Below are 72,089 nucleotides of genomic sequence, written 5' to 3' on the forward strand. Positions count from 1 at the left end.
TCTTGATGCAACGAGAGCACAGAAATAACCCCTGTGAGCACCTGGAAAGCCAGGTGTGGGGCAATGCAGCTGGAGACCAGCCCGGGCAAGAGCAGAAGTTACAGGGAGGAGAAAAATCACTTCAGGAATCTAATTCCCCAGTTTAACACACTCCTGCTTCCTAAAGGACATTTCTCTCTGGGTGGCTTGGAGCAAAGGGATCCTATGCCTCCTTTCACTGACTAAACCACAGTGTGCACACCTTACTTCAAAGAAAGACATTTTCTGCCATGTTTATTCAAAGTCCTTACATTATTCTGGTATTTTTTGATAGCTGCCACATCCCACTCTAGATCATGCATCACGAAGCATTATTTGCTTATTTTCCAGCAGTCTGCATCCCATCTTTATCTCCACTATTGGGATTGCTCCTGTCCCAGGAGCTCTCAATCCCATTCTCTCCTATAGGGAGAATTTCGAACCCTTTCTCCTCCTTTCCTGGCCTCCCTCTCCTGGAGTTTTTGGCTGCCAGCTCTCTCCATCTCTTCCTCCCAGCCTGAAAAGAAGAACACAGTGACTCTGCACAAAGTGCCCTGCTCACTGTCTGGTCCGGGAAACAGGGCCTGGAGTGGGATGTATGGGAAAAATCCTGCTCATCTCCTGATGCTCTGAAACACAGTACATCCCATATGGTCAGGATCTTCAGAGGATTTTGCAACTAAATTCTTAACAGCTCCCTGCTGATTGCGTGCAAGTGGCAATTTTTCAAAGCTGAGTGTTTGGCCAAGGCTTGGAGGCTTTTTTCCCCCCACTGCTGGAGCAGTAAATGATGTATCTGTGACCAAAACACCAAACCTTCAGCCCTTGAGCCAGAACACAGACATGCAAACATTTCTTAATTAAACAGTTGTAAAATAATTTTAGCAAGGGCAGTTACCTCCTTAGCGGGAATTACTGAACTTTGCCCAAAAAAATCAATTTGAGGTAAATAAATTGCATGGAAAGTCTCTGCCTGATGACTGTCAAAGCTGCCAGGAAACAATAAAATTAAAAAAGGGTCTTACACTAAGAAGTCTCAGGTTGTGATTCCACTAGGTCTGACTGTAAAATAGTGTTAATGTAATTTTAAAAAAGATGTTAAGAATAAAAGAGGACATTGTAGCATAAGCACTTGACAGTGTCTGAGAAGGCCAAGCCTGTACCTTCATGAGATCTCTGCTTGAAATCCCTTCAATGCAAGGCTTTCACTCTGTTTAATTTTAGTACAGAACCAGTTTAGAACACTTGTTTTACAACGTTTTCAACAGAAGACAAATCCTTGGCTCCAAAAATTAATCTCATGCAAAGAATAGAAACTCAGGATTCAGAAATTTACAAAGAGATTTATGAGTTCTTCAGTTGCATAAGAATAAAAAGAATTAGCTAATTGTTGAGAAATACAGACCAAACTGAAAATGCTACATAAAAAATATAACAATAAAATTCACATTAAATTATTTATTCAGTAATAAACAGTGACACTTTTCTTTATACAAAGCCCCACCCCCCACTCCACCCCATCAGTTTTGATGAGAGGGGCAAATATTTCAATGGAGTTTTGAGGGAAGCAAGGTGGGAAAACAGGTGGGGGAAGAGAGGGACCCTGATTTGACTGATGGTTTTAAACAACAGCTACAAAGAGCGAGCAGGGAAAGTGCAGCACAGTTCTGCAGATACTTCAGTCAATTACTGTAAACCTCAAACTCCTATAAACACTGGTTGTACAGGTACCAAATACCTGAGCCCCAGCTCACCAGAATCAAGGCTGGACCAGTCCCCAGGCCACCTCTGCACTACAATTCAGGCATCCAAGGCTGGTCCCAACCAGCTCAATTCCACTGAAGTTTTCCAGGGACACTGAGGGGAGGGAACAGCCACACTGCACAGCTGATTTATATTGGAGGCTTGAGCCTTTGAGCAGGTGCATGAAATAACTGCAGTGTTTTAATGACCCCCATCCCTAAACTTCCTTTATTGGGAGCTGAAAAAATAAAAATGGTGCATCTCCCAGGGAACTCCAGCCCAGCTTTCAGAGGTCCCACCGTGGTGGCTTGGAGACTGCAGAGCAAGAACTGGGAGAGCAGACCAAGGGTAGCTAAAACATGGCTTTCCAGGGATATTTACAGTTCCCCTTGGCAACCAGTTCACCCCATAAGTGTAAACCTGCTGACACAGCCTAAATTTAGTATATTGAGCAGTGACTGCCCAACCATGTGCATATAATTCATCTCTGCTCCACCAGCTCAACCTTTCCAAGACCACTCCAGCCTCTCCTGGATTTTGAACTTGCTCAGGCAAGAGAACCTTACTTTATAAAAGGGGCATCTTCCTGCACCACAACTCTCAGATTGTGCCCATAGGGCTAATATGTAAAAGTAGTATTTATTTTTAAATACTTTCCTGCTTTACATGAGATTTTAGTTCCAAACAACATGCATCAACTTCTTTAAAAACCCACACACAAACAGTATTTATCATCCAAATATCCTTTAGAAGCTCAAAGGCTGACATACTAAAACCAATAATTCCACCTGAAAAATATATATATTTCTAAATTGTTTATAAGGAAATATATAGGTTGCTGGTCCACTGATATGGAGCAAAAGCTTGTACCTGAAATTAATTAAAATAATCATAATCAGAGATAGGCTTGTCTGCTGAAAGGCAATATATTGCACCTCTCTACATAACTGCTTATTTCATGATCATCTTTACAGATGAAAATCAGGTGATTTGAAAGGGTTTTTTTAAATGTGTTTTTATTGTGTTTGGGTTTTTCTAACAAGTAGGGAAAAAATTCACTCCTGAGTTAACAGAGAATGCAATAAAATGCCTACATTTTCCATCTCAGATGAGATCTGATGAAGTAATTCACTTCATTTCCAAAGGACATGCACTTGAGGCACGAGAGTGGAACAGAGGGAACCAGGTTTAGCTACATGTGAATGTGTATAAATATAATCGTAGAGAAATATATCCATACACATAAAGAATTGTGGGAGGGGGACAGCAAGGCATATGTAACAGCCTGGAAGCAGAAAGGCTGGGTGAGGCAAGGCAATCCTAAGGGCAGGATGGGGGAAATGTGACATCCCCCTCCCTCTCTGAATGCTGTGATGAGAGATCTGTTCTCAAAAGTGTTTTGATGCAGGTGTGGATGATTGAGACAAAACTGCCATTCATTGAGGACCACCTGAACTTGTGTGTCTGGTGAGGGAAGGAATCAGAACAGAGTCCATTCTACTATTGCCAAGTGCAGCTTATTCAGCTCTCCAGAAATTCCAGAAATCCAATCTCCTGGGCAGTCAGCACCTGCACTATTCCATCTTCTTGTTGGGATGGAAATGGGCCATTGGAAAAAACTGGCAGATTATTTGAACCCAAATGAAGACATAAAAATTGATGTCAGATTTCTCAACATTAACAGGAATAAAATAAAATCCTGGACAACTTTAAGGAGGTCAGTATTTTGAGTTTCTTGAAATAAAACAATAACTTCCCTATGTTCTCCCAGAAACAGTGACAGAGCACAACATGTTTTATAAGCCCTCTCAAAATGAATCATCCACTTTCTTGGGACAGCATCAGAACACACCACACATAAAAAGAATGAAACAACTCCTTTAGTAATGCATTAAGACACACAACTTATCTGTGACCTGATTTCAAGGGCCTTTTTTTTTTCCCTATCTGAAGAAACACGAGCAGTCTCAACCTCTCTGCTCCTCTCGCTGCCATCGATTCCCCATCACGGCAGGCGAGCCCTCCCCTCCTCTTCCAAGAGCAAAACCATGGCAGCATCTGCTTCTCATAAGCACTTCTGTGCGTGTGTGCAAGTGTGCGTGTATGGGAAAGAGGGACAGAAGGAAATCTGCTGAATTTAACTTAAAAGTTTGTCACAGGGCAGGGTGGGTTTGGTTTTTTTTTCCCTTTTCCATCCCTCATATCGTAGAACACAGAAGTAGGGCTACTGCTACGTACTTAGGCTTTTCCTTTCTTGTTAGCACAAGTGACAATTAGTGAGTGAGGGGAAAAGGAGAATTTATTTCACTTTCAAAATCGACAGACTGATGCATGAATGGCTACAGACAACAGCAGGTTTTTATTGGCACTTGTCACCCAGAGTTTGCAGAAGTTCTGCCAGCTCAGTCCCAGGTTCAGCAGTAGAAACTGGGTGCAGAACAGTAGTCCCAGATGTGGAAGAGGCAACAGCTTCCCCACTTCTTCATCCCCACTAGCCAACAACTCAGTGATACAATCCAGAAAGGAATTCCAGTGCAAACTGTGGGCCTGTTTCATTCCTGTCCCGTTTTGCTTTAACATCTGTAGGGAACCAGAGGAGCTCCCTCATAGTATGAGCTTGTGAAGGGGAAGGCAGTGAGCTGACTGCTCTTATTAGGCTTTATAATATTTCAGGAGGTCAAATACACCTCAAAAAAAAAAAAAAATCTGCCTTTTCTTCTGCTTCCCCTGCCACCCAAATTCTCCATCCTTTAAGTTCAATGAGGGCACAGTGTTTCTTTGATTTCCACCTTTGCCAAGCCCGGGGTGGGGGAAAGAAAAAAAAAAAGAAAACCGAAAAAAAAAAAAAAAGAAAACACTTAGATTTAATTTCCTCCCAGTATTTCTAATACTGTGAGCATCCCTAAGTCAGAACTCTTTTTCTTGAGATATTTCCTGAACTGCACTGTCCTGATAAGAAAGTGAACTATGGCAGCTGGTACTCCATTCCCTCCCATACAGTTTTCCCACTGCATTATGAATTTATTGACAAATTGAGGAGCTAGCTCCACCAGAGCAGCAATAATAGAGAGAACTGTCATGAGAGTGAAATTTATTGAGAGAAAGAAATACTGATGGACTACAAAGATGAGGAAAAAAACCCCACCACATTTAATTCATCATCCCAACACAGAGACTACAACCTTATTACTTTAAAGCAATATTTAAGCATAGTCCATTCAGCTTTTATATGCTGTCTCAAACTTCAAATCAGCAAGGCAGAGACTTAAGGGTCTTGCCAAATTGTGATATAATCCTAATGCCTCCAGTGCTGGCATGTCAAGCCCTCTGCCTTGACAAGGAAGAATGCTCAACACCTCACAGGATCAAGTTCAAAAAGCCTGGAGGGAAGCAGCAGTGCAGGGAACCTCGGAGTGGCATGCACTTCCCAGCACCCCCCTCCCCTTTCACACACAGATCCATGTGGTCTCCACCTGACAAAACTACATTTACAACGCTCAGTGCCTTAAAATTAAACTCCTTCTTATCTCAACCATGTGTTTATATCTTGGTTTTTCCACTCAGCCGGTGTGCCTTTCAACCAGAGATGTCTGAGAGTGACAGAAATACAATGCTTTGTAAGAGCCTTAGGAAATACTACAGAGGGACCCTGGGTGCACAGAGCAGAAAGGCAACATCTCCAAGTAACAGCCAGGTCCTGATCCTGGGCTGCCCTCAGTCCCAGCTAAGCACATGGTGACACTTGCTGGAGTCCCCAGGGGCTGAGCACGGAGCCTGATGCAGGGCGACCGCACAGCCCCTACCCAAGATTTGATCGCGCTTACCTTGGCTCCAACCACAGCCTTCCCTACACAGGTCAGAGCCAAAGCCCAGCCCAGGGGGGGTTTCCCAAGCAGAGGGCTGTGCTTTCCACGTGGCCACGGTGCTGTTCCAAGGCCAGGCTCTGCTCCCGAGAGCCGCCAAGCCCCGGGGTGTGCAGGCTCGGCGCGCGCGGCTGCTTCCGACTCCGCAAACGCATCCTGGAGTCAACGGGAGATGGGAACTGCAGTGCTTCCCTTGAGCTGCCCAGCACACAGAGCAGGCCAGCTGAAAACCTTTTGTTTCCACAAGCCACACATTTTAGAAAAAAAATGGATTTTTAATATTTTTTTTTTCCCTGAATATTGATGTTTTAAGTTACCACCCTGAAATGGCTTAGCTGAATGTCCTGCCTGTGAGATTGTACTGCAACATAACCCACAGGGAACTGTGATCAACTTCAATGGATCACAGATGAGGCCCATTATTTGTGTCTGATTTAAGAGTATTTGGTCCATTTTGAAAGAATGGATGGGTTGGAAATGCAGTTGCTGTAACCTCAAGCTTTGCTCTGTGCTAAAGGTGTTTGTGAGCTTCTGACAATCAGCACGGCACAAAGCCACCTTTAGAAGCAAGAAAAACAAAACCACTTTTACTACAATCTAACACCAGGAAAAAAATATTTGGCTGAAACTTCAGATGTGAATTATACTTGCTTAAGCTAGAACAAAAGGACAAAAACATCAGAATCTAGTAAAGTGGAAACAAAGGAGTTTAGCTCTTTAAAATGAAAGGAAAGATAGACATTTGAGGTAACAAACAAAAAAACCCAAAATGCACAAACACATCACAGACATCTAAAAATAGCATTTTATACATTTTTGCCAGTGCTTCTCTGAGAGCAAGTTCTTTAAACAGAACTTAACAATTTTACAATTTTTTTAAAAAAATATGTCATCCTAAAATAGCCCATCAATCCTTACCCAAACTTTCTGTATTTCTACAAAAATAGATGCACAAAGAGCTACAAAATACTGTATTCCTGAAAGAAGGCGCACTGTAGTCAAGGCAGAGTCTTTTTCCTGACTATTGAGACTGTTCATAAAAATATCAAGCTGAACAAAACAAAACACTGTTAAAGGAGCAGAAAGGAGTTAGGTTGCCCAGCTGCAGCAGGCTCAGATGAGGAAAGAAAGAAAAGTTAGGTTTCTGGCTTTTTTTTTTCCAACACTGTGGGACCCATAAATGGCCTTACAAATAAAAGGCTCAATAGCAAAACCAGAATAGTTGGCCCTTCATCTTCATGTGTGTCCTTTGCTCCACGCAGAAGGAGTCAACCACTGCTGCATCACCCTGCATCACCAGCTCTGCCGACTCCAGCTCTAGCTGGCCTCAATTTCTCTGTACTTCAGAACCAAGCAGTTTCCTTGCTCTTGTCCTGATGCTGTAGACCTACATTTCAGGAGAGAAAAGGAAAATAATTAATATTAATAAAATATGAATTAATAAATTCGATGGTTTTTTTTTCTTCCCCTTCCCCAAGCAACTGAAGTAAGGATAAACAAGTTTTGATTTTAAAAAATAAAGAAAAGAAAAATAGAGAAGTGAAAAAACTCCAAACCACAATTTAACAGTAATTTAACAGTTTAAAGGACTTGTTAGCAACAGTGTTACTGCCCCAAACTTTTTCGTTTATGAGGGGTAAAATTAAACTATATTGACGTTTGATCTTGGCTCAAGCATTTCAGAAATGGTGATAAAATTCCTGTATGTGCTTCCTTGGTTTGAGCTAATGTGGAGCACGGCATGGAGTGAAAAAATCCTCCATAAAGGTCTGCATCAATTACCCAGTATACAGCAGAGCAATATTTCCAGGCAGGGTCCAGCCACAGACACCATCTCCTCTAGAAAATGCCTGGGACACTTCAGGATTTCACAGTTTCTGTGGCATTTCACCTCGCAGAGGAGAGAGGGAAAATGTTCCTGCAGCAGGCAAAAAACCCCAAATAATTTCACCTACAGAGTGCAAGATTTTCAGCCAAGAATGGCTAGTGCTTCCACATGGGAAAAATTAATGGTTTTCAGCTTGCATTTGTTATGAGTTCCTCTAACGTTTTCCTTTGTAAAAAAGTGAGGACTATCTAATAAATGTGGTGCTATTTTGTGGCTTTAGCATTAGAGACTTGAATCTCTATAATCTGGGATTTCTCTGCTCCAGAGGGATCCAATCCCTAGATTCACACCTAACAGGGCATAAACCTCAAATCCAGACAACAGACAGGGAGGTGCAGATTAAATTTCCCAAAGAAGATACATTCTTGCTCCTTTATAGCCAAAGTAAAGGACCGAGATGCAGGCACGTATTTTCAGAGGTAGGAAGGAACTCAATTAAAACCTGCCCTTTGATGTTTTGAGGCAAGTAAATCACATTTTATGAAATGAAGGTATATTTCCCACTATAAATCGTCATTCCTGCAGTGTACCAAGACACCTGACTTGCTAAGAATTTAGGGTTAATTTCACCACTAATGTAAACAGGGGCAACTCCAGACCTCAAGGATGTTGTAACCACTGGAACTCCGTGTTCATTTGATGTTTAACCTGTGAAAAGTGACAGATCCTTGTGCTAGGCATGGCTCTCATTTCCAAATCCAGTCACACAGTGAACATGAAAGAAGACCCAGAAGTTTTCAAAAAGCCTAACAGGCATGGAGGATTCAGTTCTTACAATTACCTCATTGCTTTAAGATTATAAACAGTTAAATATTTAATGATGGTAACATTTCAGAGCTGAGCTGCAAAGCAATGAGCACTCACACAAAAGATGAGAGCATATGGCTCTATCCAAGTGAGGATTCCCAAGCAGGGAACAAACACTTGTGTGTCCAGCAGTGAAGAGAAAGGGAAAGCAGAGCCCATGGGTGTGGTGCACCAAACCTTGTTCAATGCTTTCTGCTCCCTTTCACATGCACTTGTACCTGTTCCTTCAGACTGGAAAAACTGGGATATCCCTCAGCTAGAGCATGCCTACAAAAACATGTTCAGAGGCTCTTCATTTAATGAAGATGTCTCTTTGTTGCTTAAGAGCTATTTGTTTCCCTGGCATCATCATACACAGAGAGTCATAATGAACTGCTGCTAGTCCCCTTCGAAGCTCCCTTAATGTTAGTGATGACAATTTGGGGTTATTTTCCCCTACTGCTTACAATTTTTTAAAACAAATAACCCAAACAGAGTCAGACAGCAGAAACAGAAACCTTTCAGAGCATAAAGAAGTCATTTAAGTACACCAGTGGACCACTAAAGGACACCAGAGGCCATGGAAGCATGTAAGAAGAGAAACAGGTTATATAGCAGCTTAAAAAAAAATGACATACACACACATGTTTAAGAGATCTTCCACCTGACAGTAGCAGGTGGTAGAAGGGGAATAACTAGCTGAACAGAGCTGAGCCTTCCTAGGCAGGTGTCCTTGCAAGACACAAATAACTGCAACAAGGAGGTTTAAGGTATAGCTACGGACTCTAAACAGCAAGAGAAAATCATACAAAAACCCAAACTTTTCATATTTACAGAAGTGAATGTGAAACACTTTTCATGCTTTTTCCTTGTTATATTCCTATCTCTTTCAAGGCAAGGCCATCTGCAGTCCTAATACAGAATCCAAGGCCTGCTACTCACCCAGAGCTTCCCCGTGCAGTGCAAGTGCTGCAGTGCTTTCCTCTTAGCAAGAAAATCCTCACTTGCACTGCATGACCAGCACTGCCACTCCAGCAAAATTCCCCTTCCCTGGGACACCAACATTATACCCGATTTCCACACAAACATTATGCAGGTTCTGTGGGAACACCTAAGCAAACTTAGTGAGCTGTGACAAACTTGTGGGATGTTTGTGAACAGACAAACACACAGAAGGGATTGGATTGCCCCTCAAACTCCAAATTCAATGTATCACACTGGCATATGGGCATTTCCAAAAGGGGATTTTCCACTGTAAACCAGGACTAAAGGATGGTGACTAGTTCACCTAAATTCGAAGTTATTCACCTCAATGTGTGTAACTCTACAGGATAAAGAACCTGCACCTCAATTTTAATACTTACAGCCACCACTCGTACCAAAGTCCTGCTTTGCTTTTAGTGTGCTGGGGCTGCAGGAAGCCTCCTCCAGCACATCTGTCCAACAGCAGGACAGGATATCCTCCTGGGCTCTGCAGTGGCAAGGCAAGTTGCTCTGCTCTCCTCCCCTAGGCTGCCAGCAGCACAGCCAAATCCCACTGCTCAGGTGTGCAGGACATCTCCCACCCATAGCACTGATGGCAATAACCACCAGCAATAACACTGCAAGACACAAATTCCCCTTCCCAACCCCTGATCTTCAGTGCTGGACATGGCTTAAACATAGGCAGGAAGCTTTAGTGGTGACACTGAATTATGGCTGCAGCCCTGAGCCACAGCAGAGCTGGTGACAGCCCGACCCTGCTTTGCTTGACACCAGCAGACCTAAACTCCAAAAAACCTGTGCTTATTCCAACGTGTTTATATCAATGCTTGACATGAAATGTACCTTTATATTGAGCACTGTAGCTTGTGCACTGTGGAAAGACACTACACACCAGCAGACACAAACCTAGCCAGTTCTAATAGCTCTTGATGTAGACCAGCATTTTCTTTAATCCCTCTTGTACTGTTACAGAAGCTTCTAAAAGGGTTAATTTGCAGCCTGCAACGTGAGGATTAAGCCACATTTAATGGCAATCAGGTAGCTAAATCCTTCTTCATCCCCTAGAACAGGACCATGTAAGTTCAAACAGATGTGCAAGACAGATCAATAGTTTGTCAGCTCTGTGAAGGGCACTGCACTCATGTCCCACACAACATGTTCTGAAACATAAATTCCCAAACTACACCGTGCATGCAGTGGGAACCTCCTCTCACCCTCTGAAGTGATTCAGCACCATCCATTCATGAGATCGATTATTTGGCTTGGCATGGCAGAGATGCAACAATGTAGCTGGAGGAGGGTAAGATTACAGCCAGCCTGCCCTGATCCCAGCACTACCATCCCACATAATTCAGCGTGAGGAGTTTTGCAAATGCTCCTATAATCACATGTGACAGTAGCACAAGGAATGTGACCCGTGGTAAAAGAGGGAGAATTAGTTTGTAAGAGACGGACTCCAAAAGGCAATGTCCAGGTTTAGACCAAATGAACTTTTTTAACATAAATCACCTGAAGCTCATGGAATCTGATATACTGACAGCTCCACAGGTTATTTTCTCCAGGGATATATGAGCAAACACTTTCAGAACTGACAAATTCTTGCCACCATGGCTTTACCCAACTCTGGAGAAAGCACTTCATGTCACTAAAAGCCAGTTCACTCTTCCAGGCCCTTGAGTTTGTAGCCTCTCTGTTGAGATAGCTGTTTGACATTAGAGTTAAATGTAAGGAAATGCTGTGTGATGTGGAGATTTATCCAGTATAATCTGCTTTCCCTGAAGTGCACGTGAAGCAAGTGCTGGATGTGACTCCATGTGGTACTGGAGCAGCCCCCTCATCTCCCCACACCTTCCATGGGATGACACTGCTGGATGTGCACACAAAACCCTGACACAATTGAGCTCCCTCTTCTCTCCACACCTCCAGTGCCTGTAACCAAAGCATTTCTCTCAACTGCACAAGCTGCAGGCAAGGCTGAAAAGGAAACTCAGCTTTCCTGCCCTTCCCAGCAAGCCTGTGCTTGGAAAGCACAGGAGAGATGCGTGTGCAGGGGAAGAGAGCAAGTAATTGTAATGTCACAGGTTTCCACTACCTGCTGTGCTTCATTGCTTGCACCCTTGTTTCCAAAACTGGGGCTGCTTAACAAGGTTTTGCTGTTGTGTTTCAGTGTGTGACCCTTTTAAATAGTCTCAAACTATTCTCTGTTTCTTCAAACCAGTCACACATTTCCCCTCTTTCTTTTTCCCCACAGGAACTCATACACTAAAACCCACACAATCAAGGCATGGGTCAGAAGTTAACAGTTCAGATCTTTTCCACTGCTTCCCACACTGAGCAACTCAAAGACATGCAAGGCACTGCCAAATCAGGATCCTGAAAAAAATTATCACCCAACTGTACCCTTCCACAAGGATTTTCTCTAGAAGCAGGCAGCACCAAGCCAAAGGTCTGTTTGCTCTCTAAGGCAGTGCTAGGACCCAGAGTCCTTTTTGAGGTACTTGCTCTTAAAAACAACTCACAGTCTAGTCTGGACTCGTACCTAAGCCATGCAGTGGTTTCTCCTGACTGACTATTCCTTACACAGCTCTCCATTCCATCCCCAAAAGGTTAAGCCAAGTACCAGGGCTCTGCAGGTGGACTGCTGGGGCTGGCTCCAAGAGGGATTGTCCCTTACACCAGTGGCAGTGACAGTCTGCTCATGCTTCAGAGAAGGCAGCTCACTCCCCTTATGGACTTTGTCACAAAGGAAAATCTCAGGATCCCAGTCTGGTCAGTTTATCATTCTGTACCCAAAAGCATAAAATATAATTATTATCGTATCACTGGTTTAGCTGAAAATACTATTCATATATACATTATCCAGTGTTAAGAATCCTGGTAAGCTTTCTCTTTAGTTTTATTGACATCAAGACAGCAAGTGGCATAGTATTTCGAGATTATTACTGGTTCCCAGTAGCTTTAAAGGGAAGAGACAGAGATTTGTATTAGGTTCACAGTATCTCATCTTTAAGAAACAGCCTTTCCCCACCCCTCCATTCTTTGTTCCCCAACCCACTAATCAAGGCAAAGAAGTGCTTCTCACACATTAAATCAGTCACAAGAAGCTATCAAAAAGGGAGACAGATACTTAAAGGGGACAAAGATACAAACCTAGTGTTTCTTTAATCTGATAACATACTGTCTTTAAGAAGTACTAATCTGCGAGGATTGCTGCTGGTGAGATAAATATAAAACCAAAAAAGAAGCCCTCAGTGGGGCCTACGAACTCCAGGATGGATGCACTGGGAACTGTCAATCACCTGATTGCAAGAAACTTCAAATCCTGGGGGCTGCCAGACAGCTTCTAATACTGAGACAAGAGGCTCAAAACTCTCAGACACAGATGGAGTTCGTGGTCTGTAGTTCAGACTACAGACCCCGCAGTAAAAGGAATTTAATTCACACACCTCTGCCTAGACTCTATAGAAAGATGTTTGGTTTGATGGCAAGCACAGCTCAATCAGCACCTCTATTCTCCATGTGACACCTGGATACTACACAGGAAGGAAAGGCTGAGCTGTTCCACCTCAAGATGCAGTCCTCATGTACTGCAAGTTATTAGTTTACTGGAGCTGTATGTTGGTGGATGCACATATGAACTAGCTGAAGAAGCAATTAATTGTGCTTATGGAAGCATAATTATATTTTTTCCCACAATATTGAAACAAGAAGAAACAAACAAAAAACGCAGATCATGTCACAAGTTATCTGGCCTGAACGGGACCAAGATAAAGGTGTCTCAGCCAAAGAGAGACAGAATGGTCTGACAGCAATTACAGGAGGGACTCCCACCTGGAAACACATTCGGACACGGCTCTGAGAGCCAGCCCCGCTTCATCCGCAAGGAACTTTACCACCCTGCTCGAACACCACCAACCGACCCAAAACCCGACAGCGCCTCACCTGCCTCGAAGCCAAAACCCGGCACGATGTCCACGGTCCCGTGGAAGGCTCCGGCCCAGGCTGAGGTAGCGCCGGTGACGGCGGCGGGGTCTGCCTTGGCCCCGTCGCCCTGCGGTGCCGGGATCCTGGCGGAGCGCACCGAGGGCAGCAGCAGCGAGCCATAGCGGCCGGCGGGGTGGCCGGGAGCGCCGGCGTGGTGGCGGTGCACGTACACGTCGTGCATGTGTGCGTACGGGGGGCTCACCTGAGACGCCGCTAAAGGGTAGTGCCAGGACTCGGAGGCGGCTGGGGGAGGAGGTGGGGCAGTCTGGTGAAGGGCATGTCCCGGCCAGCTGCTGGGATCTGGTGTTGGGAAGGTGCCTGGTGCAGTCACGGGGAAATCGGGGTGCACTCCGCTTAAGCAGGGTGGAGGAGGAGGATGCTGGTAAGAGCTGGTCCAAAACGAGGTTGGGAAGCCGCTCCTTTGGCTTGAAATGGTTGAGCTTTCTGTAGGGAGGGAAGGAGGGAAGCATGACTGAAGCTGCGCAACGCATTTCATGACAAACCCCCCTCCAGTGATTTGCTACTCATATTTCATGACAAAACCTCCCCAATGATTTGCTACTCTCTGAAGTTTGTAACAAGCTTCCTCAGTAAATACAGAATCACCGGACATTTGAGGTAGGAGGATTGTCTAGTCCAATTCCCCTGCTCAAGTTGGAGCAGTTGTCCAGGACCATGACCACTCAGATTTTGAGTGAGTTCCACAGCATCTCAAAAAAAAAAAAAACCCCAAAACAACAAGCAACCTAAAAAACCCAACAAAACAAAAAGTTTTCTTGTGTTGAGATGGAATTTCCTGTTTTCTCTGCCTATTGCCTCCTGTTCTGTCAGCAATCATTACTGAAGGGAGTCTAGCTTCCCCATTTCTGTTCCGTCAGGTTTTCACATATATAAGATCCCCTCCCCCCCAAGAAGGTTTTTCTTCTTCAGGCTGTAGAGTCAGAGCCTTCTCAAGATCTTGGTACAGAAATTGTGAGGAGATACTAATTCCTGCCCAGACTAGGGCACATAATTTAGAAAGACAGCTGCTTTGGTTGCAAAAGCTCCTGAGGAAAAAGAACCAGCTCACACTACAGAGCAGGAAACATTTGGCTAAAAGAACACCTGATTTTCCCAAATTAATTGCATGCTATGATGGGATAAACATCATATCCAACACAGCTTATATTAGTCCTTTATAGATTATATCATGATGCCCTCTGCTCAGTAGGATCACACAAGCAGAACCATCTATGTAGCTCAGAGTTTTTGTCAGAACCAAAAGACTTGCTGCTTCCTCCAGCTAGGGCTCAGCTTATATTTAAATGGATTCCAATACCTCTACATTATGAAATCACATTCTAAAAATTCCTCTTTTGAAGGAGCAGTTAGTGTTTTTGATGTGCAGCAAAGTCTTGGCTCCTCCATTCTCACAATCCTCTTGCCAGCTCATGCTAGAAAGTACTGCTTCATGCAATATGTCTCAGCTCCAAAAGGATTTTTTATTTTTTGGTCAAAGATGGAAATATAAAAATACAGAACTTCACCTCTGATGAAAGAACGGTCATAAAAATAGCCTATGGAGAAATAAAGCCAGGAAAGTTTAATATTTGATGAGGCAAGGGATCCTCTGTTCCTCATAACTTTTGCAAAAGTACTTTCTTTTTTTTTTAAGATCACCTTTTGTTTTGCTTTAATAAGCAGCTGGAATGAGACTTGGGTGAAGACACCATTGAGAATGAACAGATTCTTCAAACGCTCCTGCCTCTGAACTTGGCTTATATAAAAATATTTTGGAAGCAAAAAACCTGAAAGTGTTTTCTCACTGCATCGCTAGGACACTCATGTGTCTGTTTTAAAATCCATTAAAATTATACAAATTCTTCCACACATCAATTGGCTTTGATTTAGGCAGTTTATTGAGTCTGATTAACTTCCGATATTGGAAGGAAACTTTGCACACATACCATGGACAAACCTAGAGCCAAAACTTTGTGCCAAAATGCTTCAGAGGCTGCAAGGTTATCTGACAAACTGCATCCTAACATGGCTTTCTTCAAAAGGGTTTTTTTTAGCCACGTATTTCTATTGCAATTCATGCTTGAAGACTAGAGAGAGCTTCAAGCATATTACAGAAGCCTCAGCACTCCCCCAAAATTGGTATTGTTCCTTGTTTGTAAATCATTCCTTGTAAAAAGGGATTACACTAAGATGGAGAGTGTGTATGGCTTGTGCTGTTGGCAGCAGGGCTGACAGAAAAAAAAAAAAAGCAAACTTCATGTCCAGTCTGTTGTTTTCCACACTACTTAACAGAGGAGCATAGCCTGACAATGCTCGGCCAGTATTCTGGAAAATTAACCTCTGTAATCGAGTTTTTGAAAACTATCTGGCTGTTATCTGCATGGAAAAGCCCTAAATCCAAAGCACTGCACTTCAAAAAGGCACAGAAAACCACAAAGTATCTGCAGGACAGCTTTAGTAACAGGAGAGAGCACTTTAAACCACTGAATCTGCCAACATGAATTCATCCCAGATTGCATAACAGCTTGGCTTTGCCAGTCATGCAGGAGGTCTCGGCCACAGAAAACATGTTTGATCACCTTCATTTTTCACACCTGTGCAGGTTTCACAAAGCCATGGCTACTGCCTGACACTGTCACTGGCCAGCCCCCAGTGCCATCACTGAGTGTGGCCACCCTCACTGGGAAAGGTCACTCGTGTCACTAGACATCCAGGCTCCATCCAGGTTATATAAACCTGCAGGAAAATTTCACCCACCCCGAGTGCTCAGGGATACCTGGCCTCTATGGAACATGGAAACAGCTTTTTCCACACTGCCCTTGAGAAAAAAAAAAAAAAAAAATTCTCTGTGCTTCCATGGCCTTTCAGAAGGCATTTAACAAAAACTGCCTGCCAAGAAAGATACTGCAGTTACCACAATTTCCTACCCTAAGTACAGCGAGGCAGGGACAAGGCAACATCCCAGGGACCATGAAGTTGTGGCTGATGCAAATGTTCACGGTGGCCAAGCCAAATGTTCACAACACACACTGAAAACATGCCAGAAATGCACACGCTGGAAAGGAGACAACGTATGGAGCCTTCTGTAGTACAACATCAGCTCTCACTTAAGGCAAGAGGAAAGAAAAGTAAGATAGAAAAACAGCCAAACACTTTCAGCAAGGAAAAACATGTTGATAAAAATACCATTAAAGTAACATTAATGTCAAGGTATCATTAGCACCTGCAAAAGATTTCAGGCAGCTACACCTAAAATTGAATATTCACGTTGCTCGAGCCTGTCGTAGGAACTGTATTTTATAAAAAAAATCAGTTTTCAAAATAATTTTAGCCTAACCTGATCAGTAGTTTCAACAGACAAATTATGAAAACTTGCTCTTTTCAGAGCAACAGGTTCTAATTTTTCTATATAAGCAAAATCAAAACCAAAAACTCTTGCAATATCATCTTAATGATAAAATCAGTTTGCATTTTAATCAGGACACCTTAAAAAAAAAACCAAAAACGAAAGAATACAAGCAAAAAAATATTTAAAAAAAAGGTCAAAAACATTGCTAATCCCTCCTTTCAGATAAAGGAGAAAATGCAGCGAGCTGGGGAGCCAGCTCATGCTCACACACTTTCCACTGAAACCCGTACCTCCCAAAACAGCTGTTGCAAAAAGCATTTTTCTTTCTAATCTCCGAGTAAGAAACTGACACCAATTCTGACTACCCATAAAGGTTATTTATGGAAGAACCTCAAGCCAATTACTTCTTTAGGTAATGGGATGCAAACTCACATTCATGTGCTGCAATTGAGCATCTTTGATATCGTGCATAAAGCAGAAGACCAAGCTGTCAGTGTTGGTCCTTCCCCATTGTTTTCAAGCAGGAATATTTCAGAAACCCATTTGGACTTGATAAAGCTCCTGTCAGCTTCTCTCCTCTGGAGAAGCAAATGCCCTCAGCTCTCTGAGCTCCCAGCAGCCTCCCCATGGATTTTCATGCCCCTTCAGCAGGTGCAGGGATGGCACAGGGCGTATCTCCTTACTTTATTCCCAGAAGATGTCCCGGACACGCCGATCTCTATTCCCCACTGAGGGCATGGGGCACACGGGGTCAGGAGGCAGCATGGCTGGAGAATCCTCCCACCAGGCCACTCATGTCCCCTGCAGAACCCTCTGGGGATGGCTGGGACATCGGAGCAGGGAAAAACAACAGGGCACGTCTGAGGCCAAAGGGAAGATGCGCGACCCCACCCAGGGAAGGTCCCCAAGCTTGCTGAAGAGGAATAGCTGTGGGCATGGGGTCTCTGGGGACTGCCTTGATCCCGTTGCTAAAACATTTATAGCCTGTCTGGGCCATTTATAAACACTCCAGTCTCCTTTTTAGTAAGCATAGGTTCAATCCTGCTCTCAGTCAAGTCAACGGAAAATTTCCCATTAACATTAATGGTCCCAGCTCAAGCCATAAATTCCTCCAGCTCCCCAGCCACTTGTGCTGACCTTTGCTTAAACTTCCTCGGATTTGTCATCATCCTTCTGGAAAGCAAGTCCTCCTGTGCTATTTTTCTCTTCATAGTTGTTTCCAAGTATCTCATTTCTTTTTAGTATCTGTGGCTTTCATCAATACAGCCTCACCTTCACATCACTGATTAGGAACACCACTGCTCCTGCTCAGAATCACCAGTACCTCTCTCATCAACCCAGTGTATGCTCACCATGCTTAGTTTGCACCCCTCTGCCAGTCCACATAAGGGTGTGATCAGAAACAATGCAGCTGTGAGAATCTTAGAAAATACCCAGACTGCCACATCCAACAAAATGGAAACAGCATCTTACTATCACATTTTTGCCAATTTGGAAGTTTTGTCTGTAAGGGCTACCTAGTGTCTCTGGCAAGATCTGCTCTTTGTCAGGCCAATACATATAATGTATATATAGGCATTTATGTGAATATCAAGGGGTAAGTGTTAGGACAGCGAGTAAATGCCTTGCAGAACCCACCACGTTTCTGCTCCCTGCTTGAATGCAGAGTAATGTCATGCCCATTTTACACCCAGCAAGCCATGACATCATCTGCACTTCTCCCACAGCCACAGGAGCCAGGGCTTGCCCCTCAGCCTATTCCATCCTGTGCTGGCTCCTCCCCACCTCAAAAGCAAATCCAGTGGACAAATCCTGATCACCTGGCAAAGTCACTCGAGAAGGCTGAATAGGTTTCCTTCACATCCAAGGCCAGCACCCCAAACAGCTTTGCTCTGGCCTCACAGGCCAAGTTTCACACCTGGAGCTAAAAAAAAAAAGCCTCCAAGCTCGCAGCAGAGGTTTGTGAAGCCACATGAGCTCTGCCCCCTCCCACCCAGCCCCTGCCAGAGACAGGAGATGCCTGCTCCTTCCTTCCATGCCTTTGGCTGCTCTCTCCCCCTCTAACAACTCAGATCAACCCAAGAAGCTCCTCAGTTCTTGGATATTCAAGGGGGAATTTTCCACTTCCACAGAGAAGGAAATTTTCAGCTGCAATGCAATGTGTGCTACTACAGCACAGCCTGAGTAAGGCACGCCACAGAGAGCGAGTTCCTGCCCCTCTTACCTCTCCACAGAGGATTCAGCCCTGCCTTGCTCTTGGAAAGGGCAGTCTCTGAACTGAAGCTACTGGCTTGGCTCAAAGCTCTCGAGAAGTGTTCATCCACCACTGAACCGATGTCCCCCTGGAAGTAAGTGAACAGGACACAGCGAGAGTTCAGGTACTCCATCTCGGCAGGCTGGTCTTTCTCATCCTCCTCTTGCTTGCTGGGAAGGGTCACTTCCAGAGACTCCTGCATCTTGTTGTACACAGCTAACTTCTTCTGGGATTGGAAACAAAACAAACAAGAGATGTTTCGGTGATGGCATTCAGTGGAAGCTGAACTTATGGTTTCCTTAACAAAAAAATAACTGAATACAGTGAACAACTGAATATTCGTCTCGTAATTAAATATGGACTACCAGGATATTTCAAACTGGCATTTCACAAAGAAGAGAACACCAGCGCCCACTTAAGAGTCTCTGTTCCTCCCACACAGATGGACCTGCTTCTCAGGCAGGGCTCACAACCACAATTTATCAGCACCAGCCTTCACTCAAAACTTTCAAAAGAAAGCAAACAAGCTCTAACAATTCCCTCCTGACTCCCACCTGGGGAGGATATTCCATCAATAAAGGCTGGAGGGGTCAAGCCCAGCCCTGTGGAAGGATGGCCAGGTACACAGCATCTGCATTTCACACATCCAGCTGGGCAAGCACCAGGTTTCTGCGGGCACACTCCTCCAGCCGAGTGTACAGGGCCCTCTGGATTCCCCACACTTACTGCTGAAGCTGTAAAGATGGGAGAGTTTCCTGCTTCCTGAAAAATTTTCTACTGTATTATCAAACTCCACAAAATGCATAAATTTTCATACACTGACGAAAGAATTTTTACCACAGGAAGTTTTACCTCGGGGTGGTGACTGGGGGTTGCTCAGGGGTTTGAGAGCTTGGTTTTTTGGTTGGTTTGGGGTGGTTTGTTGTTGTTGTTTTGAGGTTGGGGTGGGAGGGGTTTATTTTTCTTTTAATTTTTTTTTACACCAGTTTTTAGGAAAAAGAAAAAAAAATTCAAGTCATGAAAAATTAAATGTGATCTGGGGGAAGAGGGGGATTGACAAGTCCGCAAACATATGCGGAAAAATCCACCCCAAACCAAAAACACAGAGAAGCATCTAAAAAAGTAAAACCCTCACAAGCCATCTGTGAATGGCTATTTCAGAATCTTCTCTCGCTCTCTCCCGCAAATCAAACCTAAATGTCAAAATAAATGTGTGTGAAGATCCATTTTGCATGGAACATATTTTTCAGATGTTCCACTTTACAACTGTTTTCACAGAAAAAAAAACCTCTCCCCACAACAGTCAAGCTGCAGGAATCACAGCTTTTAGCTAGCCAGCCATTTCCACAGCTGACTTTACACACAAGCACTTTCAGGAACCCAAAAACAACTACAGTCCATATGCAGAAATATTTCATAGCATTCCTATAGAATTACAGTTTGACTTATCTTTAATGGTTTGCTTGGCAACACTCTAGCACCATCAGAATCTCTTTAAGTTTATGGCTTTTTTACCCTTTTTCCAAAGTAGTTCTACAGAAAAAGTTAAACAACTACATAGTCTATAAAGTTTCATTTTTACAATACATAATGTTTGTACGATTTTAAAATAATCGAAAGTTGTTTTCTGACCTTGTGCACCATCAACGCATTTAAATTTATTTAATGTATTTAAATCAATAATTTACATTTACATCTAAAATCGTATAATCTGATAAAAAATCTCTCACTGCAGTACAAAATAAATGCTCCGGGGCAAAGTCTTAATTATGAACGGTTATTTTTAAAAATAACTGTAAGAAAGAGCTATTGACAAGTGGAATTAAAACCTATTATACTTAAAGCTTACAGTAACTTAAGCAACATATCTGACATTCCAGTGGGTTAACTGATAAATGTAAAACAGCTCAGTGACACCATTAATTCAGATGCTGTTGCACAAAATGCAGTGAGGGACGTACGCAGTTTTATTTCAGTTGGGGATATCCAGGCAATGGTCTGGAATTCCAGTAAATCTGTGCTTCACAAAGCAAATTATACTGTGACTCACTTTAGCACAATATTACTTAGACTTATGGGAGAACCACTGGGATTCACTTAGAAAAATAAATAAACAAAAATACAGAAACAGCAAAATAAAGCGTTTTTACTAGAAACTAGAATTGCTAAAAGGAAACAGTCTGAGGCAGTAAACATATTTTTGCAAATGCAGAATTTGGGGTAACCTACACTTTTTTTGGAAGTGCTTCATGCCTTCTGTAAATAAACAAACAAACATCTCAGGAAAGGTCTCCTAATATTTGTTACCCAAATGCTTACTAGGATATCACTCGAAGTGAGCTTCATGGTTTTGCCTGAGTAATCACGGACCACTGTGGCTTCAGTAAGACAGAAACAGTTCTAGCAACGCTACACAGACAGGAGCATGCACTGGAAATCTGCAGCACATCTACCCCAACGCCTTGGCCATCCCTGAAGCTGCACCACAACTCAGATCCTCAAAAATGCAGGGCAAGAGGCTGGGCAGGGCGCTTCTCTCATTATTTGGTTTCAGCTGGGGCTTTGTTTTTTAAGTAAAATATGAAAGAGACGCTGTTTAGAGAAATCGAATCAGTTACGTGGCAGACCTTGAATGCAGGCAGCACCATGAGAAGTGGATCCCATCCCTACAGGTGCTCCTAGGGATGCTGCAGTGATGCAAATGCAGGCACAAGCACGCAATTACAGACAGACACACACCGCTAACACAGCCCCTGGCTTGACTCGGTGATCAGGAAGGAAGTCTTTCAATGTTCCTATACAGGGACTGGAGCTCAGGAAATTAAAACTTATCTCCAGAGTCGCTTCTCTGTGCAGGAATGTTCCCCCTTCCACAGCTTAAGAATCTAATTCGTTTTCCATTTCAACTCTCTTCCCTCCCCTCCAGTCCACGCGCAGTCATTACAAGATGCTCTGAGCACTTGCTCCTTTCAAAAACACCAAACCTGACCCTTCTTTTAAATGCAAAACAACAACAACAACAAAAAAAAGATAGGAGGACTGATGGACAAGAACAAGGCCTTGTGTGTGGATTGAAGCTATTTACAGTGCGAAGTTGTGGTTTGCAGTGAGTTATTTACAAAGGATGACAGTTCTAAATTAAACGATTTTTCAAAACAGCAAGCCCGTGATAAGATATTGATCTAATTAATTTGCATTTCAGGAAGAAATTATCAGCCTGTAATTGCAAAACTCTTTAAATAAGACACTACAGTGAGATAAAGTGACTCAACAAGTCTTTCTTGTACACAATGTATATGCATCCTTTCCATTGTAAACATCCTTTGATAATGTGAGGGTTTTTTTCCCCTCAACTCATCTAAAATACCCTGTTCGCATATAAATTCCCTATTTTTTGTTCTGATCTTAACAGTAATCTTCTCACAGTATTTTTGACTGCAATTGTGTGAGTGGAAAACTATGCAAGATCATCAGCTGCTAAATGAATTTGTCCCACAATCATGGGGTGTGAGGGAACAAAAACAAAAAGCCACAAACACCCGGGTAGGTTTATGGTAACTAACCTCAGCTAGTCCAGTTTAACTTGTAATTTTTCATTTGAACACTTCTAGCATATATTTAAGCAGCCAACTGCATCTGTAAGATCTTTACAAAGAGTGTTTTCTGACCAAACACGGTGTTATCTCTTGTCAATTTTCAGTCCTTTAATATATTCATGAAATACACCTCTCCCTTCCTTACAATAGTGACTGATATTAAGCAGCCTCTGAAAAACAAAATAAAACAAAACAAAAATCTTGTTTTGGCCAAGACACAGAATGAAGAATTTAAATTCAGAATACAGAATTTAAGTAAAAAAAAAAAAAACAAACAGGGAAATTCAACATCTATATCCCTTAGGTAACAGATCCTAGTTCATGGCTGAAATGGCACAATCTCTGGGTAAATAAAGCTGTACAGCCCAGGCTGAATTCAGCTTCAACCAACATTATACTATTTTTATTTCATTTATTCACAAACAGGCAATTCCAAAGAAAATTTAAACCCTTCACTTAAAATCTTACAACAAAATGAAACTGAAGGTCAACAGCATATCACTGCTGATATGAGAATATTAAAAAGAAAGTTTATTCTAAACAATCATTATCCTGTCTTCTTGAGCACTTTTAGACCAAGAAAACGTTTAGTCCAAAATCTCACAGAAAATCCTCACTTTGAAGATTCCTGTTATTTTCTGACATACCCTACCCAGAAAGAAGCAAAACTGTTCTCACGCAGTGAAATGTTGGCCACATTAAAGCCTGTGGCAAAAGTCCAACTGACTTCAAGGGTCTCACCCAGAGTGTCTGGTAAAAGTGTCAGAACATTCTTCCTCACAAATCGAAAAAAATTTACTTCTAGCAGAAACCAATTACTAGCCAGCAAAACAACAACAACACAAACAAAAAAAAACCCCTAAAACAAAACCCAACAGCCCCCCCCAAAAAACCAAAACAAAAACAAAACAAAAAAACCCCATACTTTGAGAACAGAGAAGGTTTTACTTTAGCCAAGTTTGACTCAAAAATTCAGGCCAGCTTTTACTTTTGTATAAACTGGTTGCCTTTTCCTACAATTTATTATCTCCATACATGCCACCATACAGCATATGGTCCTTTATGCTCCCAAGCATGAAAGTCTGGTGTGCCTGTGGCCACCTGTTACAGATTTTCCATTATGAGAAAAAGAACAGGAACCAAAAATAAAGAATAACTACGCTGAGGAAACACTATATGACCCTATCCTGAGAAAAAGGCTGTCATTTGACATAAGCTTCTGAGAAGGAATTCCAGCAACAAACTCGAGGCAAATCCTCAGACAGTCCTCCATTTGTGGAGCTGTCTGCCAAGCAGGCTCCTGTTGATAACACAGAAAGTATTCAAGGAAGAAGACAATTCTAAGCAGTCAGGACACTGAATGCTGGGCCTGAAAGATGTATTTATGGCACTGCCCTAAAAACATGGAACAATAACTTCTAGCCACACAAATGAGCAAGGTGAGAGCTTGTTTTCAGCCGAGCCACTGGATTTGTAGAGGTAGAGCCTGGAGGGCTCTTGCTATGCTCTGCTGATGGATGGAAGTGGAGAAAAAAAGAATGAATTTATACACCTTTTGCTGTACACGTAAACAGAGAAGTACCCTTAAAGTTTAAAGGTCTAATTTTATGCAGCTAGAGGAAGATCAAATAGAATTGAGTCCCAGTCAGAATGACAGAGTAAAGTGAGCCAAACTTTTAAAATCAGTGATGTCTCGTGAGATTGAACCAAACAAAACCAACCAACAAAACCTCGCACATAGGGCAAGGCCTAAACCCAGGTTTTACATCCTGTCAATCTGAGAGTAGATGAGTTATATAGGTTATACAGCTTCCACAAAAGTAAGTAGAGCAAGCAGCAAAGGAATAGCCTTGAGAAAAGAAACCAAACTGCAGAACTTGAATGTGAAGCCATGCTCTGCTGTTACCTGCCATTAGACACAGCAGACTGCCACACAGCATAAGCAGTATAACAAGCCCATCCTCAAAAGCCAGGGCCACATGATGCAAAGAATTGCACTGAAAAAACAAGTTACAGTATGTGAATTAGGGTCTAGCCACAGCCAGCTGACCCAGCATCAAATGTGACCTGTCCTTGTCTGCAACTCTGTCAGTTTGGAAGGAAGAGCCAAGTTAATGACCTAAATTGCTAATGAAGACAAGGCCTTATCTGGAGCAAGTCAGTCTACAGCACTGCCAGCAGAAAGTCTGCCTTGAGCATATCACAACCTCCTTATGCAAGACTTGATTTGGCAAGGACGGTGTTGGCTTAGATGTTGACTTGCCTCTACATACCATGGAGGAATTCCAAAAGTGCCATTTACCGAAACTTCCCATTCCAGAGGCCCTTGGCTGGTGTGTTGGTGTGCCAGGGTGAGTCCTACCTGAGCCCGAGCCCTGCAGCTTGCTGTGACGGGACACGACAAGCCGTCCCCGTGTGCCGGGAATACAATGTTATTCTGCCCCAGTTACGTGTTCCCAAAGCCTCTCCGAATCCCGTTACACCCATTCCTCACCCAACCCATAGGAAAGCCGAAGCTCACTGTCACAGCTGCACAGCCCCTCAGCAAAGCTGACAGCAGAAGAGCATTTTAATTTTGCCAGCCTGCAGGGTTTTATCCTCACGCCTGCACAGCTCCCCAGCAGACACAGAAACACATTTGTATCCTAACACCGGCACACACTCTCTCCGTCTTCTGGCAAAGGAGCACGGAAATCCCAATTTATCTGTAAAATCAGGGCCACACCCCATTTTCATCAGTTCATTCTGGCACCATATGAGCATGTATATATCCGTGTTTCGCTTACTTCCCTCCAGCAAACACCCTGGACTTGAGCAATCTCAAAGATCTAAGGTGCTAAGCCTCCACTCCCATTAACATTCAAGAGGAATTCAGGCTTCGGTCCATTAAGAGCTTAAAAAAAAAAAATAAAAATCCCATCTAAATTAATTTGCCAGCAAGTCCTTTCCTGGCTAAGGATCGGTGAAAGCTACGTTTCCAGAAATTCTGCTTTTCTGTGCAAGGCAAAAATCAATTCCATGCCGATTTTAAGGGAGGAAAAAATACAGACGCAGAAATGCGGGAATGACTTTAGTGTGGGGAAACTTTAAAAAGGCACTATGGACCACCCCCTAAAGCTACAACACTTCTGCACAACCCAGGTGCACACTAGTCCATCATTTAAAAGCAGTCTGAGACTTCCCATTTAAAAAAAAAATAAAAAAGGAGACAACCATTTGAACTGCCCCTGACCCACAGAAACATGACACGTTTGGCTCTCCAGAGAGACCCCGGGGCCCAGAACCTGAGCCTGCAATGGCAGCTCCACAGCTAAAGAGCTGCTTGGCTCTTTAAAGCACACAGAACTGATGTCCTAAGCTGGCATAACCAATTACACATCTGAGATGGCTTTACTACAATACAAGGCTTTAGTTAGAGTAACGCACCTACAGCTCCTTGCCCTGAGAAGAAAAGGAAAGCTAAGGGCAGCACAGCATGGAAGAGCTTTCTGTCTCTGAAAACAAACTGAAAGACACCAGCATAGTACGATACCACTGAAAAAATGCCCTGGTGGAGTCCTCGGATATTTTAAAGGTGAGCTCCGTTTTATCATCTCCAATGCACAGACTTATTTTTAAGATATCCCACTAATTCATCTCCCCTCACTGTTATTTTTAAACCAAAGTTTTAACTCCAGCAAAGAGGAACATTCTTTAAAATGGTCATCATCCTCACAAAGAGTGCAGGAGTGTTTTACATGTTGAACACATGTGTAAGAACCAAAAACCTGGCAACAGATTCTTCATCTTTTTTTGTTACCTTCTCTACCAGTTGATTAAGTATCTCTAACATGACAATTCTGAAGGAACCAAGACTTGCAAAATGTCATTTGCTACCCTAACAATAAATCTTGATGCATAAAGAGTTCCTTCTATGTTTACTTTTTTTTTTTTTAATTAGGAAACATTGGATTCAGAAAAAAATACAAGAACCACTCTAAAGTTAGCAGCTGTTAGAAGTATTGGGTGCAACACTTTCTTGAGCAACAACAGCTCGGCTTTTCAGTCCGGTGCCCAAGTAGCTTGTGAAGACCCTTCAGCTCCAAGTGTGTCAGGAAAACCAGTGCAATCAGGATTGATTAAATTAAACTGTCAATAACATGCAGGACAGCCATCTTCAGAAAGCTTTCAGGTGGAAATGTGATCTGTGGTGCCAGCCGAGACTCGAGAGCTGTACTGGCTCATCAGAGCTATCTATGTTTCTTGCCTTGCTTATATCTACCTCTACTTTTTAAACAGCATAATCCACAGGAACTCTGTTTGTTTAAAATAAAATTATAAGAAACTTCTGTGTTCATTAGGATGCTCCTAGAACATTTTATATACGGCCTTGCTGTTGGAGGAAGAAATTTCATACGTATGCTTAAAAATAAAAAGCACTTGCACTTGAACGTGACACGGTCATTTAATAGATTTCCCCATACTAAGTGTTCTGCAGATCTGGAAGAGAAATACAGACTTCCACTTCCAGAGTCAAATGTCAGAAAGCTCAGCAGACTTTCAATTGCAGCTTTCTACTTCTAGGTCTCTCAGTCAGAGAACCAGGCTATTAGTGATTATTTATTCGTTTTCCCTTCAAATCAAACAGACCATGAACTGCACCTCCAGATATCCAAATACAAGCTCCATAAGTAAAATTAGTGCACAGACAGAAGCTTCTGCAAGCTCTGACCAAGATTAGTGACGAAATAATAGCAAAGGCACTCTGCAAGAGGCAGAACTCGCAAGTTTTCCAGAGCTCGCCTTTAGAGTGAACAACCTGGACAAGTTCACTGGGGTATCATTTCTGCAAACGGGCTCTGTCTCCCAACAATAAAGGAAAAAAAAATCAGCTATACACGATAGGAATTTTAATGTTTTAGCCCATACTCGTGTCTCCCAGGCAAGTTGATACTAGGGGTCACTTCCCATGTACGGAGAAAACAATCTTCATGGATAATAATGATAAAACCTTATGGAATGCAGCAACAACCAAAAAATGTATTCTCAGATGACTACATTAGGGCCAAGTCAATATTAGTCCCACTTCACCCACGCACTGCATACTTCTAAAAATGCTGTCAGCCTGATAAGAATTTCCTGATTCGCTTAAAAAAAAAAAAAAAAAAAATTAGAACTACATCTGATCACCAAATTCAGCAGGAAACTCGCCGCAGACCAGACGATCTTCCAGGAGCGGCGGGGCGAGCGGCGCGGTCGCGGTGCGGGGAGCAGCGCGGGTCCCGTCCCGCGGCGGGCGGGGGTTCCGCCCGTGTGCGCGCCCGCGGGGCGAAGGCGCCGCTCCGCAAACGGGGCAGCGGGCAGAGCCACCCAGTAAGGCACGGCAGCCGACAGAAGGGCGAGAGGAGCAAAGGAAAGAACTTTTTCCTCCTGTCCCACGCCAGCTGAGCAAGCCAACATCCACCCGCCAGATGCAAGAATTTGAGGGAAAATTCCTTTTTTTTTTTTTTTCCCGTGCTAGGAAAGGTCTTACCAGGCTCCGTTGCTCCGGGGCACCCTCAGCAGCTCCCCGCATCTCCAAATCAGGCCGGGGGCTGCGGAGCGCATCGCTGGCTGGCCGGGGCGGAGGTCTCCGCCCAGGGCAGCCAGCGATGCGCCATGCACCCGGCTGAGAGGGGGCCTCCGCAAAAAACCCCCTCGCCTCCCGGTCCTCCGCACCGCCGCCACTCTCACGGCCCTGCCCTCCCCGCGTCTCACCTGCGCGCAGCCCGCCGCGGGCGCGGCCAGGTAGCGGGGCGCTCCGCACGCCGCCGGCTGCTGCATGGCCACGTCCGAGCAGCTCATGGCCGCGGCCGCCCCGCGCCACCACCGTCTCCCCCTTCCTCTTCTTCCTCCTTCTTCTTCTTGTGCTGCTGCTGCTGCTCCCGCTCCCCGGCGCGGGGCGGCCGCGGCCAGGCGCCGCTCAGCCCCGGCTGCCAGCGCATCTTCGGCGGCTGCCGCGCCCCGCGCCCGCACTTATAGCGCGGCGGGGCTGCGCGGGGCGCGCCGGCGGTACCGCGGCGGCGGCGGCGGCGGCGGCGCGGGGCGGGGACGGCTCCGCGCCCCGCCCGCCCGCTCCGCGGGAGCGCAGCACCTGCCCAGCCCCGCCCGCAGCATGCACGGGCTCTCGGAGAGCGGCCCCGTCCAGCGGCGGGGGGAGGTTTTTGGGAAGGCTCCCTGGAGGACGTGTCACCTGTACTGCCCGCGCTCCGGCTCCCCAGGGATTCGCCCTGGGAGTTCGGCTGGGAGGATGGGCGAACCTACGCGTTCCATAGGAGGATGGATGCATGCTGGATGAAGGCTGGACTAGCCCGGAGTCTCTCTTCCCTCCTCACACTTGTTGAAAAAAAAAAAAAAAGTGTATTTCTCAGCTTGAAAAATATATGGAAAACTCGGATCTGTCTGTAATGACTTCGGTTGTGTTCAAATATTTTCCTGGCCTACCCCTGTGTGCACATTTCTGCCAGCGAGCTGCCCTGCTGCAGTGCCGCGCTTGGAGGCTTTCGATGCCATTCCTCACATGGAAAAGAGTATGCCTTGTTAGCATTATCCCAGCTTACGAGCCTGAGAAGGATTTACACTTGTTTGCTCTTGTATTCTTCTCATCAGGTCTAAATTTGACGTTTCTTTTTCACAAAATTTGTTTTGAAGTTTACCTGCATTTAACAGCAGCTAGAAATTGAAGCCTTTGATCAAAAATTCTAAATTTATACCCTCTCTTTGTATATGTATATACACACAAACACAGACACATCCCCTGGGCCAGAACAGTTAGATGAATACCCGAGGTTAAAATAGCTCTGTCTGACCCCAGTAGGATTCCCTGTTTGTAGAAAGCATATCTCCAAAACATTCAAACTGCAATACTTTGAACAAAGATCCAATTTCCTGCAGATATGTTTCACTTTCTTTTTCTTTTCTTCCTTTTTTTTTTTTTTTTCAGTTCTGTGAATACATATTTTAAGGTAGCTATATGCTTCTTAGCTAGCACTCCGATAGCTTGTTGCATTTTGTAGATCTGTGTGAATGGATTCCAGCTGAAGCACTCACCTTTGCAGTCACTGTGAGGTTTCTGCAAGGTACAATGCACTTAGGTGTACCAAGTGCATGGGCTCCTGACTGGTTCCTTGGTCAAAAACAGAAAATCCAGGTGCTGATTGCTACCTACAAATGTCTGCTTGATCCCTAGTTATTTCAGAAATCTCTTTCCCCTCGTTTCCTACTGCAGCAAGCCTAAGGCAGGACATCATCCCGCCAGGAGCCGGAGGCGGTGGGCCGGCAATTCCAAGCACCACCTTCTGAAGTTCGCTGTTCCTGGCTGCGAGCCTGCTCCTAACCTGGAGGGTTTTCACCGCAAGCACATGGCCAGGCTGCCTCCAGGCATTCCTCTGGCTGCCCTGGCTCCTGGCCTTCTCTCGCCTCTGGATCACTGGCTGCTATCCACCCTCGCAGATCCTCCCCGGGAAGCTTGTGCCGCTCGCCGCAGAGCATTGTGAAACATGTTTCCTGCTTTAGGGAGGATCTTGTTTAGCACCGTTCTGTCGGAGGTAAAACGCTTTCAGATGCAGCGACAACAAGGCCTGGTGTTAGTTTATAAAAAGCGACACCCAAAAAAAAAAACCCTCCGGAACAAAACCCTCCTACAATTAATAATAGTTTGTAAAATCACAAATAGAAACAAATTTTTTTTAATACTAATCGATCATTCTTAGGGAAAATCCAATATTGGTCCTTAAAGCAGAAGAGACTAAAATAGAAAATGATTTATCGTTTATTATGTTAATGTGACACATTGAAGTGGGAGTACATTAGTGATCATTTTTCACCCAAGTACATGAGGCATTTGGAAGAGATTTATAAATGCACTAACACAGAGATCACTGTTTCCACAAAATGCTGAAAATGCTTCAATATTCAGTTAGCACACATTTCTTATTACCAGATCCTGACAGAATTCCTATCAGATGCCTTCAGGCATGGCACGGTGGCATGATGCATCGTGTCAAAAAGCAGATCAGGACCATTACCAGGCAGATGTTTGACACGATGCATCATGTTACTCAGCCAGTGGCACACTGCCATTGCTCAAAAGGATTTTGACACGATACAGTGTGCCAATGCTGCAGCACAAAACCAGCATGTTCCAAAAATAGGGACAAATTCACCTCTGGCATAAGTAGAAGTAACTGCAGTGACTTCATTAGATTTGCATCTGCTTAAGTCAACAGTGAGTTTGGCTTGTAATCTCGAATTTATATAAAAGAGTGGTAGGTGGCTGCATTTTCAGGTATTTGTTATATTGTTTTCTGCTCCCAGCATTCAAACTTCATGAGACAGCTGGGGTGAAACCGCCACCTTTCTCAACTCCTTCCCCTCCACCCCACAAGAAGCAGCATCAGATTTCCATTTTTTAACAGTGTAACAATACCTCAGAGTACACAGAGGGCCACTCTTTTCAGAAACTTGGGAGGTTGTAAGTTTGGGAATTTCACAAGCAATAGGAATGCACGAAAAGGGAAGAGAGAGGATCTCTGCTTTCTGCCTCCATACTGTCAACAGTAGCTGCAAGTGCTAGGTGCACAAGAGCAGCAAAATAAATTTTGACTGGCAATTAGAGTAATAGTAAAAGAATGACATGAAAGAGCAACCAGGATGAAATGTGAGATCTGATAAGATTTGGAGACTTCTTAAAAGGCATTGTAATTTATTGTTGTTCCCTTTCACCACTTTGGAATGAAAAGCACAGCTTGCTAATGCAGATGCATAACACTGACAAAAGGAGAGGAGGGGAACCAGCTAAGGTATGACTGGTGTGAGATCTTCTTTACAGAAGAGAAACATCCCAGCTTTCTGCCTCAGTCTGTTTCTTTAGTGAGGAAAAGAACTGACTGGTTCTATTTTAAATAAAGTTCATTCAGTTTGCTGTGTGTTCCAGCTTCTTAAATCCATCAGGGTACAACTGATTCTTGGACCATCTGAACTTCAGTGATGCTAAGAGTAACTAGAAGGAATAAAGACCAGAAAATCCTCAGAAAGCACACAGTAAATACCACCACCAAACATGACTTGGTACAGCAGCTACGGGGGTTGTAACATCAAGGGGAAATGGCTTGTCTGATACACTGGGGATCTGAAGGAGAGAGGAAGAGCATAGCAGCCTGGCAAAGCAATCTGCACAGGCTCTGCAAGCATTCATTCACTTGTCTGATCCCAGACGAACTTCACTGCTGGATTTAGAGGTGCTCACCCCTTCCACAGATCAGAAGAATTATCTAGAGGTCTAAATAAATGCTGGAAATAGTTGCAAGCATCTCAAACCTTTTGAACAACATCAGCAAGAAGTAAGGGTCTCTTCTCACTGCTATACAATTATTCCCAAATATTTCTTTGAGGAGACAGCTCTGTACAGTGAGCAGTTCCCCAGAGATTACAGCCACCAATACAAGCACTCCACTGCTGTATCCTATTCCCCCTCCTCCTTGTTCCACCCTCTGGTGGCATTCTATAAATATTTAAATCACTGGAAACCACACCCTTGCTAGCTGTGGCTGGTGTTTACAGGCAAAGCCCCTTGGCTCAAAAGCCAAAAATATAACATGTTAGTTTTTCCTCAAGGAGACCAAACTGGAAGATACACACAGCATCCCAAGGAAGCACACACTAGGCATTACTTATGCCTTATGTATAAAGGAGTAAGAATTTATGTATAAAGGAATAAGATTAAAAATAATGTTCACAACTAGCTGGGGATTTTCTGATGAGATGTCAATTACTTTTTTTTTTTCAAGAAGTCACCTTTGATGAAACAACTTTTTTTTTTTTTCTTTTCTTTTTTTTTTTTTTTCTCTTTTTTTATTAGCAAGTTAAGCTTTTGGTGAAATCTGCCATGACACAAATTTCTAAAGGTTTCACACCAAACTACATTGTACTGGGTAGCCCGGTTGGGAAGTTTATCTTGACCTCAGGACTCAGGCGGTGCTAGGCAGGTTCTTGTAAAACTGCTGTGCCATCATCACTGAGATCTACATTTCCAGCTGATCCACTGCGAGTCCCAGAAGAGCAGGAGGCAACAGAGAGATCAGAAACTCCTGGGCTGAGCTCTGTCTTTCCTCATTGCCCAGGGAAGAAGCACCACTTGTAGGCAGGCGGACACTTGTTTTCATTTCTGAAGGAAAGGAAGGGAAACAGCCTGCCCCAAACACTTGAGGAGGGACAGAATGGCAAGAGTTATCTCCATTCTGGAGGACAAAGCTTCTCTCTGTACACTACTTACATTGCTCCAATTTGAAACAATACAGAAATTGAAGGGTTGAGTGTTTAAAGCAAAGTGTTCCATTCATGCAATGCCATTTTAATTCATACAGCACCCTGTGAATCCAGGAAACCTTTTCCTTACACTTGTAGCCATAACCCTCACCACCACCAAGGCTTTGACCCCACTGGAATAGGAAACAGCAGCTCATGTGTGGCAAATACATTACCCTGAAATTTTAGGATCTCTTGATTCAAAAAGCAGCAAACCACTGGCCAAAGTTATGATCATGAGATGCACTGCAATCTCTCCATAGAATGTGAGGATCTGGACACCTCTCTGGTCATCTCCTTCATATTTTGTAATAAAACCAAAGCTGCAGAGCCAATTACAGCAAATATCTTTCTTCAAACCACTAACAGCTTTCACATTTCATGCCTGTAATCTTCAGCAAATAGATCAAGGACTGTTATTCATTTTAATGCCTGAATGCATTATATTTATTCATGTTATAATATGTTCTGTTACCACAGAAAATGTTTGGCTTCCAAAGAAAAAGAGGGAATTGTGTCAAAAGTCCAAATTCTTCCTTGAAATGCAAACATTTTTAATGGCTTTAATGGAAGATATGCATTGGAATCCCGGGGCACAATCTGGCACTAAAATCCTCCATCTAAACTGGAATTTTTCACCATGGCTTTTTCATAATCTATTATTAAGCATGTTTCCATCCCAGCAGTTGAAATTTGGGGCCCTGTTACATCTGAGAGGGAAGTGCAAAGCAGCTGGGAAGTAAAGGAGAAGCAGAAAACTGACTGAAACTCTCATATGCTGCATGACGCTCTTATCCATCCTTCTCCCCATAGGAAAAAAACCAAACACGTTGTGGTGATCCCAAAACTTCTAGCTGGAACAGCAGCAGCACCTGACCCAGTGCAGGGCAGCTTCACTTCTGCTCACAGTCACCCCAAGGGTTTCTTTGGTCCCTAACTGGCTGCAGATTGAGTACAGATGCTGTCCTCTCATTCCTTATGAATTTCTCAGGCTGCAGCAAAAGTGGTCAATGTGGAATGATTGAGGATTCAGTTCCTGGCTGCTGAAAATCCTGGGAGAACTGCTTTTCCTGCTCTGTAGCCCTGGTGACCAGTCCATGGGCACTGACTCTGGCATCAGTCCTGTTGTCAGTGTAGCCACTCACAGAACATCCCTAGAAATCCTCCAGGCTTTGGCACAGCCCCTGTAACTGCAGAATGACGTGTACAGACACTTTTTGCATCAATTAGCCAGAATATGATACAGAATGTCTGCCAATTTATGGCAGATGTGTCTTATGCATATGTGTCTAAATGGTTAACAGGACAGAGACATTGGGACAAACTAAGACTAGTGCAGTGAAATAATGATCCCTTTGATCTTGGACTAATTCTTAGTTTGAGAAAAATCTCAGTCTTATAGTCTTGTTCCCTTCTGCTCAAACGATGCTTAAGTGTCCTACAACCATCCCTGTTGGCACAGCTAACATCCCTGCTCCTGTCTTGCATTCCAACATTGCAATCTTCAGTAGAACAGGAGTGATTTTGCATTCCTGCTTCACCCTCAGGCCAATATCACATTCCAGCAGCTTGTCACCATACACTGAAAGTCCATCCTTCCCAAGTGCCTTCTCATGAAACAAAGGAATTGCAGTACTGTGTCCAGTTGAGCTGCATTCACTTTACTTCCTTCTCCTTCCCCTTTGCTTGACATAAGTGGTTTCAATAATATTTCAGCTAATAACACTCCTTATGGTTAATTGGGTGTGAAAAGTGACTGTAGGAACATTTGATGAACACTCTGGTTTGCAGTAACAGAGCAGTGTGAACCCTTTCTTTGGCTCACAGGACAGAAATCATTTACTACAAGGAACACTGCCATGTTTTTAATACCACATACCACTTCCCAACTCCAAATAAATATAAGTTAAACAGAAGTGAAAAGTTGTTTTGTTGCAGTTTCATAAATGTCTTTAAAAATTTAACAATTGCTTGATTGGGATTTTATTGTGTGTTTTATTTTTTTTCTCCTTTTGCCAAGAGTGTATATTAGAGTAATAATATAATTTCCTTCCATTCTAGATTATTATAATAATTGAAACTCTCAGGATTTCCCAGTTTCTTTTCATATAGCTCTTATGATTTTGTTGTAGTAGGCTTTTCATTAGCTCTTCTTTGCTCATCAAAAGGACTTGTGTGTTTGGTGAAGGAAATGGCTAGAAAAATACTTCTAGAGTATTACCCATCTCTTGGTAAATAAAATGCAGCCATCAATAGCACTTAGCCAGCTCTTCTCTTTTCTCTGTAACATCTTTCCCATCACAGTGGGAAAGTAAGCAATTAGTTCCTAGTGAAATAGTAAATAGAAATAGTGGCATAGTAAAATGTGTAAAATATTTATATACGATTGCACTAATTCTCACAATGGCCATGGTGAGCTATCACCACTTTTTCTCTTAGAGCTAGACATACAGAAACTGTGAGCTTAATTAGCTCAAATCATGGCCAGAACTTTTGTCATTCAGGCATGGGCTTCTGTCATGCAACTTGTTTAGCTTCTTGTAGGGAGCAAGATGCATTGTCATGATTATTTCCTACTCTGTGGGTATCTCTGTGCTTAGGATGTGATTGCCTTAACAAAAAAAAAAAAAAAAAAAAAAAAAAAGAAGGTCTTTAAGTGAGCAAAACCAGCATCCTGAAACTGGAAAAAGGGACTTAGAAAGGAAGATATTGCTCACAATGATGATTTGTCACTTCTCAGAAAGCCAGAGGAGGTGGGAAATGCAGGAGAATTTTGCTTGTACAAAAGCCAGATCAGACCATCAAATAGAGATCATATTCCCAAAGTCAGGGATAAGAGAGCCAAAGATTGAGCTCCATCTTCTTTTTCTGTAATGGAATTTTCTCACCAGTTAAACAGCCCTTAACCCTATACACACACATATGATCTCTAACATCTAGAAGAAATGCTGTGCCTGTCTTAAAAGTACATACAACAGTGTTCTGGAGGAGATGGGTCCAATGAAACAGTACTCAGTGTTTTACTTTGTTAGTGTAAACTTTATCAAAGAAATAAAAAATTAAACACTTTCCTCTAAAGTAATCTTTTACATTTCAAAGTGAGACAGAGAATTATCACCTCTGGAAAGGTACATTTGAGCCAAAATAACAAATGGGCTAAGAGCTCTGGAATAGCCCCTGTAGTTCTGTATAAATAAAATAGGTAATTCTCCAAGTGTATCAGTGCCAGAGTTCACATAAACACCATCAGTTTTTGGTGAGTTTGAGGGTTTGGTTTTGGTTTTTACAAAGCTTGCAGCAATAGAGAAATAGGAAGTGGTTAACAACACTAAGAATAAACCCAGGCATTTGAATGGCACACTATAGCTTATTTTAGAGGTATCTTTACAATTTTGGTAGAGCTTACTGGGAAGTCTCTTTGCAGCCTCCTTCCCTTAATTTAAAGAAGTACAAATTGCCTTCCAAATTAGAGAAGGCTCCACCTGAATCATAGCACGGCTTGGAAAATTGAAGATCATCTATTCCACCCCTCTGTCATGGGAGGGACACTCCCTCTAGACCAGGCTGCTCAAAGCCTCATCCAGCCTGGCCTTCAACACTGCCATGTTCTTTTACTGGAAGCAGCTTATTCTTTGCAGGCCTCTCCCAGAGACACCAAACACCAACTTTTTTTTGCTTCCTATTGCCCCCAAATCCCAGCCCAAACAAGCGAGCAGTAAAGAGAAGTTGCTCACCTGTTCTTGAAATTCTTGCAGAGAAGAGCTGTGTGAGAAGGATACACAGGCAGCAGTGGAAGAGAATTTCCTCTCCTGGGACAGGGAGCACAGCAACACCCCTTCCAAAAGCATTTTCCTTGGAAGGAGAATAGGAGCCTGTTTGTCTCCTCTGTCCTTACACCTAAGCCCTGGGGTCCAGATGTGTTGCAGTAAGTCCAGGCTAGAGGTGGCAAAGTCCTTTCACTCTAACTAAAGGCAGCTATTTCTTCCACCAATGGCATCTGCATATTCCCAATCAGGGAATGCTTTAATAAGCTGCTGCATCTGAGAAAGGTGGGCTGCGGGGTCCTAATTAAATAGCGACTGACATATCGCTTTTCAAACTAAACATCCAGCTGGGATGCTCAGTGTAGCACACTTGGTTTGTAAACAAGAGCACAGAGCACTCCACAGAGCAGCCCTGTGCACTTTCTGCCATGAAACACTGCAGAGGCTCCCCGTGCCCTTGTAACAAATGATCTAATGATTCTCAGGAGGAGGAAACAAGGCTGATTTGTAGCTCTCTTCAAGAGGCTGAGACAGTTAAGCAAGACTTCTTAATTGCCTGCCCTTTATTATTTAATGCATAAGTTAAAAAAAAAAAAATCCTTAGGGCCAGATCCTAAAAAGGTATTGAGGTATCCAAGCCAGGCAGAAGTTAGCTGCAATTACAAACAGTAACACTAAAAATTTCTGCTCAGCTGCTGCCCAGCTCAGAAGGCTCTTAAACCTAAGTAGGTACCTATTTCAAATTTAAAGTTCTCCAGGTGCCCAGCATTCAGCTCCTGCACATGCCAAGAAACATTTAATTCCTGACAGTGCTGAGGAAGCTCATGCTGGCCCAGTGCTGAACGTCTTGAGAGCCAGGAGGAAGCCCAAGAGGTTTCAGTCCCAATGAATGTTCACCTGGTGGACAGAAGCACCTGAAAGCCTACCTGTATCTCTTGAATGGGTTATGAATAATGTCAGCCTAATTATAAGTCACAATGTGGCTGACAGACAGGTGTGCTTAAAGACACAGATCCAGCAGGTACACAAAGAAAAATAAAGCAGCACTGAGGCAATCCCAATGTTCTCAGAAATATTCAGAACTGCAACTTATTAAGAACAAATGAGCCAGGTGCCTCACCCACAGCAAAGCAAGAAACATGCTTTTAAAACACTGCAGCTTCTCTCTTCAGACTGAACTGTGGGAAAATTGACCCTTTAAATGAGAAATGAGCGGTACTCAAGTCAGACTAACATTTGAAATTCATTGGCTGTGGGGTTTAAGACCAGTGGGGCAGCCCCTGTAGCCTTGGTCCACTCAGGCTCCTGCCAGGAGCATGGAGAGAGACACAGGAATGAAGGCAGGAGTGCTCTGTCCCCTCTTCTCACATATACTGTCAGTGGTTCTGATCATGTGAAAAATCTCGCTTTCCCAAAGAATGGCATTCCTGCCGTGCAGTTTAGATATCACCATTCTGAAATAAGTTTGTTGCTCTCTTTTGTTGCACATAATCTTATTCTCTTTGCTCGAGAGGGATGCAGCTCTCTTAGGAGAGCCTTGGAGGCTGTGTTCCACATACAACAACGTCTAATAAGATTTATTGCCATATTTCCTTGCTTTGCTGTAAATTCAGGTACTGCGCTAATGGAACAATGAGATAGACCCTTGACTTGGTAAATACAGAATCAGAAGGAAAAAAGGCTTATGTAAGAGCCTATAAAAACAAGACAGCTCAGAATTCAGGCAGCTGCTCTATTCTTGATCCCTTTCATTGTGCCTCAGGATGGACAGACGTCAGCCAGCCAGACCTCTTACATGCATTATTGTATTCTGTGAAGTTTGGGCATAACAGAAACAATGGCAAAGATGAAATGGTAATGGTAACTTTCCTGTTCATCTTCTGACATGCTTTAAATCACTTCATGTGGCATTGCACTCCTAGGAGATTTGATTAATTTTAAAATTAATACTCTGTAAGGAAAAAAATGTCCCTTAGGCTTGTTGCAGTATTTATAAAGGTAATTTCTCTGTTCTCGGACTAGTTAACCTTGGCAAAGATACTCTCCTTGTTGTGAATAGCATCTATAGAGATAAACAATACAAAAATCATTCTTAGGGTCCAGGAGTCGTTTTGTTTTGTGTCCCACTTGTTATCATGGCCAGTGCCTGGAGATGACTCCAGGATAATGGAAATGCTAATGCTCCATACTGAAAACTGCTTGGAAGCAAAGCCTGTTTGCTATGAAGTTTCTGCCTTCTCAGAGTGAGCACAGAGCTCCCATGGCTCCAGAATGAAGGGGACATAAATCTTTACAGAAGACAGAACTTTCTGCAGATAAAAAGGTGAAAGGCTCCACCAGAGTCCTTGCAAATGTCAATAATGATTCCATCAGATATGAGAAACTGTTTTCTCAAAAACATTCACAGAGACAAATATAGCTGTTTTAGTAATTCAACCAACTCTTTCCCTTCCCACCTTTATCTCTTTAAAGGGAATATAAACATCACCATGCACAGCTGAAAGTTGCTCAGACATGATTGTAATTTTTATATTTCTGTATACAAGGAATAGAAATGGTGTTCTATGAATACTAGTACTAACTTCATTAATTTGTATTTTTAATGGGCTAAAGAGAATGAAGTTGTTGCATTCATTCATGGCTTCCTCTCAAAAAAATAAGAAAGCTGATTGTACATAATGAATTTTAAATTAGTCAAATTAGGAAGTTAATCCACTGCATATAATTAAGCACCGACACACACCAACTCATCTCTTACTGATTGTCTCACTATATATTTGGCTTTTGAAATGTCCAAATGACACCTTAAGTAGGGTTTTATTGGCTTTCTCTGTTTAGAGCATCCTTAAAACATCGTTAGAATTAAAATTTGTTGAGAGCAGTGAGCATTTTTCATAGACAATTGCCAAGTTGGAAACCATGAAGCTTCTGGGTAGAGATTCCCATTTCAGAGCAAGAGTACAAAATGCAACAAGAGGAAAATGTCTTGTCCAATGGCAAACATCAATTTTTAAGAGAAGTGAATGGTCGGGAATGCTGCTCTACTCATTCTGCAGAGCAACAGGGACAGCACAGCTCACTGGGTGAGTAATTAGCCTGATGTGGGCACTTGAAGGAGCAAACAGGCACAGCAGGACACTCAGTGCTCAGAGGCCGTCAAAGCAGGACTCAGCCACACTCCAGTTACACTGTGCTTACTGCCCTCGTGCTAAACAAGTGGAGTGAGTGATCCCTGTGTTGGCTGGGATTCAGAAACATGGATCAGTTCAGTCAGGCAGCACCAGTGAAGTGAAGCTCCAGGGACAAGAGATGACTGCAGCATACAGGCATCAACAGAGTGACCTTTCCATGCTGGCATGAGGGAAGGATGTGAAATGCAGCAGGATTCTCATTTCTGGCAGTCCAACACTTTGGTTTGGTACTGCAATACATTTTTGGATGATTTTGATTAGATGGTCTCAAAATGATGTGACATTTTCAAGAGGGTTTTGCAATTTGTTGCTTGTTCTCTGACCTATGTTCAATTCTGTGGATTATGAGGGACTGATGAGGGACTTGGGATGCTCTGAATTATTCATCACAAATAAAATTGACATAGAACTGTCTGTTAATCATGCTAATTCAAGCTTTTATCTCTCTGTTTCACAGGGCTCCTATTTTTAAAAACAGTTCAGGTACACTGTGCAATTACATATGCCAGTTGTTCACTCCTAGGCAGTGAGATCTAGTGCACACAAAAAAAAATTCATTTCAGTCTCTCAGGAGACTTTTTTGGTGTGATGTCTTCCAAAACAAATGGAGAGCTATAAACAATTATTTTTATGATTGAGCCTATCTGAATTTGTTTGAATTCTGAGGGCTTCTGAGCCTTTGGGTTCATTCTGGTTTGAGCTTTATTTGGGTTGGATCATTTGGAAAATGCTGCTCTGATGTTTCCTCAGTAACTGTGGGAACAAAATTTGATTTGCATTTTAAATTAAAAGTAAGGAATGTAAAAACTAATAATCATGTAACTCAAAGAGTAGACGTGTAAACCCAGCAAATGTTGTGTGATTTGAGACAAGAATAAAAATTTTTGGTAAAACTGGTAGAAGCAAATTTTCTTTTCTTAGTGTTTGAGGTTCATACTATATTTCTAAGACAAGGGTTGAGCTATAGAAGTCCCTTTTGCATAATAGGCAAGATAAGCTTAGCTTTGTCTGAATCTCACTGGCACCTGATTTCAAAAACAGAACTAAACCCACCAGTGGATTTCTCCAAGAAATCCTGGAATACACTGAACCTCTAAAAGTGGCATTTTGCAACAGCAGCACAGAAATATAGGTCAGGCTCGAGGTAAGAATTAAATAATATAGTAACACGTGGAAAACTCCAGGACCAGAGAGGTGATAAATTCACTTTATGAGATCAACCAGCAGTTTCTTACATGACTACTGCTTCCACCTTCAGGATTAGGTCTGGTTTGAACATTCTCTTAGTGAACACCACAGAGCATCACTGAGTGGAGAATTCTTTTTTCCTAGCAAGGCAGGTGGTGCTAAGCAGCTGCTCAGCCCACCTCTGGCTCAGCCAGCAGGCTGGAAAATGAACATAATGCCTGTGGGGAAACTATTTGGTTTTTGTGGGACAAACTTCATAATTCTGAGGACCATGGGACAATTCATTAGTGAACCAGCCTGCATTTAGCACATTTTTCAAAACAAAAGCAAACAAGGAGCTTTAATAAAAGGCCATTTTTGTTTCTAGAAGAGGAAATGTAAATACTGTGCATGCCAATTAATGTTTCTAGACCACAGTCATGCAACCTGCTGTTGAAATCAATAGTACTCTGAAAGACAAAAACATACATTAAAAAATGAATTAGCCTCCAGGCTGCAAAATTCTAATAAAAATAGATCTTAAATAGATAAAGGGCAAAACTTCCAAAACCCATGAATTAAATTGCTTTTATATTTCCTTTTCATCCTATAGCCCTACCTCAATATTTCCAGTATAATTGCATCAGCCGTTTTCTATTGTCCTTCAAAGCAAATCTTTCATAACTCAGGCTAGCCATGAATAATTTTGTTTCTTTCTGGAATGAAAAACCAAAACCTGGGCTATTTTAAGTGGCTTATATGACCACTGCTCCTCAAGGGAAATAGAAATACCTCACTTTGTTCCAGAGTCATACTGAATATGCCTTTCCATGCTTGGTAAGAGGAAGTTGCTCATCATGGGAGGAGAAATTCAGATGGTGACCTTAAATCCTGGAGTTCAGTAGAGCTGTGGAGTAATTGATCCTGACTCCTCAGTCTCCCAAGGCAAACCTGCATTTTTCTGGGAGCACAGAAACTACAAGACACAGAAAGGGGAACTAGTAAAGTATTCCTCTCTGAACAGCTACAGGAAACACCTGAAAATTGTCTGATTTCAGTCTTGATAAGGCAGCCTGAATTGCAGGAGAAGGCAGAATTCAAAAATGAGTCTGTGTCTTCTTTGACATAGGTAGATAAAGTCACTTTGGTTGAAATAGATCTTGATTCCTGATGGATCCCATCAAATGTGATCATAAAAAAGTCTCTTAAATATTGAAACTATGAGTAAGTTTTATTGTACATTACAATAATTTATTTCTTTTTAAAGGGACACATCTATAACCACACTGGGCCTTAATCAGCTGTCAGTAACATTTATGCAAGATTAAGAAAGCCTACTGAGGATAAGAGAAGGCGCTGAAGAAAATATCTTCTCTGATTAAAAGTGAGTGATAAGGACAATGCCAAATTGCTGGGGAGTATTTGCCACAGGACAGTCAGTGATATGATATCAATCAGGAGTGCAGCAGAGAAATCCACAGTGATGACTTAGTGATGGAAAGCACAGAGAAAACACCAAGTCTCTGCTAGGCATCTATAACATGGATTTATAAGTACAAAATGAAATGCAAACTACCCAATTTAGCTGAATTTTATTCAATCATGCCTTCTGTCTATTTACCTACTTTTCTTTTAAGGATATTAATCTATCATTTTCAGATTCATTCTGTAACTGGAAGGAAGGTTTCCTTTGAATGATGATTTCATTAGGATATGTTCTGCCAGATAGCGATGCCTCCAGAGTTATGTACTACATTAATTCTGTCACTTCTTTTACCTTCTATTTTTATTTCACACAAATTATGGAAAAAAAACCCTTCTACATGCTGATGAGGAGAGGATGCTATTTTCATGTATTTGGCATAATTTAGATGAAAGTTGAACCTTCAAATAATACAGAGTTCACAAAGCAGGACTGCTTACCACACTAACTGAACGAGGCTGTAACTTATCAGAAAATTATTACAAAAGACAAGAATTACATTATTTAAAGTCAGAGCCAGGTAAGTCCTCACTACCTTTTGGAGCTCTTGGAAAAGCCAATTCTTTCATAATTCCCTTTGGCACAAGCTCTACGTGCTCCTTACCACGATCCAGTCATTCCTGCAGTTATACTAAACAGCTCTCTCCATACAAGAAAAGCTATGAGAGAAAGCTCATGATAAATCATGGAGTCATCAGAAAACTATGTAATAACAACAAACTCAGTTTATCTGCCCTGGTGTAGGATCCTCCCATCTGAAAAAGGATGGAAGAGGACACACTCAGTATAAGGACTGTGCACTCAAAACCTGCTGGAGCATTTACATTGCCCCGGCATGAAGAGGAACTTGCTGTCCAAAACCAAAAGTGAATTAGAGCCTCCTTGTATCTCTATTCCAGCAAAGAAATTCTGCCACTTCAGTTAGATCAAGAATGTCTGGTTAAATTTCATGTAGAGACTATTTGGACGTTGCCAACAGAGCCTGTGGAATAAAATGTAGTGCACTAATCTATTTCTTCCTGCACTACAGCCTTTCACCCACCAGGAATCCTGGGGAAAAGACATAGTATGGGAGGGAAGAGAATGGGAAATTCATCACATTTCTCAATCCTTTTAGGCTTCCACCAGCATCATCTGCTGTCACAAGTCTCCAGAGAAGAGGGTTCTGACCACCAGGCTAAAGCACCAACCATCAGGATACCACAGTGCTGAGCTAAACCCAGCTGTGCAAAAGAAACATTTCACATTTGCTGCATCAAGGACACTGAAGGCAACTCTATACAGAAAAATGATTGGTCTTATTAGGAAGAAAAATGAGCTTGCTTTTAAATTTTATTACCTATGCTACATTAGCTCCAATTTGAAGTAGGGAACAGAAATGATGGAATAACTAAAATTTGTTGAAAACAGGTAAAGCATTTGTGATTTTCCTAGTAGTAGCCAGGATAACTTAGGTGCTCCTCACCCAGGCTCACATTTTGGGCTGTGCTAGAGGCTGATTAACAGCTTCTCATCTCTGCAACTACAAAGTGATGATTTTATTCTAAACACACAAGGTATTGAGACATTAAACACATGGAACTGCATCACCCCCTCTGCAACTCTGCATCAGCCTCTGCAGCATCCCTGGATAACTGACACCAACTCAAACTCAGTTCCCCCATGAGTGACATTTTCAGTTCAATGGGTAGGATTTTGTTGATGACACAGTACAAGTTTTTGACCCTGCAATACATAGGAGCCCTTTCATTACAGTAAAAATGTGAAGTTTTAATGGGTTACAGAGGCTCTTTCTGACTTTGTGCCATGAAATCTCCAGGGGAGGTTTCACCCTGCTTCTTTTTGCTTCTTTTTGATGTATGGGCATGGAGTAGGACCCAGTAAACTGTGGAGATTCCCAGTGAATGGCCTCACAGCAACAAAGTGCTCAGAAAGCCTCTGGAGGAATTACTGCACCCTCCTCACCTGCTTAAGCACTGCAGGAAGAGGCCACAGCTATTTGTTTTTCTCCTGTGCTGTTACATCAAGGTTTGTTGCTAGCTAGGGACAGCTTTTAGGTTCTTCTGCTCTTCCCTCTCTGAATTCAGGCCACTGATCAAACATGGAAGGTGAAAAGTCACCTAAGAAATCATCATTCAATGAACTGTTCCTCAGACTTCTGGAAACAGAACTCGTATTTCTTAATATTTTTCATGTTCTCTGGTAAAATAAGGTAAGATTATAAGATTATTGCCATAAATAATAAATGTATAAGAAACTATTATAAGTTCTAATCAGCATCTGATGTGTCTTCTCATTTTTTAGGGTATTACACTGAGTACAATATGAAAAACAAAGTCTATGAAACAGTCAGACACCTCATTAACAGGAATATTGCGTCAAGCCTTACTGACCAAGCACTGATAGGAAAAATAAACCTATTAAAATCCTCTTACAGCACTCCAGTGGAGATGAGTCAGCAATCCCAGACAGTTATCAGAACATTTTTGCTGGTGGATAAGTTATTTAGAGGTCAGCACTAGTATTTATTTAGTGAGGCAGAGGACAGGTAAGGGTAAATACTGAAGTGCAAGAATGAGAGATGGAACACCTTGAATAACTTTTGTCCTTTTTACTCTAATCACGTGGGAACACCGGGATAAAGTCCTCAGCACAGATGGGAACACATTAGCATGCTGATGATAAATGACAGAGTCAAAGAGGAAGAAAGAAAAGCCAGTGAGAAATACAAAGCAGGGGAGGTGAGAGAGTGCTCAGCTAAGCCCTGACTGTGCCAAACCCTTCCAGGCAGTTTGAAGAGGGTCACTCTTGGTTCTTTTAAGCCATTTTTCAGGATGAAAATAACCTTCTGCTTAAAAAGACTGAAGGTTTTAAATTCAGTCATTGCAGGACAGCAAAATGAGTAACAGTGCTGTTATAGCCCCATAACATGGCAAAAAAGAACACCCTGCCAAAAACCAGTGCCATGTGGAAGAGTCCTGACCACTAGAAACACTAAATTTTCAGAGCTCCATAAGAAAATGTTAGAAATGTTGAATGTTTAAAACAAGACAGCTGACGTGAGGTTCTTGAAACAGCTTCAGTACAAGAGATTGCAGTCTTGACTCCCTTCAGAGGAGGGGAGAAATGGCTGCTTTTAGGATGGAGCTACTCACATCCTATGGTAGGTGGCCAAAATAGATTAGATATAATAGAACACTGCTGGGATGTGAAGATACATGTATGAATAGAAAATGCCAAACTTATAGAAGTTTCAAAATAAACCCTTTTTCATTCAAAGTACTCAACCTTAGCACAGGTGGAAAAAAAGCCTCAAACTTTCATTCAATATAGCATTTCTTTAAGAACTAAAAAAGGCACTAAATTGATGCAAGTCTACAAATTGCTGCATTAAGTCTGCTATACACAACCCACGCACAATAGCATAAGGGTAATGTAAAAACATGCATTAGGAATGAAAATCCCTCTCTCCCCCTATAAAAGGATGAGCTGAGAGTTGATGGTGGGTGAGTATTGCTAGCAAAGCAAACACTTCACTACCTGTGGGTGAACATTTCATGCATGCTCTTTATAATAAAGCCCACTGAAAACTTGAAGTTGCTTTCCTGAAGGAGCTGTTGTGTAACTCTGACATCTGGGGTTTTCAGTTGTTGCCCTGTTTGAACTGGTTATGGAACACATTAAAACCAGAAGGCCCCACTTCAGCTGTTTACAAACCTTCCCCATTCCTCCAACAGCCCATCTTTTTCAACAGGCTCCAGTTCAGTGCTGAGACTGAAGGCTCAGGCCTGGCTTTGTTAGATAAACCACACCATGGACTGCAGCAGGAAGCAAGCCTTGTTTAAAACATCACTTTTCAAGAGTTCAGCAGAACCCAGACTGTTTTTTTTCAGAAGTTTAATGTGCTGCTATAGCTTTGGATCCACCCAAACAAGCTGCTCTGACTACAGAAATGATCTTTGATTCCACATGTATGTGCAACTATGTAAGCCCATAACTTATATAACTTGCCTGGTTACATATACCATTCATTCTTTTGTTTGTGTTTCATTATTATAGTCAGGAACAGGCAGCAGGTCCATGCATATCATGCCAATAGCACTACTAAAAATTCAAATGAATAAATCAAAACAAATCAAACTCTCTTTTCTGTTCACAGCTCATAAACACACTTTGAATTTGTTGCTCAAAATAGCTATGGATTTATCTGTGCAGTTCACCACGTGCACACAAGGTGCTCACAGCAACTCCGTGCAAATATCAGAACTTCAGAATTCCTGTGAAGGGAATAGGCTGTCACAAAGTATTTTGGAAGCTGTGGGATTCAAAAAGCAATTAGGTAACTTTGCTAAGGAAAATTACAGCAAGTTTCTATTAAACCCAAAGACTTTGGGATCTTTGAATTCCAAAACACTGAAACCTTTGGAAAAGTGCTGGAAAAGTAGCAGTGTTATAGGTGTTCCCTCTGTTTATCATCCACTTTAAGCAGCAAGGTTAAGTTTGGAAAGAGATGACTGGATGAAGTCCATGATTTGCAATACCTTTATCTGGCCCACTTCTGCCTTTCTTGTGTTTCAGTGTCTTATGACAGAGAAGTATCACTCTGCTTTTCTTATTTTTCATGTTTTTTGCAGATATCTGCTACACTAAGAAGTCAAACTATTGACATATATTTATGGTAGAAATTCCCTTTTATAAAACATTCAAAAAGCTTGCTTATCTCTGTGTAACCATGGTATTTAAGCTGATTTTTTCCATTCCAGACTCACCATGGGAGTTTGTGATTAACAAAGAGTATCAATAGGCTCAAAAAGCAGCTGCACACAATCATGGACAACAGGTCCATAAATGGATAATAAGAGGAACAGGCAGGAATGCTCCCTTGATATCCCTAAATCCAAAAGTTTTGACTCTGGGACAGCAGGAAGGGAATGAATCTCAGGATGTGAGCAGCCTTATGTCAAAAGATGTGTTAGACTTTGTGTTCAAAACCCTCATGGCAGTGTTATTTGTTCCTTCTGATGAGGTCTACAAGTCTCCATGAAGTGTAGAGTGGGAACCCAAAATGGACAATACAATGGATTAGCCAAGACAAAGGAAGAATAGCACATAAAAACTTACTATATAAAGCATCACTATTCGTTACAAAATTAAACTATGTTTAGGGAAGAAAGCCTTTATATTTCTAAAAAAAGTTAATACCTGTGGACAGAGGCTGATGTTCATCTCATTAACTAAGACTTAACACTAGTCATACTGCAGACAGGAAATTATGGAAATAATTGCATAGAAATTTACAAGCACGTGGATAACATGGTGGTTTTCTCAGCAATGAAAAACACTTGGACCTGAGACTTCATCTACCCTAAACAAAAAGGCTCGACTGCAGCTTTAGCAACTCTGCCCAAACTGATTGAAGTTGGTCAGGTGGTAAGAGCTGGGTAGCTGCAGTGGCATGGATCTCAGCTGGAAAGGAACCAAAACTCCCTGGCAGCTGCATTAGGCTCTGTGCAGTAGCAGTTATTTTCTTACAGGGACCCAGCAATTAGTCAAAAGCTAATTTGGGAAAAGCTACGTGAGCAGCAGTAACATCACGAAAGCAGCAGAGTTGTGTTTGGTACTGTGCCACTCGTTACTTTCCTGGTACTGGGTAAGAGGACACTTGGAACCAAACAACTCTGCCAGACAAAAAACTTTAGGCCTACAAACACGTTTATGGACAAGGAAGATGAATTAAAATTTACCTGCAGATTTAAGAATTTTTATAGCTCTCAATGAAGTCCAGAATATTTTGAGTCATTAATTGTCCAGTCTCTCACAGTTTCTGCTTTGCCCATCAGCTCATCTCTGCAACTCTACTGGACCTGGCTCTGATTCCAGCACAAAGTCAGAATCGTGTGCTTCTCACTGCAGTGCCCACATGCTGCCAGGATGTTATGAAACCACAATACCAGTCCAAAATGGCACACAGCACAATTCTTGGTATATGAAATATGTTCTACAATAAGCTAATTGCTGATAAAAGCCTCTATCATGTTGCTAATTTTATCTGTAGGAAAGCTACTTAAAAGAATGACAATCCTGACAGGTAGATTCTTGAGTGATGTGAAGTACTGAAGTATGTACAGGATGCTGTGCTTTTATTACCTAAGCACTAATGGCAATTTCAGAAGAGGAATTCAGGTAAAGTGGTGCATATGAGGAGATCAGACAGAAGAGTAATAAGTCATAAGTCAGGCAAGTGACTAACACTGGCAGGAATAACCAGTCAGCTGGCTGTGGTTTTAAAGAAGTCAGGTAGTAAAGAAGTTAGGTAGTATATTTACTGCATAAAACAAAGAAGATATTAAAGGATTTGGTGGAACAAAAAGCATTTAAATCCACAAGATCAAAGTCTATCACATGTTATCACTCTCTGTTTTACTGAATCCAGGAGATGTGAGGAATCTTCTAAAAAGTTAAGCAGAACATCAACTGCAGATTCAAGATTTGCTCAGGAATTTTGCCTCCCTGTGGTGTGCGTGTGCCTTACCCGATGACAGTGACAGGAGCTGTCTGTTTGTGGGGAAAAGAGCACAATTTTCTACCTTGCCTGCCATACCACAGGCTGTGTTTTCATACAGCTGATCATAACCTAGTCAATGATAACCTAATAATAAGAAAACATCTCTTAAAGGAACGAAACGTTCCCTCCAACAACAGAATTCCTCGTGAAAGTGCAACTCTGGTGCTGGTTCCATATAGCAGCAGCAAGTCTTGCAAAGAGCTGGATTCAGTCAGTCTTTAAGCACACTGTATAAGCACACCTCTATTTTTGCCTTTGGGAAACACAACTAAATTTTTCTCAGTCATTTCACAGCTGATTTTTCCAACTCATAAGAACTCGGCTGTCTTTTGGGAGCACAACAACACAGCTGCCTTTTTATATGGGGAGGAGTATAAAGTAACCAATACCTCTCACACGCAGCCCTCTATGGACTGGCTTTTGCCAACACAGGGCCACTCAGGGCCCTAAGTGCCCTCTTTCATGAGCTATGTCCATGCCTGTTGTTAACACACAGCAAGTCTGATTTGCCATGGATTTTCTCAGTGCATGTAATGATTCCAAGGGTCTGCTGGAACATGCCTGGCTTGTGAGTGAAGCAAAGATTTGGTTCACATGCACACCCCACTTGCTCCCTGCCTGTGTGAACAGCACCTGAAAAGAAGCTGGCAAGGGGCTACTTTGATCAAACATTCCTCCAGCTAGAGGCCTCCTAGGGCACAGGTCCTGTAAATACTTGTGTGTTTAATGCTCTCCCGAGATAAGATATTTAATGCTGCCCTGTCGTGGGCATCTGTTTGGCCATTACACATTTCCAAACAGTTCTTGTCCAGCTAAATGCAGTTCAGGGCTTGGAGTCATCCTCCATGTAGGATCCAGGACATAAATGACAAAGCATTCATGCCCTGTCCTTTATCCTCTACTCTCTGCTGTACTTGCTAAGCATCAGTTTTTCTACAAAATTGAAATCATCCAAGCATAAAATTAAAATTACACACTTTAAACTATATTTGGCAGTTTTCTATTCACTTTCACAAATCTAAGCATTATAGTAATTGCTTTTTTATGCACTCAAAACAAATTCTAACCAAAGCAACAGATTTCAGTCGGAATGTTACAAAAAAAGTTTATAATTCACAGAGATTAGCCAGAAGCATTTTCCCCTCCTCCTTACCTCTGCCCCTGACCAGGTTAGGATGCAGGGAATTCCATTGCTACAGGCAGTCTGGTCTCCAGCTCTGAAGATGAAACCTGTAAGACAAGGGCTCTGTGAAGCAGTGGTACATGATGAAGAAGACACAGGAGCATAACAAACCCAGATTTCTAGAAATGTGCTGGAGGATCAGCTTCTTTCCTTGAGTTTATTTTAGGACAGTGAGAGCCTTTGAGCAAACAGAAAGCTTCTTCAGTGAAGCTGTAAATGCCATTTCCCACATAGATTGCATACAAATCATGAGAGAAGGTTTGAGCCATTCAAATCCTTGCCATATTTTTTCAAACATTTCTTTATTATACTGCTTATTTAGCACGCTTCACAAATAAAATGCTTTTACGTAGGAATGGATGGGAGGAATTACCTGATGAATTTAAGAGAGCCAAAATCTCTACAGTGACTACAAAAAAGCAGTTTGCAGGGAATGACTGGTGAGATGAGCCCTCAGTCAAGGGCACAAGGAATGATGATGGAAGAGGCAGTTTCCAGAGCATTCACTATAGGGCAAGTCTGGAGCCTGCAGCATGCCAGGTGACAGTACAGGGGGCAAGATGATTTTGGCAAGTGTCATCTGGTGTGTAATATCTATGGTGATGGTTGTACAGGTATTATTGACAAAGTTTGTAACCACTTAAAGGAAATGACACTTATGAATTTTAACCAGCTAATAAATAATGCCAGAGGTCCTAAGTACTTGAGCAAATCATAAAAACTTCTGAAATGGAGGCATAGCACATATTATATGTAACTTTCATTGAAATACCTGGTACAGATAATCACACTTTTATATGTAAAAACATATTTTTCAGTTAATGGCAGAGGCTAGCACGGTGAAGCTTTATGGGTATAGTTATTATTGCTAGATTGATTATTTTCAAAAATAACTGGATTGCCCACAGCAGAGAGGGCCCCAGGCAGAAAAAATGAAGTTAATGCTAAGTTAGAAGATAAAATTTCCCTAGAAAAGGGTATGTAGCTCTACTTGCCTGGCAAAAACTGTAGGATGTACATCTGGACTGCACCACTGATAGCTCTACCTTTTCATGACTGCTGTGGTGGGAAGAGAAGCTGCCCTCTTGAAAAGTAGAGTGTCATCAGGTGGGATGACAGTGGGATAAAATACATGGTCCACCCTTTTTTTAAGGCTGCAGTACACTAATTGAGAGATGAGTAACTCAGTAATGATGTATAAAAACAGTGAAAATTGATGATCTTTTCAAGGAGAGGCCATGAAAGCAATAACTGAGAGTGATTTTCATCTGAGAGCTCTTTACATGCTTACATGAATTAAATTTTTCTCTTTCCAGTGATTGGATGTTGCCATCCAGAAATCCTCACAGCTGGAAACTTCAGTCGAGTTTAAAAGTAACTGTACCCAGATCCCATCTCTATCTTCACAGAGGTACTGATTTGGGGTCAAGTCCCACGTGGGACATCAGAAAGGTAGCACGGGGAAATGTCTCACAGTTGTGTATACGGGGACTGTACAGATAGAGGGAGTCATGGTTCAAAGCTGGTGTTTATTAAAGCTTCTAAAATTAAAGAATACAGATGTTTTCTTTATGTGCATAATGTAAACTCTGCATTGTGTAAATGCAGTAACACTGAAGTGAAAGTTTCCAGCACATAATTTTTCTATGCAACTATTCTGAACTCTTTTAACTATTATTTTCAAAAAACACCTATAAAGATAATTTAGCAAACTGTCTACAAGGAAAGATGATTGACTATGGTGCAGTGTATCTTATTCTTTTCATGCTGAAAAGATGAAAACATTACAGGTTTACTATAAAAGCACTGCATAAGTGCTAAGAAGCCGCCTGTATAATTTGTTTTTGTAACTCAGCGTGTTGACAGTGAATTCTTGATCTCAAAGGATATGATTAATTGTGGGCTGAGGGGATGTTTCCTTGGTTTGATTGGTCCTGCAGAACACATTGGAGCAGGTTTGGCCCCATAATAACTTCACTGAGCTCCCAAGCAAAGGCATCTTGCATCCAAGCTGCTCAAACTGGTTGTGCTCTTAAGGATGGGCTGTAAGGACTCAGCCACAGGACCAGAGGGAGTCAGGAGGAGAACAGGACAGTGTAACCCAGCTGCAGATGAAGCTGGTAACATAAACATCTGCCTTATGCTGGACTATTCCTGCCTCGGTGTGATTTGAACTTACAAAAGAAGGACCATCCCTGCCTGTAGGCACCAAGGCATGGCACAGAGGTGTCCAAATTATCTTTGAGGGTAGCAGCCCTGGCACTGCAGTGGAGACATTACAATGCAGAGATCCTGGCTTCTCAGCAGGGTGATTTAATCCGCAAGGGCTCTGTGCTCCTGTCACTGTCAAGGAGGCACGCCCGAACTATTCCTCCTGAACTTCGCCTGTTTTATATTAATGGGTTTCACTGCTTGAGGTATTTTAATTGTGTTCTATTGCCAAAGGCTTTATAATACCTTGATGATGTTTTATGTAGAAGCAGAAGTTTCTGGTTGCTTGAAGACTGAGATGACACCCTGAGTAATTGCACATCTTAGGAAGATGGTATTTGAGCATATGCCTGACAATTTCACATTCACATTTGATAACCTCATAATTTATATGAATAATCTAAAACCACAACAGAAATGCCCCAGTGGCTCTGATGCATTCATTTTTCAAAGCAATTAGCATACAGGGCTCTCGACACTCCTGGATATCTAGCCAGCTTTTGATACAAATTAACTGGATGCTGGTAAAGAATAAAACAGCTCGATGTGGCTGGTCTCTCCCGACTCATCCTTTAATGGGACTGTTTTGGTACATGAGATTCCCACTGAAGCATGGTAACTTTGTGGCAGGGTAGTATTTGGTGAGGTGACAATTTCAAATCATCTCTTCTGCTTTATTTTAACACAGGCAGCATCCCAATCCAGGCCACAGGATTGTCCCACAAACAGCTTGAAAGAAACAGGGATGAAATCTGTGCCACAGCAATGGGAGCAAGTTGGGAAGCTGGCTGCCTAACACTGCCTAACGTTTCATCCTGAAAATTATACTACATTAGCACAGTTCCTCAGGAAGGAATACATTCAAAAGAAAGATCTAGAGCAGAATATGTTTTCCTGCCTTTTTTTTGGGGGGGGGGGGGGGGGGGGAGACAGCTTGTTCTGTAATAATGCTATCTTAAAGTCTGAAATGGAAGACAAACCATTCATAAAGTGGAAAATATTATTTATAGAACTTATAGATGAATGAAGATGCTTTAATTCTCCCTTCCAGCCTTACTAGCACTGTTGAGTAAAATACATTTTTCCCTCACATATGACAACTGTGCAGCTGAGCAGCATTTCTGTTTAGATGAAGACTTCATCCAGTCCTGATAAAACTGCTGTTAATTCATGCAACACAGATACTGCTCTCATTGAAACCCATCTTGCATGCTCATTATATTTATAATATATGTACAAAGCTGACCACAAAAGCCAAAGGAATGCTGTATGGCAAGCTTGAAATTTTATTATTTACAGAGATTGTGCCACTATGTAATTTCAGTTTTCACCTCTTGCTGGTTTTTGCAGACCTTTATGTGAAGCTGTTCACAGATAAGATACTCAGATAGGGGTAACCAGAATGTCTGGCCCAAGTCAGAACTAAATCAGTTTAACCCACCTCAGGATTTGATCCAGGCTTTTGTTGTTCAAAAGCTTCTTGTTTCTCACTGAAGCCAGCATTCAGAGTGTGCAGAGTTACCATGTGCTGCTCTAAAGATAGTCTGGTCGCCAGAAGCAGGGAAGGATGTCTGTGTGAAAGAAATAAGCAGCAGGAGCAGAGAAACCTTTAACCCACAAAGGTTCACAATTTTCAAGAAAATGTACTTAGTAATTAAAAACAAATGGAAATATATGATGAAAACTATGTATTAACAGAACTGGCTTTTTAGAAATAAAATGTTTTCTTGGGGTTTTTTGCCCCCGCTAATCAGCGATTTTAAACAAAAATTACTTAATTAAAAAATTATTTAGAAGACTATATGAATGAATCAACACAGAAATAGGTAACAAGCTGAGGTAAAAAAATATTGCTTAGTGAAGAGTAAGTGCCCAAAAAACAGAACAAACTACTATATAAAAACTGACATGATATTATTAATTGACATTTGTAAAGTCTATTATTCTATATCCATCTAAATATGACTTCAATTTTCTATTCCTTCCAACACTCAAACACTGTATTACACTACCGTGCATTTCCCTTTTTTTTTGGTGTAAAAAAACCCCAAACACCATTAAAATACACCAATGAGTCAAAGCTCCCATGGAGTTTTATACTACATCAACACATTTTAAAGGATTCTCTTTAGTTTTGCATTTTAAATAAAGTTGACATTTTTCTCTGCTTAGAGACTGGGATGACTTTTCACTTCCAAAACTTCTTACCTTTGTTTGAACTGTTCCACCAGCATTAATCCTTCCTCTCTGGTTTTTAACTATTCAGGATCTTATCAGCAGATTAAAAATGCTGATGATTTTTAAGCAGTTGTGAAACCATGGCATACATTTTCCTTTGTCTTTTCTAACTTGATATGGACGCTGCTCCTTATGAATGAGATATTGTGAAAGCTGTGAATTATCTTGTACTGAATCTCACAGCCTTCTTGGTAAAGAGAGATTTGAAACAAAGTCCACTTCTAAATAGTTATTCTAGTCCTTGGATGTACAGATTTATTTTGCTAAACAACAGATAAGAAGTAATTTTCAAAAAAATACATGTAGTTATCAAAAAAATTAATTGTCCTTGATGTAAAGTGGCCATCATCCAGTGCAGCCACCAATAAGCTTCAGGGTTTATAAATGTTAGTCCACTTACTGACCAGAATTTCAGTTTTAAGGTCTATCTATAGCAAGGAAATGTACCATATTTTAAAAGGCACGTGCATCAGATATATAAATCTTCTCATGCCACATGTTTTACTGCACTATAGAACTAGAGAAGGGGGAGAAATGCTCATTTAAAATAATTAATTATTGCTGGTCATACACAAAAGACTGTACATACTTCTAGTTAGATACCATTAAAATATGTAATTAGGAACAACTTCTGTAATACTTCCAGAGGCTTAACTTTACAGAATTGTCCCAATGAAATAATATTATTCCATATGTGAGCAATCCTTCGAATTTCAGTAGTCTATAAATCCCTCCTTATCTTGCCAAAGTATGAAAAGAGGAAAGAGAACTGTATTCCATCTCCTGTTTTGATTTATTACTGGTTTATTTGACATTTCTTGTCAGAGTAAATGGCCTTCAGCAATACACGTTACAGCTAAACAAATGCCAAGTAAAATCAAATAATTCTGCCACAGGCCCTTAGCTTTCAGTTGTGTCCTTGGCTGGAAAATTCTTCCATGTAACTTGGAAAGCAATAGTGTGGTCTTATTAGCCCTACTAAAAACCTGAAAATAATTTCCTCCTGTTAACAAGGATTTTATCTGTGTTTTCATAGATACAAATACTCACTGAAAATTCTGATTTAGGGAATACACAAAGCCCAATCCAAGGCCATTTGAAATCTGCAGACGTAATGAAGTGCAAAATCAGATAATTCAACATTCCAAAAGCTGCATAAATTAATTTTTTTAAAAACGTTGCCTTCTTTTATATTTCTTATAAAATAAGTCTGTCTGTTTTATTTAGAATTAAATTTAAAGCAAGACAACATACATTAAGGTCTAACTTTAATAAAATTTATTAAAATTCTCAAAACATAACTTAAAATTTAACATCTTGAGCAGTTCATGCTTTTGTAATAGGCCAAAGCTCAGCATCAATGGGAAATGTCATTAAGTAGACTCAAAGTTTATTGAAGGGATATTTTTGAGGTTTTGGCAGCAGCTGCCTCACTTGCAGATGGAAAGAACATTCCTTCAATGCCATTATTTCAATACCCATCTCATACAACTTTGGGAGCTAAGTGGTAAATTAGCTCAGCAAGACTCACTTTTCTTTTTTGTATTAAGAGGTTGTCAATTCAAAAAATGGACAAATACAGTAACCACAATATGTCTGTTTACTAATCACATATAACATTGCCTGTGATGTAGAAGCAGAGCAAGAAAGTTGCAATTCAGGAACACTTTTTAAAGTTTTAGAAATTTGATGTTATTTTTCAATGTTTTCAGTACATTTTTTGTGGAATCCACTTTTGAATGAATTAATTGGGTGGGCAGTAAGTCAAGCTAATACTCTTTCAATGGTTAATTCTTTTATTGGTGATTCTCAATGGCCATTCACAATCGCCTAATAAAATTAAATTATAAAGAAAGGCAAAAGGCATCTACTGTATTTCATAATTTCTTTTTAAATGTTCATAATATTTCCCATTGAATATTTCCCTTAGGAAATATGAGCTTTGTACTCGCTTGCAATTGACATCTTTAATGGCTGCAAGAGAGGAAATCTACTTCCACACAGACAAATGATCAAATCAGTGCAAATGCAAGGCAAGTTTAGAACTAATACTTGATTTTAGTCTTCTTGGTTGATTAGAATCATAAATAAAAACATCACTTAAGTTGAATCTTTGCAGCTTTTATTGCAATGCTTGAGTCACAACTGAGACATTGCAGTGTGGAGATGTTTATAACTTACCTGCACCAAATCCCAGTCATCAAGAAACTGAAAGGGTCAGACTAAATATGGTCAGAAGAGCATTTTGGTTTGGGAGCTACAGGAAAATACAAGTTTGGTCTGGGGACACCAAAGATGCTCAACCTTTGATCTGATCTTAATTTTCATGAGAACCAGAACCATCTGCTTAGTTTTTCAGGCAGGCTCCACCAATGAAATACCCAGTGGATGAAACTGCTGTCAAGTATATATCTACAAGGTCACCAGTTTCAACATACTGACTTACCAGAGGAAAACATTTGAGCCAGGAACTTAGTGAGGGTCATCCTGGCCAATGCAGAGCTGGAAACGCTTTGAACCAAGGTCACTGCCAGCCCTCTCTGAGCCACAGCCTTCAGGGGTGACATTTCCATGCCACAAACAATTTTGAAAATAAATACAGCTACCACACAACAGAGCTCTGTGCCCCCTTCCCCACAGATCTGGTTCCCATGGCAGTGAAGCCACCTTCACCTGCTGTTTGGTAGCACATCCCCCTTGTACCACCCCAAACTCATCCCATGTGCAAACTCTAGGTTAAAATTAACAGCCTGGGGGCTGGAGGGATGTAAACTCAAGCCTCCTCTCTCACATGAAGATCACTGATAACCTTCCCAGAGCTGAACAAACAAACAAATGCAGGAAATGCCAACCATGTGTCATGGAGTTACTTCTTCACGTAACCATGGCAAAGTGTGGGCAGCTAAGCAAAACTGTGATCATTTGGAATAGTTTAAAATATTCTTATTGTCATGAGGGAGGCCAATGGATGGCCAAAACCCAAAGAGGGTTTAGACCAACCATGTGATCCAGGATTAGGGACCAAACTGGGGTTGGTTTCTCTTTGCATTGGACCTTGTTAGAAAATGTCAATCTAATGAGAAAATTCAAAATTACATTCCATTTTTACACAACTCCTTTCCCTTTGTCCTCCAGGATCTAAATCTCTAAGCACCCAAGACCATACATCAAAATAAAAGGGACAGAGTGCCTTTGTTCCCTTCTTCAAACTTTAAAAAGCCATCATGAGCAGCCTGTTAGTTCCCTGGCCATTTCTGCATAACTAAGCCAATGATGACACATTTAGGAAAACATTCCTATGAAGATTTTGCTGGTTAGCAGCTATTACTCTTAGGAAGTCTAATGGTAAACTAACATTTAGTGTAATAAAACTGCACATTTTAATGGCTTCTTAGCCTCTTAGTAGCTCATCTGAGCCATGATTTTTCTATACTATTTCTATTTTAATAACAGTGTCTCCACACCAGCTGACAACTTACGCATGTTTTATTTTTCCCCTCCGTGTTGCAACATGACCAAGGTTATTGCAAACTGCCATTCTCTTCTTATTTTATTTTTACATCCATCTTATCTAATATTACTCATCTGTTACAGCTGCAAAGCCACATCAGTGAAGCAGACAGCAACTGCGCAGCCCTGCAGAAAGAACTTAAATTTATGTACATGATGGTTCTTTGGAATTTCTCTTTTTTTTTTTTTTTTTTGACAGGAAGATGAGTAAAGCAGAGACACAGGTGCCTGCTGCCACTTGAGAAAATTGTGGCCTTTCTCTGGGCTGTGTTGAGTCATTCTGCATCGCAGGACTGGAGGACATTTGGCTGTGTGGGCCCTGCTCAACAGCATTCCGAGGAGGAAAAATGGCTGAATGGCATCCATATGGCTGACAGCTTGCCATGACGAGCAGCCAGCTAAACAATTTGTCAGCAGAGGAGGGCAAAAAAATACATTGTGAATATAACTTTTTCAATATATTCATTTAGGAGGAGTAGGTAGTTATCCAACGTGCTGTATGTTCATCTGGTGGAGAATAACTACCAATAAAGCCTGTTGTTTTCTCTTTGTCCATCACCTGAATAATTTGAGGGAGTTTTCATCATGATAAGACCAGAAACTGGAAATAGTGATGTGACTTGCAGGGTGCTGAGCTGTTGGTATGAAATCAGGAGATTGGATGTAGAAAATAAATATTTTCACTGTAGTGAAAATACTGAATATAAAATGGGATCTTAGAATTCGGCACCATGTATGTCTTTCAAGAGATTGTTTCCATATTGTATAATGAGCCCTTGTATGCACAGCATGTTTATATAACTCAGTATCAGCCTTGGTGCCTCAAATATCTTCATACATCAAAATCTTAGTCTAAGATTATACCTGCCCTTCCTTCTCAATTATAAACACGCACAGTACATCTGAAAATGTTACCAATCTCTATTTTCTCAGTCAGTACCCGATATCTCTTCCTCTCAATCATCTTTGAGCAAACTGGAGGTATGCAAAACACTTAAACAAAAGTAAAGTAGCACTGGTCAACCTCCTCCCTCTCTCTTTACTCTCTCTACTCCAAGATCCCTGTGTCTTAAAGAATATTTATGGGGCAAAAAAAAAGAGGTGGAATTCTTTAGTGATGTCTATGATATGGAAGTAGTAATAGCACCTATGGGAACACTATTATCTTTATTATTTTATCAACTCTGAACTAGAGGGTGATCAACACTAACAATCTCTCTCAAAAAAAAAGAAATAAATCAAGGAGAAGGTATAGAAGAAGTAGAAGAATGAATATATCACTTTTATCTTCTTCATGGAATGCTATCCTTCTATTTATTACTCCTATCCCTTAATAATAATAGAACAGGAACCTGCAAATTAGAATGCTTGACAGGGTGAGTTATACTGGCTCTTCTCCATACAATACTCTGGATTAAAGATCTCTCATTTCTAGTGCAATAGCCTACCAGTTCACAGAATTTTTTTAAAAGGTCTGACTTTCATCATGGATATTTTTTGATACAAAATCTTACACACACAAGTAATTGCAGACATAGTTTTGCTCTATTCAGCAACCATTTTGAGGCCCATTTCAGAATAATCAGCTGACCTATTATTTGTTACCTTTGCAATCAAGTAACTAATGCTAGGTGACCAAATTTCAGAGATCTGATCCAAAAGCTGCCATTATCCTAATAGCTAAATTATGCTAATAATAGCTCATTCATATTTTTGAGGATATGCCAGGTAAGTCCGAGAGATGCCACAAAGAAAATCAAGTTTTGCTATCAATGTGCTTGAAACCATGCAGGATGGCAAGAGAATTACAGTGGCACTGATTAAATATGAATTTGTGCAGGATTTGTTTAGTCCAAATCATAACAAGGACACAAAAGTATCACAGAATGGTGATCCTGAATCAAAGTGGCCTTTTACTGGATTCTCTCCTGTAGCTTCATCTCTTTTGTGCTGAGAAAAAAAAGTACAGAAAAATGATGCAAATAGCAATTTTGATTTAAAAATAAAAAGCAATTTCTAATGGTAATTTCAGACTCACAGCATTTGAAGAAGAATTAGGTTTTTTAATCAGCTTCTGATAAACAGATTAAATCAAGGCAAAAAGTTATCTGGAGTGAAATGAGAAGAATATTTACTGTAACAGATGCTGTATAAAAATGTCCCTTCAGGAATAAGGGATAAGTCTGAGAAGCAGTGGAAGAGTGTTTTAGGCATATAGTCATGATTATTAGGAATAAATATTTAGCTTCTTGACACATTTGTCATATTCTTTTAGTCTTCATTCTGTCTCCTCATAGAGCTTATTAAAGACAAAAAAATAAAAATCAGTTACCACTGAGCCTTCAAACACCAAAATTCAAATTCAGTAAAACTCATAAGTGAAAGTCTAGACTAGCTAAAAAGTGCCTCTGTAATTCTGCACGTGCACACTTCCGTGCTTTACACGAGGGCCTGGATCTGTTGTTTTCAGACATTAGATATGAAAGAAGAGCCTTAATAAATTACTTAATGCAGCATGTAATTGCTACTAAATATCCAAGTCTTATACAAGGGTTATTTCACCTCCTCGCACGTTCTCTCAGCACTTGGGTTTTTACTGATTTGTTCTGTGCATTCTGCTTATTTATTAAATCAAAGCATGTGACTTTTAGAAGACAAGGATTTCTTATTTTTCTGAAGTGCAGTTCTGAAAACACAGAACATGTGTTACTCATCAGCAGTAGTAGAAAAGAATATTTGAAATTCTCCCTTTTTATTTTTCTGTAAGGCAACACATATAAACTTTTTCTCATTTGCTTTGCAACTCTTAGATATGCAACAGCAAAAATGTTTTTGGAGTTAGTCACTACTTAACAAATAGCAGATATTAATTCCAAATACTTTAAGAGCATGACACAGCCATAAATAGATTTAAAAGTTATGCACAAATATCTGTGACCACAATGAATTCCCCAGGAAAACTCTGAATCAGCATTAAGCACCGTGGGAACAAGAGAGTACAGGTAATTCTGACTGAAATCACAAGAAACAGAAGGAGCTGTGTGTGGCACTTGTTAATAGCAGTGCCCAAATATTATGGAAATATTTGTCTTCAATGGAGCAGTTCAGTGTGGATTCTTCCCAGCAGTGCACAAGCAAAGCCTGCTTGCTAAGCTGAATTTATCAACCTCATACTCAACTACAACAAGCCAATAGAAGAGAAATAATCTTGGTCTTCACCTGTACCTTTAGGCAGCTGCCCTGAGTAGGCTCAGACTTAGGTGAAAAAGCAAAACAACAAAGGTATCATGGGCAAGGCTGGTAGATGTTTGCTTGGGGACCTTCACAAATATAAAAATATTTTATAGATTTCCCACAATAGGTAGAGAACCATCAAATTTAAAATGCCATAGGTATCAATGACCCAGAAGGATTTCTTTAGTGACCTACATGACACTTCAGTTACTGGGATATTTTTTCCTTTTAAAAAGAAAAGGTTTTGAAGGAATATTTTGAAGGAAAATTTTTGAAGGAACATTATCTTAAAAAGGCAACAGGTACCTCAAAAGACATGTTCTTCCAGTCTGGAAGTTTCCACAGTGGATCAGTTTGGACTTGTTTTTATTGTGAGATGGATTCTGAGTGCCTAAACATAAGGAAAAACTCTATAATAGACAATAATTTTTTTACCCTCTGAGGTCTGCTTTCACAGGAGTAGTCAGGCAATGGAAGTATACATTGATTTCTATGGAGGCTGAAGATCTGGAGCTCTTTATAGGACAAGGAAATTTAACATCCCTATATAAGGCAAGTCAGGGCTGCTTCTGCTTTGTTATCAGTGAAAGGCACCTTGTAAGGCAATTCTGCTGCTCTACTGCTATCATTTTGCTGGAAGACTTATTAAATCCAAATTGAACCTGAAGTGTCTCTACAATCCGTGAAACTACAGAGACAGTTCTATTTCCACAAGTGCTCTAAGAGTCTTCTGGAAAACCAAGCTAAATGTTTAAATCACTAATGTTAGTCTGAATTAATTTGTTAACCTGTTTAATTAAATTATAGGCTGCTTTCATGCCCATAGTTATACACTGAGCATCAGGGAAGCATTTCCATGCTGCCTACAGCATACTAAAAGAAAAATTCATGTAAGACTGAGGCACAAGGCTGTTTAATAGTTTTTTCCTCTTCATCCCTCCTCCACACTGCCCTTCCTTCTTGAGGCACAATAGGCCATCAGTTCAGAGCAATTTATTCTTTTGCTACACAAGCCTCACTGAGTCCCCACGTGAGAATGCAAAGATAACAGAAAAAGGAATAATAAAAATCAATCTCCTGTTATAGTCCACAAGGGGAAAGTTTGCACTTGGAGATGCTTCCCTAGCCCTCTTTTCATCTTTGCTCCTACCATGGTGCACAAAGCTCTGAAAACCAAGTAAATTTGTGTGTAAATCAGAACCAAGGAGGCCTGACCCTGTAAAGATTTGTGGTTCAATCTAACAACTGGCTGATGATGAGCCAGGCAATCCCCAGCTCCCTGCCCTCCTCCCTGCCAGCATCCCCAAAAACTCCCTCTTACTTGCTTCTTGTCACTCTTTGATCACTGACAAGAAACTTGTGGCCACATGTTCAATTTATTTAGCCACCTCTAGGCCTGGCCTAGAAACAATTCATTTTGACCCACGGGTGGCTCTGGTGACCACAGAGCCACAGGATTGAGAGAGCAGCATCAATGCATGGCCTCTTTTCTCCAGGAACAGCCCATATTTTCCTTGAGGTTAAGCTAAGCTGGAAATTGTAAACATATCTGAAACATCTAACATTTTGCCAAAATTTGTTAACATCAATAGTAGACTGAAAACATGAGGTAGGAGCCTCAGATATGATCAGAGAATCACAGAATATGCTGAGTTGGAAGAGACACACAAGGATCACAGAGTCCAACTCCTGGCCCTGCACAGGACATCCCAAGGGTCTCACCCTGTGCCTGAGAGCATTGTCCAAACACTTCCTGAACTCTGTGAGTCTTGGTGCTGTCACCACTGCCCTGGGGAGCCTGTTCCAGTGCCCAGCCACCCTCTGGGTGAAGAGCCTTTCCTGATATTCAACTCTGACAACTTCAGGCCAATCCCTGGAGTCCTGTCCCTGGTCACCACAAGGAGATCAGTGCCTGCCCCTCCTCTTCCCCTGATGAAAAGTTGGAACTGCAATGAGGTCTCCCCTCAGTCTCCTCCAGGCTGAACAGAACAAGTGACCTCAGCTGCTCCTGACACAGCTACAGCTTCCCCTCAAGGCCCTTCACCATCAGGAATGGAGAGGTTACCTCAGGCTAACAATGTTTTCTGAAAAAAAAAAAAAAAAAAAAAAGAAATATTATTCTGCTGTCCCAGGACAATAAGAAAACTGCAAGAGAAAGAAGAAAACAGACTGAAACTGCACATCGCTGTTAGATGGCATGGCTTTTTAAATAAATCTAACAAGATAGTTAAATGTTTGAATCAGAACATTAAGAATTATGTATTTCTTGCTACATGAAAAGGAAGTTTCTATCACTAAGAAACGCAAAAATACCTTTAAAAACAAATTGACTTTTCAAGACTATTAGATTTTAGTTTCTCAAATCATAATAGTATCACCAAGTGACCAATTTCCCTCAGGAAAGGGAGCAGAAACAAGACCTGAATGGCCATAGTTAAAAGTACCAAGCACATGAAAATCCTACATTTGGAATATTGTCACTTGCTTGACAGATTAAAAAAAACCCCACACATTCATTAAGACTGAAATTAAAGGCATGGAATTTCATGAAAAACAGGAAAGAAATTAATTTTTGGTCAACAAGCACTTCTAAATTGGCTGGAACAGTTTCTGGAGCAGTTAATTTCTTGGTTACTGAAAACATAACATATTTTTATTTTCAGCAGATGTTGTTTAGTTGTTCAGAATCTCACTATTTTGAAATTCAAGGAAAAACAGCAACCTGGCTTCCAAAACTCTTAGACAAGTTTCAATGTCATGAAATTTGTGATTCTTTAGCTTTGACTTTTCACTTCTGACTTTTGAATACAGAATACAATCAATTCAGTATTTAAAGAGCTCCTTTGCAGACTCCAGGCATTCGTACAGTATTTAACTTGAATGAAACACAATGTTCTCAGTGCAATTTATCGATTCCAGAAGTTGAGCCTTTAGGGAAAACACCCAAATCACAAAATTTATGAACAAAGCTGGAAAGAAGACTTACAGATTTGGAGGGGGCTTCAAATACTTGGTTTTATAAATGCTACCACAAAGTACAAGTTGACACCATCAAAGTTTTAACATCATCACAATCAAGTCATAAGAGGGAGACTGAACTGATTACAAAGGCTATCTATCCCAAAAGTTGGGCACCATTGGATATTGAGTTTTTGTCATTTATTAGAGAAAACTGATCCCTGAAACTGCTTCCAGAGCACCTGCACTTGCATATGAAATTAAAGTTCTTTCAAACTAACTTGAATATCGCTGAAAATATCCCTCCTATGAGTTCTATAAGCTGTTAAACTTTTAAAGTTACACCTCATAGAGGCAATATTTTAATTATCCTGAATCCAACTGTTTGGAAAGTGCAAAGGAAAATGCTACTGCCACTTCCAAATACTGAAAAACCTCCTTGCAAGCCCTATATATTCCTAAATGCCCTGTCACTGTTGTAGGTAGTCCATAATGTAGGTAGTCCTGAATGAAACCCTCAGCTCCAAAGCCCTTTAAACCAGAGATGAGCCTTTATTGCTGAAATCTAGGTGGTTTTGTTTTTTCTTTTAGAAACAATATTTTTTCCCCATCACAAAATGCGACAAACATATTCTAAATCAAAAAGATATGCAGCTTCTTCTCCCTTTATTTCACAACATAAAATAAACACAGTGCTTTCTTTTTGCTAAAAGATGAAAAAAAGATATATAATAAATATAACTTCTTTAGGATGGACAAGATAATATTTTCTTAAACTTCAGCAATGTTAGCAACCTCTGCCAAGAGATGGTCAACTTGATTTTCAGGGGTCAAAATCTGTGTTTGAGATGTGCAGGTCAATTTGTAATCAAGTCTGTGCATGATGGACAAAGCACCTTTAACAGAGCTCACTAATCACTGCTGGCTGAATGTAAATTGAAATACACTGCTGCATTCCCAAAATCATCTGAAAGCAACACTTGCCAGCGTTTTATCCACCAGAATACACCAAGAACAGCTTTTAAAAATGTAGAAATGTCAAATGACACCAGAGCCACCAGAGGGAGCGTCTCCAGCTCCATAAATGTGATCCAAACCAACAGAGTCTGGCCAGGAGCACGACACGCTTGAACATTACCATACTTTAATGCACAAAGTTGTAGGGCTCAAGGTGCAATCCAGGCTTCACTCTGGCCTTTGTTTATACCATCGAAAGCGTTTGAAAAATAAGATCTTTCCTTTCCTGTAAAAGCAGAAAGATAGCACCCTCCATCACATATTTATCCATTCCTAATAAAAATCGTCAAATTTTTAGAAACAGTGCCACAGCAAATGGTACTTGTATATCAAAAAAGCTATAAACAGCTGAGATTGCCATGGCAACACCTTGGCTCTCCAATTCACATAAATCCTGGGTAACATTCTGACAAATCCCAAAAGGAGAATTTCAAAGGTAGCAAAGGTAGGACTCTGCCAAAAGAGATTTGGGACAGCTGTGCACAAGGAACAACTGGAATTATTACTACTCATGCTCATCCCACTGGTGAAGTGAAGCCATTTAATCTCTGCTGAAGGCACCACTGGTTGACATTTATGACATTACAGCATAAATGCTAAATGCTGCAATTAGATTTTACGCTGTTTATAATTCTTGTGCATTGCTTTCATCTTCTAATTCTCGCACCTGGAGCTACATTTTATTTTTAAAGACAAGGCTATCATTGGCATTTTCACAAATGTTTCAGCCACTCAAGTTCTCTGGAAAAACCCTAAACCAAAGAGTTTATTGTTCTCTCTGTCTTTCAAGAAAACCTTATACATTTTGGACAGCAATTCCAAAAGGGGGATTCAGGGTTTGCTGCTATAACTAAAACACAAGCCTGATCTTCTGCTTTCCAGAATTTTTGATTTTGTTACTATATATGACGTCATACTCATTCCTTTAATTTTAACAGCAGTTATACACTCAGTATAATGGGTGTCCTAAAGAACAGAGACCAACAAGCTTAAAAATTATATAGAAAATCAGATGGTACCTGATGTACATAAGATGAAGAGAAAATAGGAATATGGGGCAGTATGTAAAAAGCTTATTAATATAAGGTTTCTCCACTCAATGAATAAATTAGAAGGAACAGACCAATATATGTTAAGTTTCTGTCAAGATCATGAAGAAGATAGTAAAAAAAAAAAAAAATCCCTTACCTGTAATAAAAATGAGAGCAATAAAGATATGGAGTGTGAAAGCTCTCAGATCAGAGATTTATCCCTGGGAACAGCAATAAAACTAGGCACTGCAATTTAATTATGAAAGGGAAACATCTTGGACAAAAAATTTATAGTGAGGTTCCAGTACACAATTTAAGAGACAATATTTTGCATCCCACAGAATTATCTCTACTCACCATAAATCAGCAGGGATGAGGTTCATGTAAGATCCAGCAAAGCTAATCAGAAAGCTACCACTGCCTTCCCAGGGTTACAAAGCAAGTCCTTAACTCAGAAACTTTCCTTTAGATTTGGAGGAACAGGAACAGCTGCACCTTTTTTCTCCCAACATATTCTCAAATAAAGGAGTGCATGCAGGAGAACTGCTGGCTTCTTTCCTTTTCAAAAGGTCTGATTAAAGAAAAACTATGATATAAAAATCAAGGACACCTCACAAACCTACAAAATATGCTGGGAGTTGCAAAGATTGGGTTGGTTTTTTTTCCTAGATTCTAGAAACGGTGTTTCTTTTCCTGAAGCTTTTGCTCTGACCCTTAGCTTTATATTCCATGAGCAGCATAATTAAGAAGTGCTAGATTTCAGAATTCTGCATAAAAGTTTAGATTTTTTTGGACTTCTTCAATGGTGTTCTTAGGGACTCAAATTATAATTATGTGCATGCTGAAGGAAATGTAAGGCTTTCCGGAAAACCTTTAAGAATGCAAAGGCCTGATGCTGCTCCCTATTGACTTAGAGGAAAAATTCTATCAACTTTCATTGTCTCTTTGAAATCAGACCTAAAATGAAGAATAATTTGTTCCTACACTACTGATGATTTCCAGCAGCTTAAAACCAAGTCAAACAAAATATCTATAAGTTTTAATTAAACCCCATCTAAGCAAAGCATTGATGGCAAAGGGGTAACAAACCTTAGCTTAATAAAGTGGGTATTTTTTAACAGTTTCTGATTTTTCAACCTTTCCTTGCACATAACCCAGCCTGACTAGAGATTAAGTACTTCATGAAATCAGACTAGATTTGAGCATATGCTTAAGCAGCATGTTGACAAAGGCCTTGGGGATCTCTAAACAGGATTTATTATGGAACAATACATTTATTTCACTTCTGCTGAGGAAAGATTTGTCTGTCGTGGAACACATTTCATTATGATCCAGGAGAGGCTTTGGATGGTGTTCTGGTTGCTGTCCCTCCACTCACATCCCTGCTGGATTTCCATCTTATTAAGCTTTCACTTTAAACTCTTCCCTAATCCAGTTTAAAGTAATGTAGTGTGAATGGACAGCAAGCCAGTGACTTAAGCACTCAGTGACGTGGGGAAAGCAAAGCAGCTGTGCAGAATTCAACTGCATCACAACAGACTCATTTTTAACTACTTTTTATATTCTCTAATTATCCCTTACACTATCGTTCTAATTACCCAGCTACATATCCTCAATGACAGGCACTTATAATCATACAACTTAATTAAAACATAACTGAAATACCTGTGGTGATAAAAATACCTTCAGGAAAAAAGGGGGAAAAAGCCTTGAGTGTAAAGGAAGGTCACTTTACATTTGCTACTAGACCCTCTCTCTGCTTTTTGCACCCTAACAGCAGAGTTTACATTGGTGCTCTGCAAGTTAAGCTTGTGTTTGTACTCAGTCAGCATAAAGAATTTTGAATAATAATGCTATTCTCCTATGAAGAAAAAAAAATCCTGGTTCCAAATTTTACTGACATTTTATTTTGTCACATATTTTTGTACATAATCAGTCAACAACTGGTGAAGCAAGCAATTCAGTAGTAGTATTTTAGAGGTGCCTTGCACAAGTTACACAGGGATCATATGCAGGAGGACAACCTTGGGCTCTCCAAAGCACTCAGACTGATAAACATCTTTATGCCATGGCTGGCCTTTCAGAACAAAAATATGTGCTCCCCACATATGGCTCAAGTCCAGGAAAGATGACTAAAGGACGGGAGCATCTCTCCTGTGAAGAGAGGCTGTGAGAGCTGGGACTGTTCAGGCTGCAGAAGGCTCAAGGGGGATATTATCAATATGTACAAATGAGGTGATGGAGGCAAACACCCCTCAGTAGCACAAACTGAAATACAGGAAACTCCACGTAAACAGAAGGAAAAAACTCTTTGCATTGCAAGGATGGTAGACACAGCACAGCCTCAGCTTTCTCTCTCTTTCACACTAGCTAATCAAAGCTGGATGTCTGCATGGCTTAGCATCCACCCCTTCAAAAGTATATAATGGTTCCTTTAAATTCGGTGTTTAACTTTCCTTCCTCATGACTTTTTGCTTTCTCCGTGTCCGGGCAGCTCTTATCCCTGACACATTCTCAGCAGTGTCTCATTCTGAAAATCTAATTAGCAATTCAGATAACACAGGAGAAGGTAGCTGCTATGTCATTATTTTTATCAGTTGATGGGTTCTCTACAGATCCTGAGGATGTATCTTAAAGCTGCAGAATACAACAAAATCTTACTGTAAATCTGAAAGAAGAGAAAGGTAGAGTTTCAGAAATCAGTGCAGTATGCTTTTCATGTAATTTACCTTGTTACACTAATTTTCAAACCGCATTTTACCTCTTCACTATTGTATGCATCTGTGCCTTTTCTACCTAAATTATTCAAATTCAGCATTGACTTAGAAACCCCTTGAAAATCAAGAGTCATTTAATACACTAGGAGGAACATTACAGGTTAAATTATGAATATGTATCCTTATAATTTGTTTCACTGCACATGTAAGCATGCACAGATTTTAAGCGCTATTCTAAGACACTAGGAATTTGAATGAAATATTAATTAGAAGGCAATTACTGGATTTAGCAGCAGAGAGGTCCGGACAAGGGTTTGCATTAGGAGTTGTTCCTGAGCCACAGGAGAAAAGGAGACTGATGGTGCCATCTGTTGGTCAATTTAAAATGGACATTGTTAATGGAGGCTTGTGGTCTCCTACACTGAAGGTCCACTCCTGAGCAGTCTTAATTGTGACCCTCACTGTTCTCAGTCCTGGAGTGTGTGCAGAGCACAGCAGAGCCAAAACAGCCCAGCACAGCCAGGGAATTGGAGCTCTGCTCCAACACACACAGCTGGCCTCATACAACATCCCAAAGTAATTTTTACACAATGGAAAAGGTCAAGTGGCACCCAGGTCATTGCAGTCCGACTCTGAATGGCCATGGTAGCACCCGTGGAAATGGTTGGGTTTTGCTGTTTGCTTCACACACTGTTTCTATGTTTCCCTCTTCACACATTCTGTTACCTCCTGTGCCCTGTCTCTGTTCATTTCCACACACACGGAGATCATGTTGGCTCTTGCAGGAAATAAAGTTTTCCTTTGAACAATTTTGCCAGCCAGATTCTCCCAATCATATTTTTGGGCTTTGCTCCTTACCAAGCAGGTGTTTTATTTGTAATGAAGTAGTGGGGATTTAGGGAAATGGAAAGGGTTGTCATGAGGCTGCCACAGAAAAATCACTTTCCAAATAAATGTTTTTTATCTTTGCATGGGAGAAAGGTGTGAAGAGCTTGGCCAGTAAAGGAACATTCAAATCCAGCCATCCATAGAGGCTATTGGCACATTGTCACAGACATCTTGTCTCACAGAAAAGCAACCACAACCTGATTGGATTTTAAAATTAAATACAAAAAAGCCCATTTGGTTGGCCATGAGAGCATGTCTATGTCCAGACAAGGACAATTTGAGTACACAACTCAGGAAACCATGAAGAATAAAGGTGTAGTCAGCACTTCCCACACACTGTGGACTTGTGGATGTCTTCTGTAGACTGTGATCAGACTTCTCCCACGACACAATTGCTCCTCACAAAGTGGCTGGCTACTGACCACTGGGAGTGGTGGTTCACTATGCTCTGTAGGACCAGTCTTTTAAACCCAGAAACAGATTCATGGAGTTGCATCTTATGATGCTCCAGCTCTGCTGCCAGCTCACAGGAGACAGCACAGACTGGGCTCTTTAGCCTCAAGTTCTGCACTCACTGCTTGTTTTCCCCACATCCCCAGGACTGAGCCAGTTGCCCAGGCACACAGGGTCCTGCCAGCTGAGGACACAGTAACCTGGCAAGGACTTACTGCCAGTGCCCATCAGACAACAGGACATTTAAGATGGAGAGGAACATAATCTGAGGTGAGGGGACCTTCCCAGATGGACAGCCAAAGCCTCAGAAGTGTTTCTGCAGGCAGCACATCTGTTTGCCCAGTGCCAGGACTCAGCATCAGAATGCTGTCGAGTAGCAGCACGGTGCCCTTTGTAAAGATACAGGAAGAGAAGCACAGCAACAACAAAATGAAGAACAGAAATAAAATTTTGGTTGCATGGGCACACACATAATTGCAGTCAAACATAATTTCTTTGTCACACAGGAATTAAAAGATTAAAGAGCTAATGAATATGCTGGCAGCAAGCATGAGCTTAGGTAGGATGCTGGGCAACAGCATGATATGAAGACTGAGTGAGGCTCTTTTACAGATTTAATGGCAAGAACATCACTTTTGAAATGCATTTACATATTTAGATTTGCCATTGGTCTCTGTTCTCTTTTTCCATCCATCACCAATTTTTGCAGCTAAGCCATTGACCACAGGTATGGACAGGGAGGAGGGTGGAAAGGTGGTGATTAGTAAAGGAATAAAACAGATATGAACAGGTTATGAATTTCATTTCCATCCACAAAAAAAAAACAACCAACAAAAAAGAGCAAAGAACACAAAAACACAACAACAACAACCAAAAAAATCCCAAAACCAAATAAACAAAAACAAAACCAAAAAAAAACCACTAAAAACTGCCAAAACAAAAACCGCCTTATTTTGCCTTAAGTACAATAATTTTTCAGTGACTATTAGCTTATCTATATAAAATATATTATATCTATATAAAATGAAGTTCTTGCAGGGAGAGGGGGAGGAAATCACTCTAAAAAACTTCCTCTTTATATGTATATGAAGTAAATAGCCCTAAAATATCACAGTTTTGAATTCTCAACTCAAAATACATACAACAGTCTTTTGCACAAGAAACTGTCAGTGCACTCTATTATGACAAAGTGCAAGAGAGCACAGCAGCATGTTACACTCCATAACAGCTTTTGGTAAAATCAAAGTATATAAAGAAATGGACAAGTATTTTCATAGTTTCACCAAATTCAGTTTGTTCTCCATAAGAATCTGACTCCTTACATTTTCCATAGCAATTGTTACTAAGAACTTTTTTTCTTTCTTCAATTTATTTAAACAAGGGGGTGGGGGCAGAGAAGGGAAGGAAAGAAGCTTTAGGCAATTGAATTTTCCAAAGTGTTTGGAGAGATAATTGGAAAATGGATTGAAAATGCTGCCAATCACCTTAATAGATGCAAAAATCACAGGAGATACTCCTGTGGGACACCAGGAAAGAACTTCACTCTATTTGTTTCCATTGAAAAGAAATTTCAGGCTACACCAAAATTTCATTAAACTCCTTTAGACTCCATGTCTGCTCCCAATCATACTGCTAATTATTACAATCATCATTATATTCTAGAGCACAGGAAAACATTAAAATTTACACAC

The 72,089-nt window shown here is 41.2% G+C and overlaps 1 protein-coding gene across 3 annotated transcripts; it reads right to left on the reverse strand.

Moving 5' to 3' along the window:
• Positions 1-1,213: 1,213 nt before the first annotated feature.
• Positions 1,214-53,917, reverse strand: VGLL3 (vestigial like family member 3). 3 transcript variants are annotated; one of them, XM_088157843.1, is made up of 5 exons: positions 53,794-53,917; positions 50,112-50,188; positions 18,840-19,095; positions 13,225-13,710; positions 1,214-7,011 (listed from the first exon to the last, which is right to left on the reverse strand). In XM_088157843.1, exons 3-5 carry the CDS (start codon positions 19,069-19,071, stop codon positions 6,968-6,970), a joined length of 762 nt encoding a protein of 253 aa, XP_088013969.1. In that variant the 5' UTR covers positions 19,072-19,095; positions 50,112-50,188; positions 53,794-53,917; the 3' UTR covers positions 1,214-6,967. The 3 variants fall into 3 exon arrangements, with proteins under 3 accessions (XP_088013969.1, XP_088013968.1, XP_014746555.1); XM_088157842.1 differs by lacking the exons at positions 50,112-50,188; positions 53,794-53,917 and adding an exon at positions 28,202-28,451 and having other exon boundaries at positions 18,840-19,092; XM_014891069.2 differs by lacking the exons at positions 50,112-50,188; positions 53,794-53,917 and adding an exon at positions 28,202-28,450.
• Positions 53,918-72,089: the final 18,172 nt, after the last annotated feature.

Source organism: Sturnus vulgaris, chromosome 2 (genome assembly GCF_052056855.1).
Source record: "Sturnus vulgaris isolate bStuVul1 chromosome 2, bStuVul1.hap1, whole genome shotgun sequence".
NCBI classification, from domain to species: domain Eukaryota; kingdom Metazoa; phylum Chordata; class Aves; order Passeriformes; family Sturnidae; genus Sturnus; species Sturnus vulgaris.

Excerpts from the sequence above, each read along its gene's own strand:
- VGLL3 (XM_014891069.2), bottom strand. The coding sequence starts at position 28,288 with ATGAGCTGCTCGGACGTGGCCATGCAGCAGCCGGCGGCGTGCGGAGCG. Across the intron at positions 19,096-28,201 it reads CCGCGGCGGGCTGCGCGCAG|AAGAAGTTAGCTGTGTACAA; the intron begins GTGAGACGCGGG and ends TTCCAATCCCAG. Across the intron at positions 7,012-13,224 it reads GGGTTTTGGCTTCGAGGCAG|GTCTACAGCATCAGGACAAG; the intron begins GTGAGGCGCTGT and ends CCTGAAATGTAG.